This window comes from Pristiophorus japonicus, chromosome 15 (assembly GCF_044704955.1).
Source record: "Pristiophorus japonicus isolate sPriJap1 chromosome 15, sPriJap1.hap1, whole genome shotgun sequence".
NCBI lineage: Eukaryota > Metazoa > Chordata > Chondrichthyes > Pristiophoridae > Pristiophorus > Pristiophorus japonicus.
The window spans coordinates 179,699,244-179,760,191 of NC_091991.1; the positions used below are offsets into that span (position 1 = coordinate 179,699,244).

At 43.9% G+C, this 60,948-nt stretch overlaps 1 protein-coding gene across 1 annotated transcript; it reads left to right on the top strand.

Annotated features, from left to right (window-relative positions):
- Positions 1–31,228: 31,228 nt before the first annotated feature.
- aqp8a.1 (aquaporin 8a, tandem duplicate 1) lies at positions 31,229–60,635 on the top strand. The gene is made up of 6 exons (XM_070856652.1): positions 31,229–31,277; positions 35,715–35,994; positions 42,873–42,999; positions 47,760–47,974; positions 52,027–52,161; positions 60,593–60,635. The coding sequence occupies exons 1-6, from the start codon at positions 31,229–31,231 to the stop codon at positions 60,633–60,635; spliced, it is 849 nt and encodes a 282-aa protein (XP_070712753.1).
- The last annotated feature ends 313 nt before the right edge of the window (positions 60,636–60,948 follow it).

Sequence of the window (60,948 nt, forward strand, 5' to 3'; positions counted from 1 at the left end):
AGATACATACCACAGACATACCGCCCGGCGGAAGTTTCATGAATGACATACACCGCCCGCCCATGTAGACCACCCACATACCACCCAAAAGTGCAAGTTTCATGACATACTGCAAGAACTGCATACCGTCCTGGAGAAGGTGCTTTTAAGTGGATCTTAATTGGACAGTACATACACAGAGCTGACAGGTTTGTTAGATATTACACAGATTTTTATAATTCCCCACAGTTTGATGTATTGTTAAATGGATTGTAGTATTTTCTAGTGTTAGGCAATAATATAAATGGTCTAATAAAGCCTTATTTACTTCTTTATTGATGAACAATAATAAAAATGTTTAGTCTCTCTCAAGTGCCCCCCCCCTGCACAGCGATCTGAGGTTGGCAGTCTCTGGCTTCTCGGGGCAGAGCTTGACAGCCTCGCGAGCATGCACATAACTCAGATGCCAAAGAATCCCGAGTCAAAAGGCCTCCTCCGCCGGCCACCGCCCGCTGCACTCGGCTCCCGCTACTGCCGAGAAAAGTGAGATGAAACTCCTGCCCACTCGGCCTCAGTGGTACTGGGCAGTAAAAAATGACGCACCGCCCGGGGACCGCCGAAAAACAGGCGGAACTTGTGTTTCAACAAATTCGGACTCTCTGTCTCTTCCCCACGGCTCAATGTCACTCGGAAGTTGCACCTCTTTCAGCTCAGTATGCGGCAATTGGTTTACATCATCTTCAACTTTTTGGACTTGGAGCTCCAACTCGGCCAACTCTGCATCCGGTACCACTAGTGGTTTTGTTATTGAAGTTAAGTACACAGTGTCGTCTTGCTCTTCATCTTCATGATCTTGAGTTTTTAGTTGGAAAAAATTAGCTAGTTTAAGCAGTTTAGCTACTTCTCGTCTCTTGCTCCTTGCGTAGCTGGTGCTCTTTCCTTATTTTCACCCCCGATTTGTGTGTAGAATGCATCTCTAGAAAAAGGGCAGTGAGAGTCTGTTTACATCAAGTCGAAAATAACATGCACCTGTGCCCTTGCGGCTTTGTTCCATTCTTGCTTATGTCAATACTGTTTACCCTTAATCCGACCCTGTATGGGCGCCACTCTAGGCCCCTGCCCTATCTGCCCCCCCGGTAGGCTAGCAATTCAGAGGCCATGAGTTCAAATTCCACCATGGCACGTTATGAAATTGAATTCAATAAATCTGGTCATTTATGGGCCAACATCAGAAAAATGATTTTGAAAGTTACCACAGGGATGCTCAAGCTGCCCACCCTGGAGCTGTAGTGGGAGGCCTGCTTCATTTTAAAGGACAGTCCTTTTTAAACCCAACTGATTTACTAATGTTCTGCAGAAAAGGAACTTGCACAGCCCTACTAGGTCTGGCTTACATACAATTCTGGACATGCTTGAAGTGACCTGACAAGCCACGCATTTGTACAAACAATTACTATGAAGCAGAATTGGAGAAATGCTCACCAGCTTGTCAGGGCGGTTAGGAATGGGCAATAAATGCAGCATGCCATGAGGCTCAAAATCAGGATTATGCCTGTAGTACACAGATGAGCATAAGAGCATGAAAAAGAAGGTAGGCACGATAAAGAGGTGGAAATGATGGATCTGTTAATCTGCCTGAGAAGTTATGCACCCAGCCAATGAAGGGTGATGTGATAAGAGGTGAAGAATTACCTCATTGTTGTTGAAAGTGTTTTGCCAGATGGACAGGACCGGAACCAATGTCCTCGGGGGAGTGTTTGCTCGTGCTGTTGGGGAGGGGTTAAACTAATATGGCAGGGGGATGGGAACCTATGCAGGGAGACAGAGGGAAGTAGAATGGGGACAGAAGCAACAGATAGAAAGAAGAAAAGAAAAGTGGAGGGCAGAGAAACCCAAGGCAAAAAAGCAAAAAGGGCCACATTACAGCAAAATTCTAAAGGGGCAAAGGATGTTAATAAGACAAGCCTGAAGGCTCTGTGCCTCAATGCGAGGAGTATTCGGAATAAGGTGGACGAATTAACTGCACAGATAGCAGTTAACAGATATGAAGTAATTGGCATCACGGAGACATGGCTCCAGGGTGACCAAGGCTGGGAACTCAACATCCAGGGGTATTCAACATTTAGGAACGACAGATAGAAAGGAAAAGGAGGTGCGGTGACATTGCTGGTTAAAGAGGAAATTAATGCAATAGTAAGGAGGGACATTAGCTTGGATGATGTGGAATCGGTATGGATGGAGCTACGGAATACCAAAGGGCAGAAAACGCTAGTGGGAGTTGTGTACAGACCACCAAACAGTAGTAATGAGGTTGGGGCCAGCATCAAACAAGAAATTAGGGATGCGTGCAATAAAGGTACAGCAGTTATTATGGCCGACTTTAATCTACATATTGATTGGACTAACCAAACTGGTAGCAATGAGGTGGAGGAGGATTTCATGACATATAGGGATGGTTTCCTAGACCAATATGTCGAGGAACCAACTAGAGGGCTGGCCATCCTAGATTGGGTGATGTGTAATGAGAAAGGACTAATTGACAATCTTGTTGTGCGAAGCCCCTTTGGGAAGAGTGACCATAATATGATAGAATTCTTTATTAAGATGGAGAGTGACACAGTTAATTCAGAGACTAAGGTCCTGAACTTAAGGAAAGGTAACTTCGATGGTATGAGACGTGAATTGGCTAGAATAGACTGGCGAGTGATACTTAAAGGGTTGACAGTGGATAGGCAATGGCAAACATTTAAAGATCACATGGATGAACTTCAACAATTTTACATCCCTGTCTGGAGTAAAAATAAAATGGGGAAGGTGGCTCAACCGTGGCTAACAAGGGAAATTAGGGATAGTGTTAAATCTAAGGAAGAGGCATATAAATTGGCCAGAAAAAGCAGCAAACCTGAGAACTGGGAGAATTGTGTAATACAGCAGAGGGGAAAATAGAGTATGAGAGGAAGCTTGCTGGGAACATAAAAACTGACTGCAAAAGCTTCTATAAATATGTGAAGAGAAAAAGATTAGTGAAAACAAACGTAGATCCCTTGCAGTCAGATTCAGGTGAATTTATAATCGGGAACAAAGAAATGGCGGACCAGTTAAACAAATACTTTGGTTCTGTCTTCACGAAGGAAGACACAAATAACCTTCTGGAAATACTAGGGGACTGAGGGTCTAGTGGGACTGAAGGAACTGAAGGAAATCCTTATTAGGCGGGAAATTGTGTTAGGGAAATTGATGGGATTGAAGGCCAATAAATCCCCGGGACCTGATACTCTGGGATGCAGACTACTTAAGGAAGTAGCCCTAGAAATAGTGGATGCACTGGTGATCATTTTCCAACAGTCTATCGAATCTGGATCGGTTCCTATGGACTGGAGGGTAGCTAATGAACACCACTTTTTAAGAAAGGAGGGAGAGAGAAAATGGGTAATTATAGACCAGTTAGCCTGGCATCAGTAGTGAGGAAAATGTTGGAATCAATTATTAAAGATGAAATAGCAGTGCATTTGGAAAGCAGTGACAGGATCGGTCCAAGTCAGCATGGATTTATGAAAGGGAGATCCTGCTTGACAAATCGGCTAGAATTTTTTGAGAATGTAACTGGTAGAATGGACAAAGGAGAACCAGTGGATGTGGTGTATTTGGACTTTCAAAAGGCTTTTAACAAGGTCCCACACAAGAGATTGGTGTGAAAAATTAAAGCACATGGTATTGGGGGTAATGTACTGACGTGGATAGAGAACTGGTTGGCAGACAGGAAGCAGAGAGTCAGGATAAACAGGTCCTTTTCAGAATGGCAGGCAGTGACTAGTGGGGTGCCGCAGGGCTCAGTACTGGGACCCCAGCTATTTACAATATACATTAATGATTTGGATGAGGGAATTGAGTGTAATATCTCCAAGTTTGCAGATGACACTAAGCTGGGTGGCGGTGTGAGCTGTGAGGAGGACGCTAAAAGGCTGCAGGGTGACTTGGACAGGTTAGGTGAGTGGGCAAACATGTGGCAGATGCAGTATAATGTGGATAAATGTGATGTTATCCACTTTGGTGGCAAAAACACGAAGGCAGATTATCCGAATGGCGGCAGATTAGGAAAAGGGGAGGTGCAACGAGACCTGGGTGTCATGGTACAGCAGTCATTGAAAGTTGGCATGCAGGTACAGCAGGCGGTGAAGGCGGCAAATGGTATGTTGGTCTTCATTGTTAGGGGATTTGAGTCTAGGAGCAGGGAGGTCTTACTGCAGTTGTACAGGGCCTTAGTGAGGCCTCACCTGGAATATTGTGTTCAGTTTTGGTCTCCTAATCTGAGGAAGGACGTTCTTGCCATTGAAGGAGTGCAGCGAAGGTTTACCAGACTGATTCCCGGGATGACAGGACTGACATATGAGGAGAGACTGGATCATAGGGATAAGGTCCTACGAGACGAATTTAAGGAGCTAGGAGTTAAATTAAAAAGTAGGACCTCAAAAGTAGTAATCTCGGGATTACGACCAGTGCCACGTGCTAGTCAGAGTAGGAATCGCAGGATAGCACAGATGAATACGTGGCTTGAGCAGTGGTGCAGCAGGGAGGGATTCAAATTCGTGAGGCATTGGAACAGGTTCTGGGGGAGGTGGGACCAGTACAAACTGGACGGTCTGCACTTGGGCAGGAACGGAACCAATGTCCTAGGGGGAGTGTTTGCTAGTGCTGTTGGTGAGGAGTTAAACTAATATGGCAGGGGGATGGGAACCAATACAGGGAGACAGAGGGAAACAAAAAGGAGACAAAAACAAAAGACAGAAAAGAGATGAGTAAAAGTGGAGGGCAGAGAAACCAAAGGCAAGAAACAAAAAGGGCCACTGAATATAAAAGGGCTGCAGGAGGGGTAAAAACTAAAAATCATGGTTTAAAAACTAGGATGAAAACACTCTACCTAAATGCACGCAGCATTAGAAATAAAGTAAATGAGTTGACGGCACAAATCATTACAAATGGGTATGATTTGGTGGCCATTACAGAGACATGGTTGCAAGGTGGCCAGGACTGGGAATTAAACGTACAGGGGTATCTGACGATTCGGAAAGATAGGCAGGAAGGGAAGGGAGGTGGGGTAGCTCTGTTAATAAGGGATGATATCAGGGCAGTTGTGAGGGATGATATTGGCTCCAATGAACAAAATGTTGAATCATTATGGGTGGAGATTAGAGATAGTAAGGGGAAAAAGTCACTGGTCGGCGTAGTTTATAGGCCCCCAAATAATAACTTCATGGTGGGGCGGGCAATAATCAAGGGAATAATGGAGGCATGTGAAAAAGGAACGGCAGTAGTTATGGGGGATTTTAACCTACATATCGATTGGTCAAATCAAATCGCATGGGGTAGCCTGGAGGAGGAATTCATAGAATGCATACGGGATTGTTTCTTAGAACAGTATGTAACAGAGCCTACAAGGGAGCAAGCCATTTTGGATCTGGTCCTGTGTAATGAGACAGGAAAAATAAACAATCTCCTCGTAAAAGATCCTCTCGGAATGAGTGATCACAATATGGTTGAATTTGTAATACAGATTGAGGGTGAGGAAGTTGTGTCAGAAACGAGCGTACTATGCTTAAACAAAGGGGACTACAGTGGGATGAGGGCAGAGTTGGCTAAAGTAGACTGGAAACAAGGACTAAACGGTGGCACAATTGAGGAACAGTAGAGGACTTTTAAGGAGCTCTTTCATAATGTGCAACAAAAATATATTCCAGTGAAAAAGAAGGGCGGCAAGAGAAGAGATAACCAGCCGTGGATAACCAAGGAAATAAAGGAAAGTATCAAATCAAAGACCAATGCGTATAAGGTGGCCAAGGTTAGTGGGAAACTAGAGGATTGGGAAGATTTTAAGCAACAGCAAAGAATGACTAAAAAAGCAATAAAGAAAGGGAAGATAGATTACGAAGGTAAACTTGCGCAAAACATAAAAACAGATAGTAAAAGCTTTTACAGATATATAAAACGGAAAAGAGTGACTAAAGTAAATGTTGGTCCCTTAGAAGATGAAAAGGGGGATTTAATAATGGGAAATGTGGAAATGGCTGAGACCGTAAATAATTATTTTGCTTCCATCTTCACAGTGGAAGACACAAAAACCATGCCAAAGATTTCTAGTCATAGGAATGTGGGAAGGGAGGACCTTGAGATGATCACTATCACTAGGCTGGACAGACTAATGGGATTGAAGGTAGACAAGTCCCCTGGTCCTGATGAAATGCATCCCAGGGTATTAAAAGAGATGGCAGAAGTTATAGCAGATGCATTTGTTATAATCTACCAAAATTCTCTGGACTCTGGGGATGTACCAGCGGATTGGAGAGCAGTTAATGTAACGCCTCTGTTTAAAAAAGGGGGCAGGCAAAAGGCAGGTAACTATAGGCCGGTTAGTTTAACATCTGTAGTGGGGAAAATGCTTGAAACTATCATTAAGGAAGAAATAGCGGGACATCTGGATAGGAATAGTGCAATCAAGCAGACGCAGCATGGATTCATGAAAGGGAAATCATGTTTAACTAACTTACTGGAATTCTTTGAGGATATAACGAGCATGGTGGATAGAGGTGTACCGATGGATGTGGTGTATTTAGATTTCCAAAAGGCATTCGATAAGGTGCCACACAAAAGGTTACTGCAGAAGATAAAGGTACGCGGAGTCAGAGGAAATGTATTAGCATGGATAGAGAATTGGCTGGCGAACAGAAAGCAGAGAGTCGGGATAAATGGGTCCTTTTCCGGTTGGAAATCAGTGGTTAGTGGTGAGCCACAGGGATCAGTGCTGGGACCACAACTGTTTACAATATACATAGATGACCTAGAGGAGGGGACAGAGTGTAGTGCAACAAAATTTGCAGATGACACTAAGATTAGTGGGAAAGCGGGTTGTGTAGAGGACTCAGAGAGGCTACAAGGAGATTTGGATAGGTTAAGCGAATGGGCTAAGGTTTGGCAGATGGAATACAATGTCAGAAAGTGTGAGGTCATCCACCTTGGGAAAAAAAACAGTAAAAGGGAATATTATTTGAAGGGGGAGAAATTACAACATGCTGTGGTGCAGAGGGACCCATGAATCCCAAAAGGTTAGTTTGCAGGTGCAGCAGGTAATCAGAAAGGCAAATGGAGTGTTGGCCTTCATTGTGAAAGGGATGGAGTACAAAAGCAGGGAGGTGTTGCTGCAACTGTATAAGGTATTGGTAAGGCCGCACCTGGAGTACTGCGTGCAGTTTTGGTCACCTTACTTAAGGAAGGGTATACTAGCTTTGGAAGGGGTACAGAGACGATTCACTAGGCTGATTCGAGAAATGAGGGGGTTACCTTATGATGATAGATTGAGTAGACTGGGTCTTTACTCCTTGGAGTTCAGAAGGATGAGGGGTGATCTTATAGAAACATTTAAAATCATGAAAGGGATAGACAAGATAGAGGCAGAGAGGTTGTTTCCATTGGTGGGGGAGACTAGAACTAGGGGGCACAGCCTCAAAATACGGAGGAGCCAATTTAAAACCGAGTTGAGAAAGAATTTCTTCTCCCAGAGGGTTGTGAATGAAATTCTCTGCCCAAGGAAGCAGTTGAGGCTGGCTCATTGAATGTTTTCAAGTCAAAGATAGATAGATTTTTAAGCAATAAGGGAATTAAGGGTTACGGGGAGAGGGCGGGAAAGTGGAGCTGAGTCCACGACCAGATCAGCCATGATCTTATTGAATGGCGGAGCAGGCTCGAGGGGCTCGATGGCCTACTCCTGTTCCTAATTCTTGTGTTCTTATGACTGGGCCTGTATTCACTGGAGTTTAGAAGGATGAGAGGGGATCTCATAGAAACATGTAAAATTCTGACGGGACTGGACAGGTTAGATGCAGGAAGAATGTTTCCGATGTTGGGGAAGTCCAGAACCAGGGGACATAGTCTAAGGATATGGGGTAAGCCATTTTGGACGGAGATGAGGAGAAACTTCTTCACTCAGAGAGTTGTTAACCTGTGGAATTCCCTACCGCAGAGAGTTGTTGATGCAAGTTCATTGGATATATTCAAGAGGGAGTTAGATATGGCCCTTACGGTTAAAGGGGTATGGAGAGAAAGCAGGAAAGGGGTACTGAGGTGAATAATCAGCCATGATATTACTGAATGGTGGTGTCGGCTCGAAGGGCCGAATGGCCTACTCCTACACCTATTTTCTATGTTTCTATGTTTCTAAACCATTGTTCGGGAGGATTTGATTTACCTTGGGATGTGAAAAAGAGTATATGAGGCTCGTGGACAGGCACTCTAAGGTCCCTTTGTTCCTCTACACTTCTCAGTGTGCTACCATTTAATGTGTATACCCTTGCCTTGTTAGCCCACCCCAAATGCATGACCACACACTTCTGATGTGTAATGCCAAGAGCTGGATCTTGGCAAAAGTACAGCAACAGAAGCTGGATGCTTTTGGAATATGTTATGTAAGGAGAATATTAAATACCAGCTGCACTGATCAACACTGAAGTTATTGGCAAAGAGAGGAGCGCCATGAGGAAGACTTGTTGCATCTATGGCTAGCTTGGTTATGAACGTAAACTGACCAAGCAATCTGAATGGGATCAGTGAGCCCTCTTTTTTCCTATAGCTTAAATTTTCTCTCCTCCCTTAAGGGCTATACACATGCTTAGAGTACAGTTCGACAGATGGTTGCCCAAAAGACTATTCATATTTTTCACATCTGAACGCCGTCACAGTATTCAAACACGAGGAACATCATTGCTGAACTCAAGCAAAATTACTTGTGATGCACTCATTGTCTTAAGCACATTAATGAAGAATGGACACACAATGAGGTTCTGCTGAAGCCCATGGACCACACTTGGGAAAAAAAAATATATTTTTAAATTGTCTCCAGAAATCATAAAGCTAAAGCAAAAATATAAAATAAACTGTATTAAGTAACTGATCAGATATAGTGACTTAAAAAAGTAATAGACTCCACATCTAAAAAAAAACAACCATTACAATACCATAAAGATAATATTAGAGACCGTAAAGGAGGCAGAAAACATGGGTATGGTTCTTAATGAATACTTTGCATCTGTTTTCACATGAGAGGGGTGATGCAGACATTGAAATCGAAGAAAAGGAGTGTGAAATATTAGATGAAATAAAGTGAGAGAGGAAGTATGAAGGGGTTTAGCAACTTTGAAAGTGGATAAATCCCTAGGCACGGATGAAATGTATCCCACCAACTGTTCAGAGAAGCAAAAGAGGAAATAGTAGAGCCTCTGACCATTATTTTCCAATCCTCTCTGGCTACAGGTGTGGTGCCAGAGGACTGCTAACGTGTACCCTTGTTTAAAAAGGGAGAAAGGGATAGACCGAGTAATTACAGGTCAGTCAGCCTAACCTCATTGGTGGGAAAATTATTGGAAAATGTTCTGAAGGACAGGATAAATCTTCATTTAGAAAGACATGGATTAATTAAGGACAGTCAGCATGGATCTATTAAGGGAAGGTCGTGTCTGGCTAACTTGATTGAATTTTTTGCTAGGTAACAAGGAGGGTCGATGAGAGTAGTGTATTTGATATAGCGTATATGGATTTTAGCAAAGCTTTTGATAAGGTCCCACATGGCAGACTTGTCATGAAAGTAAAAGCCTATAGGATCCAGGGCAAAGTGGATCCACAATTGGCTCCGAGGCAGGAAGCAAAGGGTGATGCTTGATGGGTGTTTTTGTGACTGGAAGGATGTTTCCAGTGGGGTTCTGCAGGGCTCAGTACTGGGTCCCTTGCTTTTTGTGGTATATAGATGTGACTGAAGGGGTATGGTTAAGAAGTTTGCAGATGATACTAAAATTGGCTGTGTGCTTACTAATAAACAATAAAGCTGTAAACTGCAGGAAGATATCAATGAACTGGTCAGAACAGTGGCAAATGGAATTCAATCCAGAGAAGTGTGAGGTAATGTACTTGGGGAGGGCTAACAAGGCAAGGAAATACACATTAAATGGTGGCACACTGAGAAGTGTAGAGGAACAAAGGGACCTTGGAGTGCAAGTCCACAGATCCCTGAAGGTAGCAGTCCAGATAGATAAGATGGTTAAGAAGGCATATGGAATACTTACATTTATTAGCCGAGGCATAGAATACAAAAGCAGGGAGGTTATGCTTGAACTGTATAAAACACTAGTTAGGCCACAGCTAGAGTACTGCATGCAGTTCTGGTCACCACATTACAGGAAAGATGTGATTGCACTGGAAAGGGTACAGAGGAGATTTACAAGGATGTTGCCTGAACTGGAGAATTTTAGCTATGAGGATAGATTGGGTTTGTTTTCTTTGGAACAGAGGAGGCTGAGGGGAGATCTTATTGAGGTATATAAAATTATGTGGGGCTGAGATAGAGAGGCTAGGAAGGACCTATTTCCCTTAGCAGAGGGGTCAACAACCAGGGGACACAGATTTAAAGTAATTGATAGGCGGTTTAGAGGGGATTTGAGGGGAAATTTCTTCAACCAGAGGGTGGTGGGGGTCAGGTACTCACTGCCTGAAAGGGTGGTTGAAGTTATTACATAGAATACACAGCACAAAACCAGGCCCAACTAATCTGTGCTAGTGTTTACACTCCACACAAGTTTCCTCCCATTCCATCTACCTCATCTCAGCCTTTTAGTATATCTTACTACTGTATTCCTTTTTCTCTTATGTACTTTGAAAGCATCCATGTTATTTGCCTCAACTTAGCCAAGTTTGCTGATGATACAAAGATGGGAGGAAAAGTAATGTATGAGGAGGACACATAAAATCTGCAAAAGGACATAGACAGGCATAGACAGGAGTGGGCAAAAATTTGGCAGATGTAGTATAATGTTCGAATGTGTGAGGTCATGCACTTTGGCAGAAAAAAAATCAAAGAGCAAGTTATTATTTAAATGGAGAGAGATTGCAAAGTGCTGCAGTACAGCGGGACCTGGGGGTACTTGCACATGAAACACAAAAAGATAGTATGCAAGTATAGCAAGTGATCAGGAAGGCCAATGGAATCTTAGCCTTTATTGCAAGGGGGATGGAGTATAAAAGCAGGAAAGTCTTCCAAGCTATACAGGGTATTGGTGAGGCCACACCTGGAATACTGCATGCAGTTTTGGTTTCCATATTTACGAAAGGATATACTTGCTTTGGAGGCAGTTCAGAGAAGGTTCACCAAGTTGATTTCAGGGATGAAGGGGTTGACTTTTGAGGAAAGATTGAGTAGGTTGGGCCTCTACTCATTGGAATTCAGAAGAATGAGAGGTGATCTTATCGAAATATATAAGATTATGAGGGGGCTTGACAAGGTGGATGCAGAGAGGATATTTCCACTGATGGGGCAGACTAGAACTAGGGGGCATGATCTTAGAATAAGGGGCCGCCCATTTAAAACAGAGATGAGGATAACTTTCTTCCCTTAGAGGGTTGTAAATCTGTGGAATTTGTTGCCTCAAGAGAGCTGTGGAAGGAAGTCAGGACATTGAATAAATTTAAGACACAGATAGACAGTTTCTTAACCATTAAGGGAATAAGGGGTTATGGGGAACAGGCAGGGAAGTGGACCTGAGTCGATGATCAGATCAGCCATGATCGTATTAAATGGCGGAGCAGGCTCGAGGGGCCGTATGGGCTACTCCTGCTCCTATTTCTTATGTTCTTATTCTCATCCCTCTTTTTACCTATGTCGTGGTCCCGATATAAACCACGAGATCTAGCTGTTTACTCTCCCCCCTCCACCCCCCCAGAATTCTCTGCGTCCGCTCTGTGACATCCTTGACCCTGGCACCAGAGAGGCACCAAACCATTCAGAAGTCACGTCTACGGCCGCAGAAGTGCTCTAACTATAGAATCCCCTATCACTAGTGCACTTTTATTCTTCGTCCCTCTCCCCTGTGCAGCTGAGCCACCTGTGGTGCCTTGGAATTGGCTCTGGCTGCACTCCCCAGAGGCACCATCGTTCTTACCGATACTCAAAAATGAACTATCGGTTTGAACGTGAGATGGACTCCCGGGTGGACTCCTGCACTACCTGCCTCGTGTTCTTACTACATCTGGTGGTCACCCACTTCCCCTCTGCGTGCACGCCTTTAAGCTGCGGGGTGACCACCTCCTGAAACGTGCTATCCACGTAGCTCTCAGCCTCGCGGATGCACCGTATTGACTCCATCCGCTGCTCCAGCTCCGAAATGTGGAGCTCAAGTAATTGAAGCTGGAGACACTTCCTGCACACATGGTTGTCTAGGCTGCGCGGAGCGTCCAAGACTTCCCATATGCCACAGTATGTGCACTCCACGGGACTGAGCTGCCCTGCCATCCCTCTAGTTAGACTTATCTAGTTTAAAATCTAAATTAAAAAGAAATAGAGAAAAGTGAGATATTTACCAACTCACCTGACCGACCTCTGTGGCCTCCCAAACTCACCGACCTCTCGGACTCTCCGAACTCCCGGACTTTCCGACTTCACAGGACATCCCGACTCGCCGAACTCTCGACTCCTTTTATGTCGCGAAGGGACAAAGCCTCCTGGGTGTTGACCTTTTTGACAAGCTTGGGTTCAGAGTGGACTTTGATAAGTAGTATCCCTCAATCTTCACGGGGTTTAGAGTGACAACAAAATTCTGCCATCATCCCCGCGTTGACCCTTCCGTCAAACCGGTTGCGCAGTGACTTCGTCGTCTCCCATTAGCGGTTCGCGACCACGTATCCGCAGAATTAACACGACTCGAATCTCAGGGAATCATTGAGAAAATCGACTCCTCACCCTGGATCTCGAACTTAGTCATTGCTTGACATAAAAATGGGGAGATCCACCTATGCATCGACCTGAAAGAGGTCAACAAAACCATCATCCCCGACAAGTACCCTCTTCCTACCATCGACGAACTGTCTTCAGAATTCCATGGCTCAATAGTCTTTACGAAACTCGACATGCGCCGCAGTTACCTGCAAATACCCCTAGCGGAGGACAGCAAACCGCTCACAGCATTCACGACACACGATGGTCTGTATCAGTATCGACGCATGCCCTACGGACTATCTTCTGCACCAAGTGCATTTCAGAAGATTGTCACTACTATGCTAGCAGGCATAGAGAGAGCCCTCAATCTGTTTGACGATATCGTCGTCCATGGATGGACAATGGAAGAACATGACCAGCCACTTCACGCAGTTATGGCTAGACTTGCTACACATAACATTACACTTAATGCCGATAAGTGTACATTCGCTGCTGGAGAAATAAACTTTCTGGACTATAGAGTCACAGCACAAGGTGACAGCATTGATGTGATCCAGCAAATGCAGGAGGCTACCGACGTCAAAGAACTTTCATCATTCCTCAGCACTTACAACTTCTATCTGAAGTTTGTCCCGCACTACGCGCACATTGCCGAACCACTTCGCAAGTTGCTGCACAAGGACGTCCCTTGGGAATGGACAGATTCCCAGGCTCAGGCATTCACCGCGCTTAAGGAGAAAATCACATTCCCCTCCTATCCTCGCGCACTTCGATCCGAATGTCACTACGTGTGTCACCACGGATGCATCAGGCACACCTTGGGTGCTGTGCTCTCGCAATGGATTGACAGCCTGGAACACTCAGTCGCCTTCGCCTCTCGCACGCTCTCGTCTGCAGAACGTAAATACTCTACAGGGGAACGTGAAGCACTTGCTTGCATCTACACGTGAACGCTGGCATATCTATCTCTATGGCAGGAAATTTACCCTCCGTACAGATCGCCAAGCGCTAACTACGCTACAACTGGATCTGGGCACAGACCAATACGAATCAGCCGATGGTCAGATCGCCTTCATCAGTATAACTTTGATGTACAGTACATCGCGGGCAGTTGCAAACACGTAGCCGACATGCTCAGATGCCCGACACCTACTTCGGACTCTGGTGCTGACTTGTTCATAGACGACGACACATATGTCACATCGATCATCACTCAGTCCATCAGAAACCTTGTCTCCTGCAACGAACTCAAAACCGAATCACAGCATGATGCTACGCTCCAGCATGTGTGCCACGTCCTCCAGACTGAGTGGCCTAAGCAAATTCTGGAAGAGCTGAAAACATTCCACAGACTTCGTGATGAATTTTCCGTTTGGACCGATGGCTGCCTAGCTCGTGGTGATAAAGTGACTTGGGAATTATTGCTCTAACAGCGCGTTCTCTCATTGGCACACGATGGATACCCTGGCATTGTCCACATGAAGCAGAGATGTCGCGATCCAATATGGTGGCTTGGGATTGACATTCGCATCGAGGAGTCTGTCTCACATGGCAAAGCATGCAGTCTGAGCGAAAAGGCCACAAACATCTGACCAGCGCCAATGAAGCCATTCTATGGCCACACAGACCATGGCAACAACTTCAGTCGGATATCTTCGGTCCAGTTGAAGCAGCTCCACAGCACTAGCATTTCCTTGTTGTAGTACATGACCTGCATTCCAAATGGCCAGAAATCGCTACAAGTTCGGTGACCTCATCAACAATCTTCACTATTCTGCAGTGTATGCCCATGAAGTGGGGTTTCCCAGAGGTCATAATCACTGACAATGGATCACAGTTTGTGTCCAACCAGTTCATCGATTTGCTCATTCGTCATGCTATCGAGCATCGCCTTACTGCTCGGTACAATCCTCAAAGCAACGGAGGTGTTGAGCGATTTAACCGTGTCATCAAAGAGGTTTGAAAGCCAACCTCGCAGCAGGCCAAAACATTCGACGAAGCAGTTCAAACCATTCTCCGCACATACTGTTCAACAAAGCACTCGCTAACGGAGAAGACACCCGCTGAGCTCATGATTGGGCAGAATCTTCGCTGGCTACTGGACATTCTCAAACCCACAGCCAAACCTAGCGCGAAGATACCAGCAGGATGGAACAGAGGCACCATTCTGTGTCCCAATCAAAACCGAGAGCAAATACCGCAAGCTCCACGCCGGTCTCAGCGTATCAGAACACAGCACAGTAAAAGTGGAGGGCAGAGAAACCCAAGGCAAAAAACAAAAAGGGCCACTGAATATAAAGAGACTGCAGGAGGGGGCAAAACTAAAAATCATGGTTTAAAAACTAGGATTAAAACACTCTACCAAAATGCACGCAGCATTCGAAATAAAGTAAATGAGTTGACGGCACAAATCATTACAAATGGGTATGATTTGGTGGCCATTACAGAAACATGGTTGCAGGGTGACCAAGACTGGGAATTAAACATACAGGGGTATCTGATGATTCGGAAAGATAGACAAGAAGGGAAAGGAGGTTGGGTAGCTCTGTTAATAAAGGATGATATCAGGGCAGTTGTGAGAGACGATATTGGCTCTAATGAACAAAATGTTGAATCATTGTGGGTGGAGATTAGAGATAGTAAGGGGAAAAAGTCACTGGTGGGCGTATTTTATAGGCCCCCAAATAATAACTTCACGGTGGGGCGGGCAATAATCAAGGGAATAATGGAGGCATGTGAAAAAGGAACGGCAGTAGTCATGGGGGATTTTAACCTACATATCGATTGGTCAACTCAAATCGCAGGGGGTAGCCTGGAGGAGGAATTCATAGAATGCATACGGGATTGTTTCGTAGAACAGCATGTTACAGAATCTACAAGGGAGCAAGCTATCTTAGATCTGGTCCTGTGTAATGAGACAGGAAAAATAAACGATCTCCTAGTAAAAGATCCTCTCGGAATGAGTGATCACAGTATGGTTGAATTTGTAATACAGATTGAGGGTGAGGAAGTTGTGTCAGAAACGAGTGTACTATGCTTAAACAAAGGGGACTACAGTGGGATGAGGGCAGAGTTGGCTAAAGTAGACTGGGAACACAGACTAAACGGTGACACAATTGAGGAACAGTGGAGGACTTTTAAGGAGCTCTTTCATAGTGCGCAACAAAAATATATTCCAGTGAAAAGGAAGGGCAGTAAGAGAAGGGATAACCAGCCATGGATAACCAAGGAAATAAAGGAGAGTATCAAACCAAAGACCAATGCGTATAAGGTGGCCAAGGTTAGTGGGAAACTAGAGGATTGGGAAAATTTTAAACAACAGCAAAGAATGACTAAAAAAGCAATAAAGAAAGGAAAGATAGATTACGAAGGTAAACTTGTGCAAAACATAAAAACAGATAGTAAAAGCGTTTACAGATATATAAAACGGAAAAGAGTGACTAAAGTAAATGTTGGTCCCTTAGAAGATAAGAAGGGGGATTTAAGAATGGGAAATGTGGAAATGGCTGAGACCGTAAACAATTATTTTGCTTCGGTCTTCACAGTGGAAGACACAAAAACCATGCCAAAAATTGCTGGTCACAGGAATGTGGGAAGGGAGGACTTGAGACAATCACTATCACTAGGGGGGTAGTGCTGGACAGGCTAATGGGACTCAAGGTAGACAAGTCCCCTGGTCCTGATGAAATGCATCCCAGGGTATTAAAAGAGATGGCGGAAGTTATAGCAGATGCATTCGTTATAATCTACCAAAATTCTCTGGACTCTGGGGAGGTACCAGCGGATTGGAAAGCAGCTCATGTAACGCCTCTGTTTAAAAAAGGGGGCAGACAAAAGGCAGGTAACTATAGGCCGGTTAGTTTAACATCTGTAGTTGGGAAAATGCTTGAAACTATCATTAAGGAAGAAATAGCGGGACATCTAGATAGGAATAGTGCAATCAAGCAGACGCAGCATTGGATTCATGAAGGGGAAATCATGTTTAACTAATTTACTAGAATTCTTTGAGGATATAACGTGCATGGTGGATAGAGGTGTACCGATGGATGTGGTGTATTTAGATTTCCAAAAGGCATTCGATAAGGTGCCACACAAAAGGTTACTGCAGAAGATAGAGGTACGCGGAGTCAGAAGAAATGTATTAGCATGGATAGAGAATTGGTTGGCGAACAGAAAGCAGAGTCGGGATAAATGGGTCCTTTTCGGGTTGGAAATCGGTGGTTAGTGGTGTGCCACAGGGATCGGTGCTGGGACCGCAACTGTTTACAATACACATAGATGACCTGGAAGAGGGGACAGAGTGTAGTGTAACAAAATTTGCAGATGACACTAAGATTAGTGGGAAAGCGGGTTGTGTAGAGGACACAGAGAGGCTGCAAAGAGATTTGGATAGGTTAAGCGAATGGGCTAAGGTTTGGCAGATGGAATACAATGTTGGAAAGTGTGAGATCATCCACCTTGGAAAAAAAAACAGTAAAAGAAAATATTATTTGAATGGGGAGAAATTACAACATGCTGAGGTGCAGAGGGACCTGGGGTTCCTTGTGCATGAATCCCAAAAAGCTAGTTTGCAGGTGCAGCAGGTAATCAGGAAGGCGAATGGAATGTTGGCCTTCATTGCGAGAGGGATGGAATACAAAAGCAGGGAGGTCCTGCTGCAACTGTATAGGGTATTGGTGAGGCCGCACCTAGAGTACTGCGTGCAGTTTTGGTCACCTTACTTAAGGAAGGATATACTGGCTTTGGAGGGGGTATAGAGACGATTCACTAGGCTGATTCCGGAGATGAGGGGGTTACCTTATGTTGATAGATTGAGTAGACTGGGTCTTTACTCATTGGAGTTCAGAAGGATGAGAGGTGATCTTATAGAAACATTTAAAATCATAAAAGGGATAGACAAGATGGAGGCAGAGATGTTGTTTCCACTGGTCGGGGAGACTAGAACTAGGGGGCACAGCCTCAAAATACGGGGGAGCCAATTTAAAACCGAGTTGAGAAGGAATTTCTTCTCCCAGAGGGTTGCGAATCTGCAGAATTCTCTGCCCAAGGAAGCAGTTGAGGCTAGCTCATTGAATGTATTCAAGTCACAGATAGATAGATTTTTAACCAATAAGGGAATTAAGGGTTATGGGGAGAGGGCAGGTAAGTGGAGCTGAGTCCACGGCCAGATCAGCCATGATCTTATTGAATGGCGGAGCAGGCTCGAGGGCCTACTCCTCTTCCTAATTCTTATGTTCTTATGTTCTGGCTATCTCAAGGACTTTGTCTGTACATAGACTGTGGTTTTAAAAAGGGGGGAAATATGTTGTGTTCATATTCTATTTGTTTGTTGCAGCTCACAGGATGGCCATTAGGACCCTGCGGGATTCACAGTTGCTGTACTCATGCTGGTTCATGCTCGTTTGGGGACACCATTTTGGGTTGTATAAAAGCACAGTTAAGTTACATTTCTCCTGGCTCAGTTTGTCAATTATTTATGTGTACACAACAGTGGTCACCCATTCCCTCTCTGCCTGCACTCTTAAGCTGCAGGGTGACCAGCTCCTAAAACATGTTATCCACGAAGTTCTCAGCCTCGCGGATGCACTGCAGTGATGCCAGCTGCTGCTCGTGCTCCGAAACCCAGAGCTTGAGCTGCTATAGCTGGCGACACTTCCCACACACGTGGTCATCCAGACCACGAGAAGCATACATGACTTCCCACATGGCATAGGATGTGTATTCCACGGGACTGAGCTGCCCTACCATGCCTCTGTTTATTAGATTATTAACTAAGGTTTTTAGTATACCTCTCTGCCCTTATTTAGAGGGAAGAAAAGACAACAGTGATACTCACCAACCAGGCACCTACCTGCTGTCCTGTGACACCCCTCCTTGATTTTTGTTTTTTGTTTTTGTTTTTCTCTCTCTCCATGCTCTCGGGCCTCCACTGCTCCTAATACCCAAACCACTCTTGCTGCTCTCCACTGTTGTCACTGGTATAATCTGTCCAACATTATTTCCCACAGCCAATCACACAATAAGACGATAACTACAACATACTAATTACAATTTCACATATTCATGACTTCCAGCCATTACCTGAACCTTAATGAGTCTTACTAATGATCACGCAAGTTGTAATTCTGTTATGGTTCAGTATCACTGAGACATCACTTTGATAGCACTCACCAGATTGAGCTCACTGTCAATGAGCAAATGGCTGTGACACACCTCATGCATTGACCTGGGCAATTTCCTGACAAATCTCAGCTAATAAATGACTTAATTGGACTTAATCAATCACAATTATTCCATAGTTTAACAATCTTATGGGAAATCTTTAGCTTCTAAGTATCTTATTGAGGAATATTCAGGCCTGCCCCCAGCCCCTGGTTTTTTGATTTTCATTACTCCATCATAACTGAATGAGACCTGAGGACAACGTGCCTAACTCTGAATGCTGAAAATAAGAAAGAAAAACACAGAATGGTGGAAATTTACAACATCTGGAAGAGGAAAAAAGATTATAGTTTTAGGCCAAGATCTTTGATCAAAAGGTTCTTTCAGATGCTGAAATGGCATGCTGTGATTCACCAATATTTCTTAATTTTATTTCATGTAATATTTAATACCATGTAATATTTAACATTTTTAAAGGTTGTATGAACTTGCAGTATAGTTTTAAAATGTGAAACTTTCTTAGCGGAGTATCCAGCAGAGGTTTGTTCAGTACCATAAGTATTTAGTGAGTGAGCTTCCACAACCCACTCACCACTTCATTTATTCCTGAGTTACGGGGTCACTTCTCGCATTGAATATTTATTCGACAACACTCTTTATTGTATCAGTCACCGCTCTTTCTACTTTGAATTCTGAAATTCAGTATGCTGTTTATGCTAGCTGTTAGTTTCAAAACAATGATCCCTATCGAGAATAAAAATTGTTTCATGTGCTTCACCTGTGGCCCATACATTGTGGAACTGTGAATAATGGTGTTAAAGCTGTCACATAACCAGACGTGTAGGTTTGTTGTCATTCCACATATCACTCTCTTATGCCGTAAAGTTTTAATTAGAAAAAAACACAGTGGGTATATTACACAACACAGCAGAAGTAGATAAACTGGCTGTGCTGCCTGGTCAAAGGTCCCATTTTGTCCTCAGTTTATGCACGGAGCATAGAATTATTTTGTAGCACATGCCAAAGCTTCTACTAAAACCAGAATCTTGCACTTATTGAAAACACCAAAGTTCCCCATCCTCATCAATCGTAATAATATGTTTATGAGTTTGTTTTTTGTTTCCTCTATATATATATATATATATTATATATATTATATATATATTATACTGCCCTCCTCCATTAGGACAAAGATTGGATAAGCCCAGTTGATTATGTTGATAGACTGGAGAAGCTGGGGTTGTTCTCGTTGGAGCAAAGAAGATTGAGAGGGGATTTGACAGAGGTGTTCAAAATCATGAGGGATCTGGTCAGAGTAGATAGAGAGAAACTGTTGCCATCGAGAACCAGAGCACACAGATTTAAGGTGATTGGCAAAAGAATCAAAGGCAACATAAGAAAAAACTTTTTTACGCAGCGAGTGGTTAAGATCTGGAATTAATTGCCTGAAAGGGTGGTGGAGGCAAACTCAATTTTATCTTTCAAAAGGGAGTTGGATAAGGTTGGATATGGGGAAAGGGCAGGGCAGTGGGACTAGCAAAGAGTCGGCACAGGCTCAACGGACCGAATGGCTTTCTTCCGTGCTGATACCATTCTATAATTTCTATGAGACCTCATCAAAGCTACTCCTTCGTTGACGTAAAATTTAACAGTCTAATCAGTTTCATTGAAGCATCAATAAATAACAGCAACTTGCATTTATATAGCATCTTTCTGCCTATCTTTCTCTAGCATTTTAATGATTTTTGGAGAAAAGCTAATACAGCGGTGGTGTTACGGGGAGCCATGACAGGAAATACAATTAGAACGTCACCTCCTGGCATTACAGGGAAATGTAACAGGTAAATGTAACAGGCTAGTATGGGGATTTTAACATGGGAATTCGCATGGGTAATTTTTACATTGCAGTTTTCAACAAGCTGTGTTACTCTGTCCAGAGTTTGAATATATTATATAGATTTAGATAGATAAATGTAGATATAGACAGATGAATAACTCTATATGGGCACTCTTACCTACCTAAGATATTTACAGCAAAAGCAAACCCAATGCAAAATGGTGCCAACAGAGTTCTGTTTGTCTGATTAATAGCTCCCATGCAGACTGCTAGTACAAGAAAGGTTGTGATTACCTCAGATAATAGCGGTTACAATATGTTAATTTTTTGAATAGCAGTGAATGCTGCTCCAGTTGCATTCAAAAATTGACAAAATTAACAGTCACTTGGACAAGTATGGATTAATTAAAGAAAGTACGGATTTAAGGAAAATCATGTTTAACTAACTTGATTGCATTTTTTGATGAGGTAATGGAGAGGGTTGATGAGGGTAACGCAGCTGATGTGGTGTACATGGACTTCCAAAAAATGTTTGAAAAAGTGCCACATAATAGGCTTACTAGCAATGTTGAAACCCATGGAATAAAAGGGACAGTGGCAACATGGATATGAAATTGGCTAAGTGACAGCAAGGGCAAACGATTATTTTTCAGACTGGAGGAAAGTACACAGTGGTGTTCCCCAGGGGTCGGTACTAGTAACACTTAAACTTGTGTGTACAGGGTACAATTTCAAAATTGGCAGATGACACAAAACTTGGAAGTATAGTGAACAGTGAGGAGAATAGTAATAGTCTTCAAGAAGATAGACAGGCTGGTGGAATGGGTGGACACGTGGCAGATGAAATTTAACACAGATAAGTGCGAAGTGATAAATTTTGGTAGGAAGAACAAGGAGAGGCAATATATACTAAAGGGTACAATCCTAAAGGGGATGCATGAACAGAGAGACTGGGGGTATATGTGCGCAAATTGTTGAAGGTGGCAGGGCAGGTTGAGAAAGCGGTTATAAAAGCATACAAGATCATGGGCTTCATTAAGACAAGCATCGAGTACAAAAGCAAAGAAATTATGATGAACCTATATAAATTATTGGTTTGGTCTCAGCTAGAATATTGTGTCCAATCCTGGGCACCGCACTTTAGGAAGGATGTGAAGGCCTTAGAGAGAGAGCAGAAAAGATTTCGAAGAATGGTGCCAGGGATGAGGGATTTCAGTTACGTGGATAGACTGGAGAAGCTGGGGCTATTCTCTTTAGAGCAGAGAAGGTTGACAGGAGATTTGATAGAGGTGTTCAAAATCACGAGGGGTCAAGACAGAGTAGATAGAGAGAAACTGTTCCTATTGGCAGAAGGGTCGAGAACCAGAGGACACAGATTTAAGGTGATTGGCAGAAGTACCAAAGGCGACCTGAGGAAAAACTTTTTTTTTTAAAACACAGGTTAGGATCTGGAATTCACTGCCTGAAAGGGTGGTGGAGGCAGATTCAATTGTGACTTTCTAAAGGGAATTGGATAAGTACCTGAAGGGAAAAAATTTGCATGGCTACGGGGAAAGGACAGGAAAGTGGGACTAGCAGAAGTGCTCTTGCAGAGAGCCGGCCGGGCTCGACGGACTGAATGGCTTTCTTCTGTGCTGTAACCATTCTATGATTCTATTCTATCTTGTGTAACAACCTTAAAACAAAACAAAAATTATTTTTAACAATCTTCTTCAATGGTTATGAAACAGTTAAGCTTTTTTTGTCTAGTTAGAGAATTTTGTATAGATTTCTGTTCTTAACTTTTTTTTGAGCCTTTTAATAATTGATAGTTATACAATCATAAATGAGTGAAAAACCTGTGACATTTAACTATTCCAAGAACTTCCATTTCTGTTGACTGTTCATTGGATTGGAAATGTTTGACAGGGTAACATTTTAGGCAAAGGGAAGACCATTGGTTCATTTTGTCTATTCTTCCACATTTCCCATCGAGTTCATTACCTGATTCTAATAGCTCTATATCCCCTTAGGGAAGAGTGACCATAATATGATATAATTTTATATCAAGTTTGAAAGTGACTTAGTTAAATCTGAAACTAAGGTCTTAAATCTAAACAAAGCAAACTACGTAGGTACGAGGGGCGAGTTCGCAAAGGTAGATTGGGAAACTACATTAAAAGGTATGACGGTAGACGAGCAATGGCCAGCACTTAAAGAATTAATACATAATTTACAACAAATATACATTCCTTTAAGGCACAAGAACCCCACAGGAAAAGTGGTCCAACCATGGCTGACAAGAAAAGTTAAAAATAGTATTAGATCAATACTATTGCCAAAATGAGCAGCAAGCGTGAGGATGGGGGCAATTTTAGAATTCAGCAAAGGAGGACCACGAAATTGATCAAGAAAGGGAAAATAGAATATGAGAGTAATCTAGCGAGAGACATAACAACAGACTGTAAAAGTTTCTACAGGTATGTTAAAAGGAAAAGATTAGTGAAAGTAAATGTGGTTCCCTTATAGGCTGAGAAAGGAGAAATTATAATGGGGAATAAGGAAATGGCAGAGAAATTAAGCAAATACTTCGTGTTATATATGTGGACTTGTATTTACTTTGTACAGCCACCAGAGGGCTCATCCCCTGGAGTCCCAAGTAATCCCATAATCCCTTGGGAGCACAGGTATTTAAGAAGGCTTCACAGGTTGGAGAGGCACTCTGGAACCTGCAATAAAAGACTGTCACACTTTACTTTGAGCTCACAGTGTTCAGTCTGACTCTTTCTCCATACACAACTGGCGACAAGATACAGATAGCGAACCCAAAGATGCAGAGAACAATGGGTATCCTGAACAAATTTTCGGAGGGAGATGATTGGGAAACTTTTGTGGAGCGACTCGAGCTAGATGGGAAAGCGAGCGCTGCCAAACGAAGGGCGATCCTCCTCACCGTCTGTGGGGCATCAACGTATGGCCACATGAAGAATCTGCTCATTCCAGCAAAACCCACGGAAAAATCATACGACGATTTGTGCATACTGGTCCGAGAACATTTGAACCCGAAGGAAAGCGTTCTGATGGCGAGGTACCGGTTCTACACCTACAAAAGGTCTGAAGGCCAGAAAGTGGCGAGTTATGTCACCGAGCTAAGACGCCGTGCGAATTTGAAGGACATTTGGAGCACATGCTCAGAGATGTTTTCGTACTTGGCATTGGCCACGAAACCAAAGTTCGCAAACTTTTGACTGTAGAGACTCCAACCTTGAATAAGGCCATAGCGATAACCCAGGTGTTCATTTCCACCAGTGACAATACGAAGCAAATCTCTCAGCACACAAATGCTGCTACAAGTACTGTGAACAAAGTGATGTTGTTTTTGAATCGTAACGTATAGGGCAGGTCACACATACCTGGAGCTGCACGTCCGCAGATGACTCAGAGTCCACCATCAAGGGTGATGAATGCAAGGCTATTAACACCTTGTTGGCGCTGCGAGGGTGATCATCGTTTCCATTCATGCCGATTCAAAGAGTACGTTTGCAAGGGCTATGGAACAATGGGACACCTCCAACGTGTGTGCAGGCGAGCTGCAAAGCCTGTTAAACCTGCAAACCATCATGTTGCGGAGGAGGACAGATCCACGGAGGATCACGTCAAACCAGAGCCTCAGATAGAGGTGGCAGAGGTACATGGGGTGCACACATTCACCACGAATTGTCCCCCGATAATGCTGAATGTTGAACTAAATGGACTCCCGGTGTCAATGGAGCTGGACACGGGCGCGAGCCAGTCCATCATGGGCAAAAAGACTTTCGAAAGGTTGTGGTGCAACAAGGCCTCAAGGCTAGTCCAAACTCCAGTTCGCACGAAACTAAAGAACTGATTCCTGTAATCGGCAGTGCTACCGTAAAGGTCTCCTACGATGGAGCGGTGCACAAGCTACCACTCTGGGTGGTACCGGGCAATGGTCCCACGCTGCTCGGCAGGAGCTGGCTGGGAAAGATACGCTGGAACTGAGACGACGTCCGAGCGCTATCGCCCACTGACGACACTTCGTGTGCTCAGGTCTTAAATAAATTTCTTTCGCTGTTCAAACCAGGCATTGGGAAATTCCAAGGAGGAAAAGTGCAGATCCTAATTCCGTGGGCATGACCCATCCATCAAAAGGCAAGAGCAGTACCGTACATGATGAGAGAAAGCGTAGAGATTGAGCTAGACCGGCTGCAAAGAGAGGACATAATTTCACCGATTGAGTTCAACGAGTCAGCCAGTCCTATTGTCCCAGTCCTCAAGGGAGATGGCACCGTCAGAATCTGTGACGATTACAAAGTAACTATCAATTGTTTCTCCCTGCAGGCCAGTACCCACTACCAAAGGCCGACGACCTCTTTGCAGTGCTGACGGGAGGAAAGACGTTCACGAAGCTGGATCTGACTTCAGCCTACATGACGCAGGAACTGGAGGAATCATTGAAGGCCCTCACCTGAATCTAACCTGTCCAATCCCGTCAGAATTTTATATGTTTCTATGAGATCCCCTCTCATTCTTCTAAATTCCAGTGAATATAAGCCTAGTCGATCCAGTCTTTCTTCATATGTCAGTCCTGCCATCTCGGGAATCAGTCTGGTGAACCTTCGCTGCACTCCCTCAATAGCATGAATGTCCTTCCTCAGATTAGGAGACCAAAACTGTACATAATATTCAAGGTGTGGCCTCACCAAGGCCCTGTACAACTGCAATAAGACCTCCCTACTCCTATACTCAAATCCTCTCGTTATGAAGGCCAACATGCCATTTGCTTTCTTCACCGCCTGCTGTACCTGCATGCCAACTTTCAATGACTGATGTACCATGACACCCAGGTCTCGTTGCACCTCCCCTTTTTCTAATCTGTCACCATTCAGATAATATTTTGCCTTCCTGTTTTTGCCACCAAAGTGGATAACCTCACATTTATCTACATTATACTGCATCTGCCATGCGGTTGCCCACTCACCTATCCTGTCCAAGTCACCCTGCAGCCTCTTAGCATCCTCCTCACAGCTCACACTGCCACCCAGCTTAGTGTCATCTGCAAAATTGGAGATGTTACATTCAATTCCTTCGTCCAAATCATTAATATATATTGTAAATAGTTGGGGGCCCAGCACTGAACCTTGCGGTACCCCACTTGTCACTGCCTGCCATTCTGAAAAGGACCCGTTTATTCCTACTCTTTGCTTCCTGTCTGCCAACCAGTTCCCTATTCACGTCAATACATTACCCCCAATACCATGTGCTTTAATTTTGCACACTAATCTCGTGTGGGACCTTGTCAAAAGCCTTTTGAAAGTCCAAATACACCACACTCACTGGTTCTCCCTTGTCCAGTCTACTAGTTACATCCTCAAAAAATTCTAGATTTGTCAAGCATGATTTCCCTTTCATAAATCCATGCTGACTTGGACTTATTTTGTCACTGCTTTCCAAATGCACTGCTATTACGTCTTTAATAATTGATTCCAACATTTTCCCCACTACCGATGTCTGGCTAACTGGTCTATAATTCCCTGTTTTCTCTCTCCTTTTTTAAAAAGTGGGGTTACATTAGCTACCCTCTAATCCATAGGAACTGATCCAGAGTCTATAGAATGTTGGAAAATTACCACATTGGCGGAGACATTGGCGGAAAAGCGCAAGGCTATACCGCTGACCAGTTATGGGCCCGAGGTCTATCGCCTCATCAGGGACTTGCTGGCACCCACGAAGGCCAAGGATAAGACATATGATGAACTGACTGAACTAATTCGCGACCAACTAAAACCAAAACAGAGCATCCTCACGGCCAGGCACAGATTCTACACTCACCGCAGACCTGAAGGCCAGGAGATTGCAAAATATGCTGATGATCTCAGGAGACTTGCGGCACCGTGTGATTTCGGCACGCATGTCAACGAAGCATTGCGAGACATCTTCGTTATGGGAATTGGCCACGAGGACCTCCTTCACAAGCTATTATCTGCCGACACCACAGTCAACCTGCAGAAGGCCATCAGCATTAGTCAAGCATTCATGACCTCAACCTGCAGCAACAAGCAAATTATTCATCCTGTGGACTCAAACCCAGCAAGTACTGTACACAGAATGCCGCCTTTCACAGGCAAGACTGTAGAATGTGGCTCTGCCCAGGGCAGAGAGCACAGACCTCAGGGTTCCAGAACTCAGAGTCTGCCTAGGGATACTAATTGAGTAGCATCATGTTGGCGTTGCGGAGGAAACCATAGGGCTTACCAGTGTCGGTTTGCTGACTACGTATGCAAAGCCTGTAACATGAAGGGCCACCTCCAGCGTATGTGTAAAAGAAATACGACTCACTGTCTAGCAGAGGAGTTGGTAGATGACTTTGAATCCAGCGAAGAGTGTGATGATTTGGCCAGAGAGGCAACTCAGCTCCTAAACAAAGTGTATTATCCTCCAGTGAAGATGGAAGTCGAGATAAACGGTGTTCCAGTCTTCATGGAAGTAGACACGGGAGCGAGCCAGTCAGTGATGCCTTTGAGAGGCTATGGAACGAAAAATGACCGAGCTGGTTCCAGTACAGGAAAAGTTGTGCACCTACACCAAGGAGCTGATCCCAGTCCTTGGTAGTGCGAATATAAGTGTAATCCATAATGGCGTGGTACACAAGTTACCTCTGTGGATTGTTGCAGCTGATGGTCCAATGCTACTCGGAAGAAGATGGATGGAGAAGCTCCAGTGGAAATGGGACGACCACTTCACTCCAGCAATCGATGTCCCCCGTGCTCAGCAGAGCAAAACCTCACCTTCGCTTGGGCCAGGCACCAGAGAACAGACCAGCGCAGCACCTGAGGCAGAGACCGTCTATCACGACTGCGTGGCAATGATCCGACTGGAATGACCTAAAAGTACCTTCCCAGCTCCAGTGGCAGGACTCCTGGGGAGGAAGATCGAATTCACAGGCACTCTTCCAGCTTTTGTAGCAGAATCGCGGGAGAGAAGGAGCAAGGCAGTCGACCTCGAGGACAGAGGCAAGGTGGCGTACCTGCTGCAGCGAGGTGCAATGTGGCTGAAAAGAAAGATGGCCACGGCCATATCATGAGGTGCAATGCTGAGGAACCAACATGTGGTGTCGAACAAAGGATTTGATTGGTGTAAAGCCAGCAGAGTTCTCTTAAAGAAGACCTGCAACCAACTGAACTTAGAGACATTGTATGCATGGCAATCAATGTAACGAACCGATTAAGATTGTGAACAAAATGTCGTTGCAAGATGTTGGTACCAGTGCTAATGTAAAGAACAAAATGTTGTTGCAAGTTGTCGGGAATAGAGTGCCCCAAAAGTAGCAAGCGAGCGAATTCGGGAGGGTAAAGGCACTGATCCTAATGCCCTGCTCCAGGTGTCCCCACAAGTTATAAGCCAGCAACCTCAGGAGGGTGAAGGCACTGATCCTGATACCCAGTCCCAGGTCTATCCCACACTGCAGGCACCCAATGGCACTATTCGCCACGGACCTGGAAACGAAAACGGCGGCAATATGCGCAGTCGGCCGCCGTTGCCCACCCCCCGAGTGGAGACGGGTGCAGCCCCAAGACCCAGTCGCTACCTCGGCCATGTCCGGGAGTGAAAGGTCAGAACCGAGTTCCCCAAACGGGACCTGGAACAGCCAGGTTCCCAACACTGTTAGAGAGCAGGCAGAAGATTTTGCAGCCCTCAAAGGAGGACAGGGAGGCCACACACATCTGAGGCTCTGCCCATCACTAGGCAACGGCAAAGGCCCCAAGTCCTGGCAAGGTGAGGGAACCAAGCCCACCCCGCTAGCATGGGGCGCAGTGCCGCTATCAGAAGACTAAGACCCCGTCCGGTTGCTCTGGAACCTGCATCCTCGCATACCTGTACTGCTACCTCAGTATTTACCATGACTGAACCATGAATGCAATCTACCCAATCCTGGCGCACGACCGCAAAACGTAATGAATGTAAGTCACTGAACCAAGGTGTCACAATACAAACTGTAACTTCCTTTCTTTGTACTTGCAGTGTGTCTGATCCTGTATGTTAATGTAACGGGCCTGCTGCATGATCTCGCTGTGGGGGGGGGCGGGGAGGGGGGAAATGGGTGTATGTAGCCATGGACACACACACGGATCACACCCAGAACCCACTGGAACCTCCACTGCATCATCAAACCATCCAAACTGGTAACCACTACCCAACGTTGTGGCAAAAGGACTTGGGGCTGAACAGGGAGAGAGCCAAGCCAAAGCATAGCCAAGGTGCAAGGGCTATTGGCACTTAAGTCTGGGGAGAGCTAAGCCAGAGCACATAGTGCAAAGGTAATCAGCACAAAGAACTTGGGGAGAGTGATGTTATATATGCAGACTATAGATATACACTTTGTGTCGTTACTGTATAGTTGCATAAGATGGAGACTCATTACCTGATGTACTATCAATAAGGTTTACACTGTGTATATACTATGCTGGCACCACTAGAGAGTGCAACTGGTGGAGACCTGGGTTTCCTGCCCTTGTGGCAGAGGCTGTCTACCAGTAGGCACTGCAGTGGGAGACCCGAGGGTCACCTGCATAGGTGTGCAGCGCCCAGTATAAAAGGTTGCCCACCATGCTTGTGCCTCACTCTGGAGTTACGAATAAAGGACCAAGGTCACTACAGTTTGAGTACAACACATTGCCTCGTGGAGTCATTCATAAATGCATTTATAGACATAACAATATCCAAGTTTGCTGATGATACAAAGCTAGGTGAGAATAGAAGTTGTGAGGAAAATGCAAAGAGGCTTCAAGGAGATATAGACAAGCTAAGTGAGTGGGCAAGAACATGGCAAATGCAATATAATGTGGAGAATGTGAAGTTATCCACTTTGGTAAGAAAAATAGAAAAGCAGAGTTTTTTTTTTAAATTGTAAGAGTGGGAAATGTTGGTGTTCAGAGGGACCTGGGTGTCCTTGTACACGAATCACTGAAAGTTAACATGCAGGTACAGCAAGCAATTAAGAAAGCAAATGGTATGTTGGCCTTTATTACAAGAGGATTTGAGATCAGGAGAAATGTCTTCACTCAGGGAGTAGTGAATTTTTGGAATTCTCTTCCCCAGAGGCCTATAGATGCTCAGTCATTGAGTATATTCAAGACAAAGATCAATAGATTTTTGGATATCAAGGGAATCAAGGGATATGGGGATAATGCAGGAAAGTGGAGTTGAGTTGGAAGATCAGTCATGATCTTATTGAATGGTGGAGCAGGCTCGAGGGGCCGAATGGCCTATGCCTGCTCCTATTTTTTATGTTCTTATGTTCTTTCCTAACAGGAATGCATCCATTATTTTTAAAACTCTGCTTTGGTTTTCTGTTCCACCACCTCTGCTGGTAATCTGTTTCCTCTGAAAAACACCAGAGCTGATGTAACACGACTTTAATAACGTGTGTGAATAAACATTTCAAAAGAAAGGCTAAATTGCATGAATGATATTGCAACAGGCAACATAGTCCCAATGATATTTTCCTATTCGAGAATATCTTGAATTCTTATGAATATTTACTAAAATTTATGTTCAGTATTTATCCCAGTCACATGGATGGTTGAAGAACCCCTTAAATTCCATCTTCGTTTTGTTCCAATGATTTGAAATACTTCTTGGACCCAAACTCTTTACCTATACATTCCAGGAAGTCTGCCCTTTTATTAACCATTTTTATCTTTAGCGTTAAAAAGCTATTGAAAGTTATGAGAGATAAAGTGGGTTATAAAGTGTTTGTGGGGAAAAATTATCGACCTTTTGAGACGTTCACATCGCTTGGTCAGTAAGTTTAGCACCTGCCGATAATTAGCGCCGGCGATCGCGATATTCAGTTTTAGTGCCCCAAGTGGAAAGTGGCGTGCTAAAAGCAGCAGTGCACACTTCTCTAAGGGCGATAGCGGGGCGGTAACTTCAGAGCGATAACCAAGTTCCGGCGCAGATCTATCAATGCATATGAATCCTGCAGATCCCATGGAGTAGCGCCCCGGGAGAAGATTGCGTTCTGAACACCAGCTTTTTGTGGCGTGATTAGCGCCAGGCAGTAAGTCTGGCGAACGAACTGAATTTTGCTTCCGGGCGCTAACGGGGCATTGCACATTCATTGACATCACAGTTTCAGTGGCGCTACAGGGCCAGGCGCTAAGTTTGCGCCATCTCTAAAACCATACTGAAGTTCACGGCTGGCGCTAAAATTGCTGCGCCTGGTCCATAAGGCATTAGCACCCTGTTAGCGTCCTGCTCGGGCACTAAGAGGCGGCTCTAATGAAATTAATATCTAGCCCCCTTTTGAGACCAGTTTGAGGCATGGAAATGTTTCTCTCTGATCCTGTAGAACAGGGAAATATCCTGTTTGGGTTGTCTGCATTTGTGTATGTTTTTTTTACATTTCAAGGGGCTGCTGAAATGAACACCATGGCCCGCTTTTCACTCTGGCCTCCTGTTGCTCCACGCTGCTGTGGGCAGAACTTCTTGTCCCTTAAACGATCATGAAAATTCCCAACCACACCACCCTTCCATCACTTCGAACACCATCAGGTAGGAACGTACATAAGAACATAAGAATTAGGAATTGGAGTAGGCCATCTAGCCCCTCGAGCCTGCTCCACCATTCAAAAAGATCATGGCTGATCTGGCCGTGGACTCAGCTCCACTTACCCGCCCGTTCCCCATAACCCTTAATTCTCTTATTGGTTAAAAATCTATATCTGTGATTTGAATACATTCAATGAGCTAGCCTCAACTGCTTCCTTGGGCAGAGAATTCCACAGATTCACAACCCTCTGGGAGAAGAAATTCCTTCTCAACTCAGTTTTAAATGGTCTCACCCGTATTTTGAGGCTGTGCCCCCTAGTTCTAGTCTCCCCGACCAGTGGAAACAACCTCTCTGCCTCTATCTTGTCTGTCCCTTTCATTATTTTAAATGTTTCTATAAGATCACCCCTCATCCTTCTGAACTCCAACGAGTAAAGACCCAGTCTACTCAATCTATCATCATAAGTTAACCCCCTCATCTCCGGAATCAGCCGAGTGAATCATCTCTGTACCCCCTCCAAGGCTAGTATATCCTTCCTTAAGTAAGGTGACCAAAACTGCACGCAGTACTCCAGGTGCGGCCTCACCAATACCTTATACAGTTGCAGCAGGACCTCCCTGCTTTTGTACTCCATCCCTCTCGCAATGAAGGCCAACATTCCATTCGCCTTCCCGATTACCTGCTGCACCTGCAAACTAACTTTTTGGGATTCATGCACAAGGACCCCCAGGTCCCTCTGCACCACAGCATGTTGTAAATTCTCCCCATTCAAATAATATTCCCTTTTACTTTTTTTTTCCAAGGTGGATGACCTCACATTTTCCAACATTGTATTCCATCTGCCAAACCTTAGCCCATTCGCTTAATCTATCTAAATCTCTTTGCAGCCTCTCTGTGTCCTCTACACAACCCGTTTTCCCACTAATCTTTGTGTCATCTGCAAATTTTGTTACACTACACTGTGTCCCCTCTTCCAGGTCATCTATGTATATTGTAAACAGTTGCGGTCCCAGCACCGATCCCTTGGCACACCACTAACCACCGATTTCCAACCCGAAAAGGACCCATTTATCCCGACTCTCTGCTTTCTGTTAGCCAACCAATTCTCGATCCATGCTAATACATTTCCTCTGACTCCACGAACCTCTATCTTCTGCAGTAACCTTTTGTGTGGCACCTTATCGAATGCCTTTTGGAAATCTAAATACACCACATCCATCAGTTCACCTCTATCCACCATGCTCGTTATATCCTCAAAGAATTCCAGTAAATTAGTTAAACATGATTTCCCCTTCATGAATCCATGTTGCGTCGGCTTGATTGCACTATTCCTATCTAGATGTCCTACTATTTCTTCCTTAATGATAGCTTCAAGCATTTTCCCCACTACAGATGTTAAACTAACCGGCCTATAGTTACCTGCCCCCTTTTTTTAAAAACAGAGGCGTTACATTAGCTGCTTTCCAATCTGATGGTACCTCCCCAAAGTCCAGAGAATTTTGGTAGATTATAACGAATGCATCTGCTATAACTTCCGCCATCTCTTTTAATACCCTGGGATGCATTTCATCAGGACCAGGGGACTTGTCTACCTTGAGTCCCATTAGCCTGTCCAGCACTACCCCCCTAGTGATAGTGATTGTCTCAAGGTCCTCCCTTCCCACATTCCCGTGACCAGCAATTTTTGGCATGGTTTTTGTGTCTTCCACTGTGAAAACCGGAGCAAAATAATTGTTTAAAATCGCAGCCATTTCCACATTTCCCATTATTAAATCCCCCTTCTCATCTTCTAAGGGACCAACATTTACTTTAGTCACTCTCTTCCGTTTTATATATCGGTAAAAGCTTTTACTATCTGTTTTTATGTTTTGCGCAAGTTTACTTTCGTAATCTGTCTTTCCTTTCTTTATTGCTTTCTTAGTCATTCTTTGTTGTCGTTTAAAATTTTCCGAATCTTCTCGTTTGCCACTAACCTTGGCCACCTTATACGCAGGAGTGGATCTGGGAGAGGAGAGTGACTATAGAAACAGAGGGCCCAAGTTTCCACACGATAAATAACGGGCGCCCCTCCGAGCTGGGCGCCCGTTTTTTGCGCCACAAAGTGCGCCTAAAAAAACCCTCCGTATTCTCCACCTCCCTGCAGGTCCTCTGGCCCTCGACGCAGCGCAGCAGGAGCTGTAGGGGGCGGAGTTAGGACCCTGCACCGAAAACAGTGCCGGGAGCTCTGCACATGCGCGCTACAGTGGGCACGCAAGTGCAGTAGCTCCAGGCGCCCGAAACTGTGTGGGAGGGGCCCGAAGCACGCAGCCCCTAGCCCTGGCCGAATGGCCTCACTGGGGCTGCGTGAATAAGGCTCCTCCCACGGCCAGCTCCTGCTTCCTGCCGACTCCAGCTCCTGCTTTCCACCCCCCTGCCCCCGGACCGGACCCGACCCGACCCGACCTAGAACTCTACTGTTTCTTTTTAAGTTGCCACTTCATGGTGGGAGACACTTCAGTCACATAGACCTCGTCAAAATGGGGGCTGATGGTTTTAGTAACCTCTACGTCTCCAGCTCCAAGATCAAGCACCCTGCCCGTCCTCCAGTGCATCCCCACCCTGAGCAGCTGAAGGAACTGCTCCTCAGAGAAGACGAGCTGCCGCTCCTGCTTCCCCACCCCGACCGGACCCGACTCGACCCGCCTGTTGCGGCTCCGCCTACTTCCCCGCCGCTCCTGCTTCCGCCCCCCCCGACCGGACCGGACCCGACTCGACCCGTCTGCGTCTGCCGCTGCCACTCCCGCTCCCACCCAACTCGACCAGACTCTACTCTCGCCCCCGGACTGGATCCAACCTGACCTCCCCCTCCCCGACCTGACCTCCCTCCCCCCTCTCTCTCCCTCCCTCCCCCTCTCTCTCCCTCCCTCTCCCTCTCTCTCTCCCTCCCTCCCTCCCTCCCTCTCCCTCCCTCCCTCCCCCGCCGACCCGAACCGAACCTCTCTCCCCGACCCGACACAACGCCACCTACCTCTAGTGCTGGGGACGGGCCCTGCCCGCCTTCAGCCTTCGGTCCCAACGGCAAACCGCTTCCTAAAGGCCTGCCTGAAGGACTTTCACACAGGTAGGAACATGGTTTATTTAATCTTTTCTTTGCTTATAAATGTTTATTCAGGTTGGATTTATTTGTATAATATTTGTATAAGTATAACTAAGGATTTATTGTAGAATTTAATGACTTCCCTTCCCCCCCCCCTCCCACCCACCTCGTTCTGGACGCCTAATTTGTAACCTGCGCCTGATTTTTTAATGTGTAGAACAGGTTTTTTCAGTTCTACAAAAATCTTCACTTGCTCCATTCTAAGTTAGTTTGGAGTACGTTTTCACTGTGGAAACTTTCAAATCAGGTGTCAGTGGCCGGACACGCCCCCTTTTGAAGAAAAAATTCTGTTCCAAAGTAGAACTGTTCTACCTGACTAGAACTGCAGAAAAAAAAATGTGGAGAATTGCGATTTCTAAGATAGTCCATTCTCCACCAGTTGCTCCTAAAAATCAGGCGCAAATCATGTGGAAACTTGGGCCCAGAGTGTGGGACGGGAGTGAAAGGTAACTACATAAACTGAGGGGGAGGGGTGGATAGTGTCAGAATGAACTGAGGGGTGTAGGTTGAAAGATACCGGCACAAATAGAGAGGGGAGGGGTGAAATGTGCCAAAATACACCAAAGGTTGGGGAGGGGGAGAAGACAGATTCTATCGAAAAAGAATAAAATAAGGTGGGTTCGTAGAATTTTGATTATATGCATCAATAGAAGATTCAGCACTTTTCTCAGCTAAAGTATTAAAGTTCAATATAAGTAATGCTGATAAGGATTAGTTTCCACTGTTTAACCTTCGGGGAAACGTTTAAGCAGCTGCGTAGCAAGTTACAGACAATATATTTTTGATTGTAGATAACAAACACTCTTAAAAATCTCTACTGAAATCCTTTCTTTGATAGTATAGATTTTGGGTCATGTGTGAGAAAAATATTGCATTCTCCATCATGTCATCTTTCCTTCAGTGTGATAGTAACTGGGATATGTGAAATTAAATTAAAGCTTTATTCCGTGCAATGGAGCAAACGGGCAGATAATTTATAATCTATTGGAAAGAAAATATGATAGACACACCATAAATGTGATTATGAAAATAGGGAGGCTGGTGGGTAGAAATAAAAACACTTAAAAAAAAAAATTATGCTGTATTTTGCAATTGATTTTACTTGCGATCGAGTGAAATCAATGAACACACAGGGTTACTGAGGCTTCAATCTCTGTCGTGCTCGGAGTATATTCTGCTTTTATAGCAGCACTGTTACTATGGAGAATGCTTATTGCAAGGAGGGATTAATTTCGTAAGTGCATAGTTAATTACTCACACGAAACTCGAATAGCCGATTACTCTATCTGTGTTTGCTGTACAGTTCTTTTCACAATATCGGAGGACGAACTGGGATTCAGCAGCATGTCAGTGAAGGAAGGTGCGGACAATCCAGGCACCGAACCCTCTGAAATGCTCTCGAAATGCACACTGTACGAGCGGTACATCCAGCCCTGCGTGGTCGAGCTGCTGGGGTCAGCACTCTTTATCTTCTTCGGCTGTTTATCGGTGGTGGAAAACGTGGAGGGAACTGGACGTCTTCAGCCAGCCTTGGCTCAAGGTTTGGCGCTGGGGCTCATCATTGCCATCCTCGGGAATATTAGGTAAGTTTGCAGTTTTGATGATTACTAAATTACCACCAAAAGAAATAATGCCTTTACTGATTCGAATTCAGTAATTAGGTTAAAAATCGGCACATAAACGATTCATTTATATAGAAAGAAGCGGGGGTATTTTCAATGTTAAAACAACTCACATTGATATAGCGCTTTTAATTGAGGAAAGCAGTTTAAAATTTAACAAACAACATTATTCCAAAACTATGTTAAAATTCAATTTGCTTCCTTCGGTAGGACTCTATTTAAATGTCGTACCTGTTGCAAGGAAAGGAAATTAAAGGGCGCGTTCCCCAAATGGCCATTTACTTCTTTGGTTTCATACTTTGCAGAGGTTTCGGGTGTGATTTTATAAATGTTATAAACTCTGGTTAGACAATCATAGTGGCACTGTATGGAGGAAAAGCAATGTGTGAGGAGGACACAAAAATCTGCAAAAGAACATAGACAGGCTAAGTGAGTGGGCAAAAATTTGGCAGATGGAGTATAATGTTGGAAAGTGTGAGGTCATGCATTTTGGCAAAACAAATACAAGAGCAAGTTATTATTTAAATGGAGAAAGATTGCAAAGTGCCGCAGTACATCGGGACCTGGGGGTACTTGTGCATGAAACACAAAAGGATAGTATGCAGGTACAGCAAGTGATCAGGAAGGCCAATAGTATCTTGGTCTTTATTGCAAAGAGGATGGAGTATAAAAGCAGGGAAGTCTTACTACAGCTATATAAGGTATTAGTGAGGCCATACCTGGAATACTGCGTGCAGTTTTGGTTTCCATATTTACGAAAGGATATACTTGCTTTGGAAGCAGTTCAGAGAAGGTTCACTCGGTTGATTCCGGGGATGAGGGGGTTGACTTATGAGGAAAGGTTGAGTAGGTTGGGCCTCTGCTCATTGGAATTCAGAAGAATGAGAGGTGATCTTATTGAAACGACTAAGATTATGAGGGGGCTTGACAAGGTGGATGCAGAGAGGATGTTCCCACTGATGGGGGAGACTAGAACTAGAGGGTGTCATGTATTCAACCAGCATTGTAACCCATGTATAATCTGACCAAAGTTGTACACTGTGAGAACAATGACCACTAGGTGGGAGACACTCCTAACCTGGATCTTCAGGTATAAAAGGCGAAGCTCCACCCACCTTCTTCACTTGAGTGCTATGGAATAAAGGACAGGTCACAGACTGACCTTCTCTCAAGCATGGGCCTCGTGTGCATTTATACTGTATAGTAAGGACGTATCAATGGCGACGAGAAACTGGGATTTAAACCACGCGAGCATGACCACGAGCAGAACAGACGAGAGGTACTGTGTTAAGGAATGGTTGGGACAGAGATTCAACATTGTTAAAGCAACACACAGTTCTCCAGGCAGACAAGGGCAGTCAGGCATGCACCAACATGTAGTCGAACCCAGAGGGGGAGTTCGACAGAGACAATGGCAAGCTGAACGGTGATTCACGCCATTGCAAGGGACAATGCGGCCAGTAATGGGGCCATCAACACCTGTTAATGGCACACTCACGGACAATAACAGGGGCAGTCAGGGACGATCGACTGGCAAGGGACCTTTTGTTTCAAACAGCAGCTCATGTTGAAGGCGTGGAGGCACACACTCAGCCGGAGTTTGCAGAGATGAGCAAAATACCTGCAGAAATTGCAGAAATAAACGCTGGGGGAAATCGCTGGAAGCTGAAGTTCAGCGAGTTCATGTGGAGCATGTATACAGTTCATACACCAGGACGCCACCGATAATGATGAAAGTGCTCCTCAATGGCATCCCAGTATCAATGAGCTAGACACGGGGGCCAGCCAGTCCCTGATGGGTATCAAACAGTTCAAAAGGTTGTGGGCGTCCAAGGCCAGGAGGCCAAAATTATTGCCAATTGACGCACAGCTACGGACATAGACAAAGGAGATCATTCCGGTACTAGGCAGCGCCACGGTAGTCGTGACCCACAAAGATTCGGAGAACAGGTTGCCACTCTGGGTTGTCCCGGGGGACAGTCCCGCACTACTGGGGAGGAGTTGACTTGCTGTCATGAACTGGAAATGGGGCGATGTCAATGCAATTTCCTCTGTGGAGTGAGTATCATGCTCACAGATCCTGGACAAATTTGACTCATTATTTCAACCCGGCATTGGCACTTTCACGGGGGCCAAGGTAGTGATTCACATAAACCCGGACGCCAGGCCAGACACCACAAGGCCAGAGCAGTGCCATATGTGATGCGGGAAAAGATAGAAGGCGAATTGGACCGCCTGCTGAGGGAAGGCATCATCTCGCCAGTCGAATTCAGTGACTGGGCAAGCCCGATTGTGCTGGTGCTCAAGGCGGATGGGTCGGTCAGGATATGTGGCGATTACAAGGCCACCATCAATCGGGTGTCACTCCAAGACCAGTACCCGCTACTGAGAGCGGAGGACCTCTTTGCGACGCTATCCGGTGGCAAACTTTTTTCAAAATTGGACCTGACCTCAGCTTACATGACCCAGGAGCTGGCGAGTGAGTCGAAGAAGCTGACCACTATCACGGCACTCAATGGGTTGTTTGAGTACAACAGATGTCCGTTCGGGATTCGCTCGGCTGCCGCGATCTTCCAACGAAATATGGAACGCCTCCTCAAGTCGATTCCAGGGACGGTGGTTTTTCAGGACGACATCCTCATCACGGGTTACTAAACTGAAGAACACCTCCACAACCTGGAGGAGGTGCTACGCAGACTGGACCGGGTAGGGCTGTGACTGAAAAAGGCGAAGTGCGTCTTCCTAGCTCCAGAGGTAGAATTTCTGGGGATGAGGGTAGCAGCAGACGGGATCAGCCCTACTGTGTCCAAGACGGAAGCGATCCAGAGAGCACCCAGACCCTGTAACACGACGGAGCTGTGTTCATTCCTGGGGCTCCTGAACTATTTTGGTAACTTTCTTCCCAAATTGAGCATGCTGCTAGAGCCGCTACACATGCTCCTACGCAAAGGTCACGAATGGGTCTGGGGGGACAGCCAAGAAAGAGCTTTTAATAGAGCACACAATTTGTTATGTTCCAACAATCTGTTAACGCAATTTGACCCATGTAAGAAACTTGTGTTAACGTGCGATGCGTCGTCCTATGGTGTCGGGTGTGTGTTGCAGCATGTCAATGTCAAGGGTCAGTTACAGCCGGTAGCTTATGCCTCCAGAAGTCTGTCTCAGGCAGAAAGGGGTTACGGGATGGTAGAAAAGGAGGCGCTCGCATGTGTATATGCCGTAAAGAAAATGCACCAGTACGTGTTTGGCAGGAAATTTGAGCTGGAGACAGATCACAAACCCCCTAACATCTCTTTTGGCCGACAACAAGGCCATAAATGCAAACGCATCGACTCGCATACAGAGGTGGGCACTCACGTTAGCCGCCTATGACTACAATTCGGCACAGACCGGGCACCGAAAACTGCGCCGATGCACTCAGCAGGCTCCCACTAGCCACCACTGAAGGGGCTACCGAGCATGCTGCTGAGATGGTCATGGCTGTTGAAGCTTTCGGAAGCGAAGGCTCACCCGTGACAGCCCGTCAGATTAAAGTCTGGACTAATAGAGACCTACTATTGTCTCTAGTCAAGAAATGTGTCCTGAATGGGGACTGGGCAGCCATGTACAGGGCATGCCCTGAGGAATTTAAACCATTTCACAGGTGCAAGGATGAACTCTCGATTCAGGCCGATTGCCTACTGTGGGGAAACCGTGTAGTCATGTCCCAGATGGGCAGAGAGGTGTTCATCAGAGAACTCCACAATGAGCACCCGGGCATTGTCATGATGAAGGCAATTGCCAGGTCACACGTTTGGTGGCCAGGGATAGACGCAGATCTGGAACTTTGTGTTCGCAAGTGCAACACGTGTGCCCAGCTGGGCAATGCGCCCAGGGAAGCCCCCCTTAGCCCCTGGCCATGGCCCGCCAAGCCTTGGTCACACATCCATGTGGACTACGCAGGTCCTTTCATGGGAAAAATGTTTTTGGTTGTAGTAGACGCCTACTCCAAATGGATCGAGTGTGTCATTTTAAATTCAAGCACAGCCTCTGCCACGGTAGGAAGTCTACGGGCAATGTTCGCCACCCACGGTCTACCGGACGTCTTGGTCAGCGACAATGGCCCGTGCTTCACAAGCACTGAATTCCAGGACTTTATGGCAGGCAATGGAATTAACCATGTCAGAACGGCATTGTTCAAGCCGGCCTCAAACGGCCAGGCAGAACGACCAGTGCAGATAATCAAACAGGGAATACTCAGAATCCAAGGGGGTTCCCTACAAACCCACTTATCATGCCTCCTGTTGGCCTATAGATCCTGACCACACTCGCTCATAGGGGTTCCACCCGCAGAGCTGCTAATGAAAAGTACGCTCAAAACCCGGCTATCCCTTATACACCCAACCATGAAATAAATTGTCGAGAGCAGGCGCCAGCCACAATATGACTACCATGACAGGAATGCGAGGGGGCGATCTATTGATGTAAATGATCCTGTTTTTGTCCTCAACTATGCTGCAGGGCCCAAATGGCTCGCAGGCACTAATAGGATTCTGGTAGTTAAACTTACCAATGGATAAATCTGCCGCAAACATGTGGATCAAACAAAAAGGAGGTTCAGCAACCCCATAGAAGAAGCAGAGGAAGGACACGATGTAGAGTTTACTCCACCACAGGTGACTGAACACCGGAACCAAAGGGAGGAGAGCCCAATCAATGTGGGCAGTCTGGATAGGCCTGAGGCACTGCAAACAACAGACACTCAGGCCAGCGCCCAACAACCGGAGCCCCAACTCAGGCGCTCTACAAGAGAGTATAAACCACCAGTGAGACTCAACCTGTGATCCCAATAAGACTTTGGGGGGAAGTGATGTCATGTATTCAACCAGCATTGTAACCCATGTATAATCTGACCTAAGTTGTACACTGAGAACAATGACCACTAGGTGGGAGACACTCCTAACCTGGACCTTCAGGTATAAAAGGGGAAACTCCACCCACATTCTTCACTTGAGTGCTATGGACTAAAGGACAGGTCACAGACTGACCTTCTCTCAAGCATGGGCCTCGTGTGCATTTATACTGTATAGTAAGGACGTATCAGAGGGCATGATCTTAGAATAAGGGGTCGCCCATTTAAAACAGAGATGAGGAGAAATTTCTTCACTCAGAGGGTTGTAAATCTGTAGAATTCGCTGCCTCAGAGAGCTGTGGAAGCTGGGACATTGAATAAATTTAAGACAGAAATAGACAGTTTCTTAAATGATAAGGGGTTATGGGGAGCAGATGGGGAAGTGGAGCTGAGTCCATGATCAGATCAGCCATGATCTTATTGAATGGCTGAGCAGGCTCAAGGGGCCGTATGGCCTACTCCTGCTTCTATTTCTTATGTTCTTATGTATATTCCCCATTATTATTTTTCAGCAGGTTACTGACCTACTCTCCCATTTGCAATCCATTAATTATTGCTGTGCTTTAGTCTTAAATGTCCGAATAAGTTGGAGGATCTTATTGAGGTTTGAGGCTACTACCCAATGTATGTCATTTTGGAGGGAAGTTTCTCTTATTTTACTGCCGGGCCAGGTAAATGGAAGAGTTCCTCTGTTAAAGGATCATTCACTCAGGGGAAACAGTGCCTAGTATTGGTGAAAAGTGAAGTCTTAACTATTACAAGGTGCCACTCATGTTCCCCAGGATCCCTCTCCCAAACTATTGAAAGGCACTTATATTTTAACATGATGGGGATAAGAGTTCATCTGTATATAACGGTATCATAATTGTGTTGAAGATCTTCTGTATTTCTCGTGAAATTATAACCATGTTCTCAAAGTAGGTGCTAAGGATTTTATTAGAAATACGCAACAAAAGAATGCTTCACAAACCATTTTGTTGCTACTCATCTGGACCCCAGCAATTCTTATTCCAATAGCAAAATTATTTGATGACATTTTCAGAAAGATTTTGATAAAAGTTTCATGTGAAAAGCTTCTGATTAAACTTAAAGCAATATAAATATAGGATAGAACATGGACTGTACAAGAATAAAAATGGGAAAGTGTTGTGAGAGGTCTGAGAGTAGGACATAAGAACATAACATAAGAAATAGGAGCAGGTGTAGGCCACTTGGCCCCTCGAGCCAGCTCCAACATGTTGAGCAGACTGTGCAAGGGTCAGTGCTTTAATCATAATCCCACCCATCCTTGTGGTTTATAATATGTAAAAGTCTACTAGAAAAGAATTGTATATTTTTCAAATTTACTGAAGAAACTTAAATGAGAGCAGTAGAGATAAAGGATATAGCTAAAGGTTTGCAGAAGAATTTAGATCAATTATGGAAATGAGCAGACACAAGGCAGATGCACATTAACAGTGATAAAAGGAAAGTATTACACATTGGTTGAAAAAGTATAAGCCATAATCATACAACAAACAGAATGTATGAAAACATCTGGCAATGGTAGATGGAAAAACATTAGGGTTCCTCAAGATATTGTTGGATACCACGATGGGAGAGTTACAGTACTATAGCAATTTGATTCAATAGGACTGTCTTCTCAATGCTGACTTTCTTATGTTCTTGTGCTTTAATTAACCAAGACCATCCATACTCCAGAGCACAATCACATCATGCCACAGGAGAAAGCAGTCTTACAACTAGTGCTACTGTACCAGACACCAGCAAAGCAACAAATGCATCTGCACCTCCCTAACTATGCATTTAATGTTTTAATACCACGAGGTTAGGAAGTTAAATGGAATAGAATTGGAATTATTATTTGGGTATCATGTACAGACATCTTATCAGTTTTGTAATTTTTCAAATGATTACATTGACAATGACATCTTTCCATTTTTTTCAGTGGTGGCCATTTTAATCCAGCAGTGTCCTTCGGAGCATATTTAATTGGTGGACTTAATATTATTCTACTTATTCCCTACTGGACTGCACAGCTATGTGGTGGAATGATTGGAGCAGCACTCACAAAGGTTGGTCAAGTGAAATGTAATTTCTAAAGTAAGACAATTAATAGAAGTACAAGCTAAAGTAACACCTACTTAATTAGAAAATCACCTTTGTAGTTATAATCTAACATAGCCAAATATTTAACTGACTCAAATTCAAACTAATTTTGAAGAATACCTCAACAGAAATTATAATCCTAAGCAAAGAGAGGAGAGGCAAATATTTTTGTTCAATTTAGTAGAAATGGAGTCTGAAAATATTACAATGGGATGAATAATATTTAAAACTTTTCTAATCACGAGGGACTAAAGCATTTGTTACAGTGGACTAGGTCATTAAGAGAGATGGTTCACAAAGGAGTAGAGAGTTTAAAGAAATGGTGTAGTTTAGATACTAGCAGAGCAATGCACAAACATTTCACAAATGTTCACAAAAGGTGACACTTTTCTTCCCCTCTGCTTAGTTCACACTGGCATTCTTTTCCCTCAGTTCATGAAGACATGTTCAATGTCCTCCCTCAATTCATGCTGATACTTTTCCCACCCATTCCACGCCACTGCATCCGACTTGATACAAATATCAAAGGCTCCGGTGGACAAAGAATTTCGACGCCAGGTGAAGCAGCAGCTTTCGACAAACTTGACGGCACCAAGATCATCAACTATGCCTGATCCATTCACCTTGGATGAGCTAAACATAGCCTTGTCGACAACCAAATCTGGAAAACCTGTTGGCCCAGATGGTATTTACCCAGAATTCTTAAAAGCATGGGGACCCAAAGCAAAGAGATGGTTGACCTCCTTCTTCTCTGAGGTACTAAAATAATTGCTCTCTTGAAGCAGGGGAAGAATGCTTGTGAAGCCTCCAGCTACCACCCAATCACCTTACTTTGCACTTGTTATAGCCAACAATTCCGAAGGAGCAAGTGGGATCCGGAGCGGCCATAACTGCTGCGACCAAGTGGTAACTTTAACAACGAATATTGAAGCAGGCTTCCAGCGCCAGCTCAAGACTGCCGTAGCACTCAGCAGCATGACACAGAATGGAAGCATGGACTGCTTTTCCAGCTCTCCACCATTTTACCCTGCAGAACAACGATCCATCTTCTCAATTCCATGCTTAACGACTGACGCTTCCGTGTGTACTTTGGCACTCTGAAGAGCAGATATAGGACATTGAACAAGGGACTCCCCACAGGGTTCTGTCCTGGCATCCATATTATTCAATGTTTACACCAGTGACCGGCCCGAAACCGAGTCCCGCAAGTTCGTATATGCTGATGACATTGCCTTGGCCATGCAAAACATGAATCTGTTCATCACCGAAGAGACCCTGACCAGTGATTTACAGAGGATGGAGACCTACTTCCACCGATGGCAACTTTGGCCAAGCCGCAAAAGACCATCACCTCAACATTCCCCCTCAACACCCATCAAGCAAACCAAGCTATGAAAGTCTCCTTTTGTGGTGCAAAGGTAAACCATGCCAAAAAAACCCTCCTATTTAAGAGTAATGCTTGATCATACCCTGTCATATAGACAACATCTCCAGAACCTTGGGAAGAAACTAAAGGGTAGTGTCAATTTGATCCAGAAACTCGCTGGATCCACATTGAGAGCAGACGTTCAAACCCTCCGTACAGCAGCACTCTACAACAGAGTACTGCTCTCCGGCATGGCTATCAAGTCCGCATGTAAAGTCCGTTGATGTCCAGCTGAATTCTACTATGAGAATTATTACTGGTCATCATCATCATCATAGGCAGCCCTCGGGGTCAAGGATGACTTGCTTCCACACGAAAACGGTGGAAGATGCCTGTGTATGAATTCTTTTAATGTGGGGTGGCCGTTGCACACCAGACACCACACGGGTTTCACGAAGCAAGGTCTTGGTCCAGTGGCAAAGGGATCCAAGACAACTGGAGACCAGGCTCCGCTACATGTGCCAATACATACACACAAACTCAAACATACTCCTACTGTCCTCCTTCCCACAGGACCTCTCTCTCCATGGAATTCATAATACGCAATGTGAGCCTCATGACCTCACGACATCACTATTGGCCCATGCTACACCTTCCCTTGGTCTTGTCCACGCTGATCCACTTCTGATCTTTGACCTCTCTGCTCTTCCGTGCCTCGTCCATCCTCTCCTCTCCTCTCCGCTCCCGACCTCCGAACCTCGCCGGTCCTGACCTCCGGATTATTGATTCTGCTGCTGCGGTGGCTAGCATTTTTTGATTTGCCTACAGCTCCAGTCTCACGCTCCAAACTGCTCCTCTAACTGTCCCATGATTTCAGGCTTTTTTTGATTTGCCCTTTTTTTGATATCATCGGTACGCTTTTATCGACACCAACATCTTGGCTGCCCGTGCTTGCAAACATCGCACCACCACACCTACACCGCGAATATGCAGTCTCCAGAGAATACAATCACTACACCAGCAAAGACATGCCGATCCAGGCCGACTTGAACAACCTACCACCAAGGTCTCAAATCTAGAAGGCTATTTTGGACCATCGCCAAAGCCCTTCAGTGATCTCCCCTCAGCCTTGATGACCTATGGCGAAATGCTTGGAAGAACTGTGACATATGGAATGGATTCCTTATAGAGGACCTCACAGTACAACCTGAAGGATCAAACCTTCCTCGCAAACAGTGGACAACCAACAAGATTAAAGCATCCCCATCATGTGACTGTGGGGCTCCTATCAGACCCTGGAGCACATCATTGAGCACTGCTCTCAGAGGAAATTTGCAGACATCCTACAAGATATCCACGCTGTTACACTAGAAGCTTTGGCTTGGAAATCCAAGTTAGATACTGACATTTCATTTGCTTTGCTATAACCATACGAAAGAAGATCTCAACTTCACCTGCCATCTATTCTATCAGTGTGGGTGCACTTTATATTCTCTTACCTTGGTTCTCAGAATCCTACCACGATCAGCCTCAACACCAGCAGCACCAAAGCACCACCAACCTTCTCTGCAATCAACTAGTACTACACAGGACACAGGCCTTCAGCATCCGAGCACACTGCTCCATGGAAGGCTAGGGATGGCCTCACCATGGACAGATTTACTTCACTTGATAAACTACTGAGATCATTGAAATGTTTGTGGCACTGCACCCAGGTCCTCCTGACCATATCTCTGCTTGTGCCTTCCTCTGAAATGTGCAACCAGGCTGTGTTGATCTCCTGGGGAGGTCTCTTCCGCCCATGGGAAGGGAAGAGGACCTCCCTGCATGCAGTGACTCAGTCCATAAGCATATGGAGGGAGTCATGGAAGAGCCAGGGTGCGGCCAAGCATCTCTGTGCAGCGATTGTCAGTGTTTGCAGCACCTCAATGCTGTAGAACACTGACAGCACAAATGTCAAAATAAATTTGGACTTGGGCCCTTTAAGGAAACCGTCATCAGTCCCGTTTCCTCTAATTAGCTGGGAAATGAGATGGGTGGGATTAACAAGCCCAATCAAGGTAAATTCATTTCAGACAGCTGGATGGAGCAAGCAGCAGGGTCGGGACCTGCCAACGAGGTCAGCAAAATCACAGCCGCTATTTCTACAATCACTCTCCTCCCTTCCCAGATCCGCTCCTGATTCCTAACTGCTGGTGTTTGAAGGAATAGAAGGGTGATAATAGTTTACAATAGTTCACAATAGTTCACAATAGTTTAATTTACAAGAAGTCCTGCCCACAGCAGTGTGGAGCAATAGGAGGTCAGAGAGGAAAGCGGGGAGCTGGGCCCCGTGAAATGAAAAAAACATACGAATGCAGACAACCCCAAAACCTGGATATTTCCCTCATGTAAGGTCATCGACCTGAAACAATGATTCTGTTTCTCTCTCTACAGATGCTGCCTGACTTGCTGAGTATTTCCAGCATTTTCTGTATTTATTTCAGATTTCTACCATCTGTAGTATTTTGCTTTTGTATTATTCTATATTTCCCTGTTTTACAGGACCAGAGCGAAACATTTCCACCATCAAACTGTCTCGAAAGTCACAGACTTTATAACCCACTTTATTTCTCATAACTTTCAATAGCCTTTTAATGCTGAAGATAAAAACAGCTAATGAAAGGGCAGATCTCATGGAGAGTTTGGATACAAGAGGTATTTCAAATCATTAGAATAAAATGAAGATGGAATGCAAGGGGTTCTTCAGCCATCCATGTGACTGGGATAAATACTGAACATAAATTTTAGATTTCGTTTTATATAGAAATACGTTAAATATTAAATAAGAATTCAAAATATTATGGAATAGGAAGGTGCCATTGGGATTATGTTGCCTGTTGCAATATCATTCATGCATTTTAGCCTTTCTTTTGATATGTTTATTCACATATGTTGTGATGTTTTTCCAGAGATAACAGATTACCAGCAGAGATGGTGGAACAGAAAACCAAAGCAGAGTTTTAAAAATAATGGATGCATTCCTGTTAGGAAAGGGGATACAGAGCTATTAAAATGAAGTAAGGTACTAGATGGGAGGTGTGGAAGGATAGGCAAAATGAAGCAATGGTCTTCTCCTCTTTGCCTAAAAGATTACTCCGTCAAACATTTCCAATCCAATGAACAGTTAATACAATTGGAAGTTCTGGGAATAGTCAAATGTTACAGCTTTTTCACTCATTTATGATTGCACAACTATCAATTATTAAAAAAGCCCCAAAAAAGTTTAGAACAGTACAAAGTACTCTAACTAGACAAAAAAAGCTTAACTGTTTCATAACCACCAAAGATGATTGTTAAAAAGTTTTGTTTTGTTTTAAGGTTGTTACACAAGATGGAAACTTTTTCAATGCAACTGGAGCAGCATTCACAGCTATTCAAAAAGTCGAACATGTTGCAAGAGCTATTATCTGTGAGATAATCATAACAACCTTTCTTGTATTAGCAGTCTGCATGGGAGCTATTAATCAGAAAAGCACAACTCCTTTGGCACCATTCTGCGTTGGCTTTACTGTTACAGTGGATATCTTGGCTGGGTAAGAGTGGCCATATAGACTTATTAATCTATCTATATGTATCTACATTTATCTATCTAAATCTATATATTAAAATTCTGGACAGAGTAACAGAGTTTGTTGAAAACTGCAATATAAAATTACCCATTTGAATTCCCATATTAAAATGTCCATACTTGCCTGTTACATTTACCTGTTACATTTCCCTGTACTGCCAGGAGATGACGTTCTAATTGGATTTCATGTCATGGCTCCCCGTAACACCACTATGTGATGCTGTATTAACTTCACTCCACAAATCAGTCTAAATGCTGGGGAAAGATAAGCAAAAAGGTGATATATAAATGCAAGTTCCTGTTTTTTATTGAAACTTCAAGAAAATAAATTGTATGTGATCAACTAAGGATTAGGTATGGATTAGAAACTGGACTGAAATAACAACATTCGAGCTGCTGTACATAGTATTAAGATGTTCTTTGCACTTTATAATTTGCACAATGGGTAGGTAGAGATTTTAAATGATCATTCTCACTGATAATGTGTTTTTTTTGTATCTGTAATGCCAGGAAGTGACTATCTTACTGGATTTCCAATGTTAATTTTATGACTCATCATGGCTTCCTGTAACACCACTATGTGATGCTATATTATCTTTTCTCCACAAATCAGTCGAAATGCTAGGAAAGATAACTAGAAGGGGAAGAGACAGAAGGAAACGAGAGAGGAGAGACTGAGAGAAAAATGTCAACACAAGGACAAGTCAGATAGGCCATATTTTCCAATTTACTATGTGCAAAACAACAGGTGTTCCACTGGTGATACTTTAACATTTTGTGCATACTTCATCATAGGCAGTCCCTTGAAACGAGGATGACTTGCTTCCACGTCGAAAAGGGATGAGTTCACAGGTGTTTCAATGAAGGACCTAATATTCCAGATCCTTCCTTCACACTTCCTGGAAATGTGACACTTATTTCCTGTAACACTTTCCTTGTCACACATTTCCATCACACTTTGTTGATTGTTGTAAAGTAAAATTGCAGCAAATCAGAACTGAAGAAGTAGAGGATATATAAATCCAGAGCAATGAAAGCAGCTAAACATTTCTCAACATGCCCAAAGCCTCTTTCCAATCACCAGGTCCCCCACTCCTCCCATTACCATGTTGCAAGTCAGTGTTCTCCCCACACCAGTACGTGTCCTTCCCCAATCAATACATGGTCTCCTCTCCCTCAAAAATTCCAGACCATGTCCCTCCCAATGCCCTCATGCCCCTGTCACCAGTTCTCCCAGAATCTCCCTCCCACCAGTTCCTCGCATTCCCAGATCATTCTCCCAGTGTTCTCGGATCACAGATCTGCCGCCATTGTTTCTAGACCACACGGTCTCCTTCCAGCCACCCCAGATCCCAGAACCTTCCCAGTGCTCGCAGCATTGCTCTATCTCGGAAATAGAAACCCCATAGCTCACCTCCCCAAGACTTTCATCTTGCTCCCAGAGCCTTTTCTCAGTATTCTCTTATCATGGAACTAACTCCATTATTCCTAGACCCCAGGAAAATATCCATGTTACCACAAGCAATGCCACATGAGATCCACCAAAATAGATTAAAGCATCTGCTTACAGTGCACATTTATTTCCTGTAACATTTTCACAGTTTTCACAAGGCATTGTCAACAACATATCTATTGTTATAATACAATGTATCCTTCGACTCACCGTGAGGAATGCCTTGAGAGATCTGCGAGTAATATGTTAAAGTTTTACATTCGCTGGAGAGGACAGGAAGGCCACCGCCATTACCCGCACCATGAGTTCCAAGCGGGCCGAAGGGATGCCGAGTTGCCGATTTCAGGTGGGCCGAAGGGAAGCTGAGTGGGCCAATGGGACGCTGAATTGCCAGTTCTTTGATATCCATGTATGCACTTACCAACAGTTCTCAATGTACAGCAAGCAGAAGTTAGAACGTGTGCTAATTTCCCTTTCCCTAGCTCAGGACATTGAAGCCTCGGATGGTCTCGGATGGCCATGGGTGTGGATGGTCAGTGGAGCGCCCTAGAGAGCCTTACAATCGTGAAGCTGATGGATGTGGGGTATGGACCAGTGAACTCCGTTGGGCGGGCCACATCATCCGCATGCCTGACACAAGACCCCCTAAGCAAGTGCTCTACTTGGAACTCCTACACAGCAAGCAAGCCCCAGGTGGGCAGAGGAAACGCTTTAAGGACACCCTCAAAGCTTCCTTGATAAAGTGTAACATCCCCACCGGCACCTGGGAATCCCTGGCCAAAGACCACCCAAAGTGGAGGAAGAGCATCCGGGAGGGCGCTGAGCACCTCGAGTCTCGGCGTCAAAAGCAAGCAGAAATCAAGCGCAAACAGCGGAAGGAGCGTGTGGCAAACCAGGCTCCCCATCCACCCTTTCCTTCAACCATTGTCTGCTCCACCTGTTAGAGACTGTAATTTCCGTATTGGACTGTACAGTCACCTGAGAACTCACTTTTAGAGTGGAAGCAAGTCTTCCTTGATTTCGAGGGACTGCCTATGATGATGAAAGTTTTACATATGCATACACTTCCTCTCAAGTAACACTTGATTGCTTCCACCTGTCATGCTATTTGCATAGCACCTGTCTGTCATAATTAAATTTACTTATTCATTTTACTTACTTCTGATTGAGTTCTCCAAGCTTGGCCTTCAAGGTAAGTGGTGTTATGATTTAATTACTTGAGCCACTCCAGCTGCATCTCCAAGATGGGTGGCACTGTAAAATTGCAAATTATTCAAAAATGTTAAAGTGTTACTAATCAAAAGTCACATCTTTCCCTCCTTAAATTCATCTAAATGACAAACGTTTTTGGAGATCAGAAGACCAGCAGCATTTACTAAGGAACTGTTAATGATTTCTTGTACACTATTCATTTTGGAATGACTTAACCAACCAGCACGCTCACTATCTCTACTAATTTTAAGCCTGCATTTGAAATGTTTAATTGCCAACTGAAGGTCAAAGTCATATCACAATTTAGAAATTCTGTTCAGATCAGTTTGATACAGGTTATTACATAAAATCAGATGTGTGTGCAATTGTACAAAAAAGTTTGATTTAACAGTTAATGGATCATTATTTAAAGTGCTAGGACCCATAATTAACAATTTTTCTGGGAACAGGATGAGTTGTTTGGCTGCAAGATAGAAGTTTTGGCCACCTCTCCCACTCCGAACCCCTTTGTTCCTGAGGACATTCACAGCAAATTAAAAATTTTGAGCAGGCACATATAGGGTGCTTCTGCCATCTTTAAAATTGGCCCTGCCCATTTCAGCACCACAACAGTTCCCTCCCCTGTAGTGGCAGACTCTCACTGAAAAGTGGAGATACTGCTAAGAATCTATTCTGGATACTTAATTGATCCTGATGGAGGAAAATAATGGTCAAGCTACTTCTGGTGGTGATTCTCCCCAGATTTCAGCCGATTGCAGCCCAGAACAAAAATAAATTAAAGGATAGATTGCCAGTGTGAAAACATTAATATGTTAATATTGACTCTAGGAATTTTGAAACAGCAATAATATAATTCCTTACCTCCGATCCATCTATCAGAGGAAAATATATATTGCAACTTTACTGCAGATTTATAAAGGTAATGCCATTTTCAAACATATACTGCTTTCTTTTTATTCATTAAGCTGCTTCACTGGACAGCATCAGAATGGACAAATTATAAGGTTGAATTCATGTGTTTGCCAGGGAACCACCCAGTAAGAGTGATGGAAAAAACTTGAAACTATCAATTTTAAAGACTTTAGTCATTTTAATTACTGGTCAGAAGTTAAACATTTTGCAATTAGTAATTTCAGATGGGGATTTACTCTGAATATGAATCTTTCATTAATAATATTTTATAAATATGTTAGTTGCAGTAATTAATAAAAATACATGGTGTATTCTATCAAGCTAGTCTTTGGATGTAAAGCATTTGTGCTAATATAAAATTGAGACCAGGATTAATAATGATTGAAAATAAGATTTGTATCACAGCAAATAATATGACCCTTATTGTTTGTTATTTTCAGTGGTGGTTTGTCTGGGCCATGTATGAATCCTGCCCGAGCTTTTGGACCAGCAGTGGTGGCCAACTACTGGGACTATCATTGGGTCTACTGGGTGGGACCAATGATTGGAGTAATGGTAGTAGGAATTTTAATCAGGTAACACAATTTATTAAGTCCATCTTACTTAACACAAAAAGAGTATGAGGCAGTATCACCAATAAGTACTACGTGCAAACATATACACAAAGGAAAAAAAGGAATGCTTCCTGTTGGCTAATATTTAAACAAGAATGGGATGGTTGGGGAGGACTGATATATCCCACGTTGGTAAACTACCTATTCGCACAATCTCTGCCTATCCTTCGAAGCACAGTATTGCAGCCTATTCAAGTTACTTTGCACACAAAGTGCGAAGTCCACAATTCAAAGTGAGTTCAATTATATTGGCCTTCAGGAATATTAGAGCAAATATGATGAAACACAAAGCTTGACTATCTTTTAAACTTATTTTCACTCTTTATAGTTCTCCTCATATGGTGCTCTACTCCCCAGTTAAGAGGGTGGCCTCTGCCACTCTTATGCAAACTTGAGGAGCTGCAATAGTGTAGCACCATGACTTGACTATCAAAGTTCCTCCCTGCTCTTTGAAAGAAGTGGCAGTCCCACTTGGTCTCTCTCATTAACAGGCTACATGGTTAGGTGACTTTTGTAAGGGAAATTAATAGCATTCCATGGATCTAAACAGATTGTCTGAAGAATAGCAGGTGGATTTTATGGTGGCTATATAACGGGTAGAGCACAACTGAATTGAAAACGTAAACAATTGAAAAGAGAAAGGATTTTGGTGGTGATTATTTACTATTTACTGAAAGGCTCCAATCAATATGAAAATATTGTCAATATGGCTAAATATTCATGTATAATTCATTGGTATGGTGACATTTAGAAGCTTGTATGCATTTTTGTGCACCCTACATTCAAAAAGATATGGATTAGAGGATTAGAAAAAAATTCATTAATGAGCTCCAAATAAAGTTCTGGCTCTGACTTGGCATTATGCACGCACGATGTGACCCCTGGGCTGAATCCATCCTATGATCTCCTTCAACACAGTCCACAATTCCCTTCTTCTGTTTGCACTCTTGTGTACAACAAAAACTTCCTTGAGTTGTTTAAACTTAGAAAAGCTGCTTTCTGGTTTGTGCATTTAGACCAATAAGGAGCAGCATTTTTGCATCAATCTGGATGCAGCCTCTGGGCCTAGGAAGTTTGAAAGAGGCTGAAAGAGCTTAAAATTTACAAACTTCAGGACAAATTCACCAGGAAATACACTGGAGAACATAGGAACAGGGGTAAGCCAGTCAGCCCTTTGAGCCTGATCCGCCATTCAATGAGATCATGGCTGATCTGCGATCTAACTGTATACTTGCCTTTGGCCCATATCCCTTAATACCGTTGGTGAACTAAAAACTATCAATCTTTGATTGAAAATTAACAATTGATCTAACATCAATTGCCATTTGCAAAATAGAGTTCCAAACTTCTACTACCCTTTGTGTGTAGAAGTGTTTCTTAATTTCACTCCTGAAAATTATGGCTTGATTTTTAGACTATGCCTACTAGTCCTAGAATCCCAACCAGTGGAAAAAGATTCTCTTTATCTACCCTATCAGTTCCCCTTAATATCCTGAAAACTTTGATCAGATCCCCTCTTAACCTTCTAAATTGCAGGAAAACAACCCTAATTTGTGTAATCCCTCCTCGCCTTAAAGTCAGGGTATCATTCTGGTAAATCTAAACTGCACTCCCTCCAATATATCCTTCCTAAGGTGTGATGCCCAGAACTGCTCACAGTACTCCAGGTGTGGTCTAACCAGGGCTTTGTACAGCTGCAGCTTACCCCCTTGTACTTTAGTCCTCTAGATAAAAAGGCCAGCATTCCATTAGCCTTTTTGATTATTTTCTGTACCTGTTCATGACATTTTAATAATCTATGTAACTGAACCCCCAAGTATCTTTGGACATCCACTGTTTTTAGCTTTTTACCATTTAGAAAGAATCATGGCTTGTATGTAATCGTGAAGCAGGTGGAGGATTGTGACAAATTTTTGAGGACAGCCGAATTTGAGAAGGACACTCCATAATCCCTCGTGGTTGACAAAGTCGAAGGCCTGCGTAAGGTCAAAGAAAGCCATGTACAGAGGTTGATGCTGCTCCCTGCATTTTTCTTGGATGCAAGCCGTGATTCTTACCAACGGATCCATCACAGACCCAATACAAGTGCAGATCGTGGTCAAGCAAGGCTATGTCATTGCATCAATGCTCTTCTCAATCTTCCTCACTGCAATGCTTCATCTCACCCTTAACAAGCTCCCTGCTGGAGTAGAGTTAAATGACAGGACAAGCAGGAAATTGTTCAACCTCCGATACCTCCAGTCCAGATCCAGGGTTGCTCCAACCTCTGTCATTGAATTACAATATGCAGATGATGCTTGCGTTTGTGCACACTTGGAGTCCGAACTCCAAACCATCATTGATACCTGCACTGAAGCATACAAGGGTCTGGGCCTCATATTAAACATCAGTCAGACAAAGGTCCTCAACCAACCTGCCCCCGCCACACAGTATTGCTCCCCGGTTATCAAGATCCGCGATGAGACCTTGGACAATGTACCTTGGGAACCTACTATCAGTAAGGGCAGACACTGCCTTCAGTGTGCCAGTGCAGCCTTCGGCCGCCCAAGGAAAAGAGTGTTTGAAGACCAGGATCTCAAACCCGGCACCAAGCTCATGGTGTACATAGCAGTAGTGATACCCACCCTCCTATATGCTTCAGAGACATGGACTATGTACAGCAGGCACCTCAATGCACTGGAGAAGTACCTCCGCAAAATCCTGCAAATTAATTGGCCAGCTCCGGTGGGCGGCCCACATTGTCCACATGCCCGATGTTAGACTCCCGAAACAAGCACTCTACTCCGAGCTACATCATGGCAGGCAAGCCCCAGGGGGCAGAAAAAATGCAACATCTCCACCAAGACCGCTCAAAGTGGAGGAGAAGCATCCTAGAAGGCACCGAACACTTCGAATCTCTTCGCTGGGAGCACGCAGAAGCCAAGTACAAAAAGCGGAAGGAGCAAACGACAAATCAAACATCTCATCCACCCATCCCTCCAACCACCGTCTGCCTCACCTGTGACAGACTATAGGTCCCTCATTGGTCTCACCTTAGAACTCATTTTAACGTGTAAACAAGACATCCTCAACTCCAGGGGACTGCCTAAGAAGGAGAAGACCATTTAGAAAGTAACCTGTTCTATTCTTTTTAGATTCAAAGTGGATGACCTCACGTTTGCTTACATTGAAATCCATTTGCCAGAGTTTTGCTCAGTCACTTAATCTATCAATATTCCTTTGTAATTTTATGCTTTCATCTACACTGCCTATAATGCCGTCTAGCTTTGTGTTATTGGCAAATTTCAATACATGACTTTCTATTCCATCATCTAAGTCATTAATAAATATTGTGAATCGTTGAGACCCCAACACAATCCTTGCAGGACACCACTAGTCACATCCTGCCAATTTGAGTACCTATCCATTATCTCTACTCTCTGTCTCCTGCCGCTCAGTCAATTTCCTAACCAGGTCAATAATTTGAACTCAATTCCGTGGGCTTCTAACTTAGACAACAATCTCTTATGTGGAACTGTATCAAATGCCTTCTGAAAGTCCATATAAATAACATCCATAGACATTCCTCTGTCCACTACTTTAGTCACCTCTTCAAAAAACAATCAGGTTTGTCAGAGATGACCTACCTTTCACAAATACCATGCTGGCTCTCTCTGTTCATCTGTTCAGTTACCATATCCTTAATTTTAGACTCTAGCAGTTTCCCGACAACAGATGTGAGGCTAACTGGTCTATAATTCCCTGGTTTCTCTCTCTCGCTATTCTTAAAAAGCGGAGTGGCATGCACAATTTTTCAATCTAAAGGAACAGTTCCTGAATCTGGAGAACTTTGGAAGATTATAGTTAGGGCCTCTGCAATTGCAAATATTGACGCAAGGTCATTTTCAGGTTGGAAAACTGTAACTAGTGGGGTGCCACAGGGATCAGTGCTGGGGCCTCAACTATTTACAATCTATATTAATGACTTGGATGAAGGGACCGAGTGTAATTTAGCCAAATTTGCTGATGATACAAAAATAGATGGGCAAGCAAGTTGTGAGAAGGTCGCAAAGAATCTGCAAAGGGATGTCGATAGGTTAAGTGAGTGAGCAATGTGGTAAAATGTGAGGTGATCCACTTTGGTAGGAAAAATAAAAAAGCAAATTATTATTTAAATGGGGAGAGATTACAAAATGCTGAGATACAGAGGGATCTGGGGATCCTTGTACATGAAGCACAAAAAGCTAGCATGAAGGTACAGCAAGTAATTAGGAAGGCAAATGGAATGTTAGCCTTTATTGCAAGGGGGATAGAGCATAAAAGTAGGGAAATCCTGCTACAACTGTACAGGGCATTGGTGAGACCACACCTGGAGTACTGCGTACAGTTTTGGTCTCCTCATTTAAGGAGGGATATACTTGCATTGGAGGCTGTTCAGAGAAGGTTCACTGGGTTGATTTCTGAGATAAAGGGGTTGTCTTATGAAGAAAGGTTGAGCAGGTTGGTCCTATACTCATTGGCGTTTAGAAGAATGAGAGGTGGTCTTATTGAAATGTATAAGATTCTGAGGAGGCTTGACAGGGTAGAGAGGATGTTTCCCCTCGTGGGGAAGTCTAGAACTAGGGGGCATAGTTTCAGAATAAGGAATCGCCTGTTTAAAACGGAAATGAGGAGGAATTTCTTCTCCCAGAGGGTCGTGAATTTTTGGAATTCTCTACTCCAGAGAGCTGTGGAGGCTGGGTCATTGAATATATTTAAGGTGGAGATAGACAGATTTTTGAGTGATAAAAGAGTCAAGGGTTATGGGGAATGGGCAGGATAGAGAAGCTGAGCCCATGATCAGATCAGCCATGATCTTATTGAATCACGGAGCAGGCTCGAGAGGCCAAATGTCCTACTCCTGCTCCTATTTGTTATGTTCTTATGTTCAATGTGCTCGGCTCCTTCCTTTAAAACCTTGGAATGGGGACCATCAGGCCCTGGAGGTTTGTCACCCTTTAGTGCCATTCTTTTCTTCATTAAGGTCAATTTAATTACATTAATTTTATTGAGTCTCTGTTCCCGATTCAATATTAGTTTCTTTGGGATTTCCAGCATGCTATCCTCTTCTTCTACTGTAAATACTGATGCAAAGTAATTATTCAACATGTCCACCATTTCCCCATTGTCATTGATAATATCACTTTCAGTTTTTAAGGGGCCAACATTTCTCCTGACCACTCTCTTTTTCCTAATGTAACTGTAAAAATTCTTCATATTGATTTTGATATTCCTTGCAAGTTTCTTTTCATACTCCTTTTTTGTAGCTCTTATTATCATTTTTGTGACCCAGTGCTATTCTCTGTATCTTTCCCATTCGCCATGATATGTGCTATTTTTTGCATTTTTGTATGTCTTTTCCTTTAGTTTTATGTTGTCCCTTCCCTCTTTAGTTTGTGGCTGTTTTTTTTGGCAAGTGTAGCTCTTGCCCCTCAGGGGTATAAACTGCTTCTGTATCACATTAAATTCTTTTTTAAACATCTCCCAGTGATCTTCTGACATTTTACCCATTAACAGATTTGCCCAGTTTACCCAGTCTCTGCCTCATCCTATTGAAGTCGGCCTTATCTAAATCTAGAATCTTAGTAGCTGTTTCGTGTTGCTCCCTTTCAAACGCTATGTTGAACTCATAACTCATGTTATGATCACTATTGGATAAATATTTACGCACATTTAGGTTGTTAACTAAGTCTGGCTCATTACTCAATCTAATATGGCTTGCCCCTTGATGTCACGAGGACATATTGTTGTAGAAATCCTGGACACACACAAGAAATTCACTACCTTTCTGACAGGTAGTACCCTGCTTTTCCCAATCGATATAAAAGTTAAAATCTTCCATTAAAACCACTCTGCCTTTGCTACATGTTTGTCTCATCTCTGCATTTATACAATCTAGCACTTCAGAGCTGCTACCCACTACAGTCTTAGATCCTTTCTTATTTCTTAATTCAATCCATAAAGCCTCCACTAGCTGCTTACCTCTCTTTAAATCCTCTCATCATTAAAGTGGTTTAATCCTTAATCACTTAGGCTACTCCTCCCCCTCTGCCATTTCCCCTACTGTACACCTTATAACTCAGTATATTTAGTTCCCAGTCCTGATTGTCTTGCAGCCATGTCTCAGTAATGGCTACCATGTCAATTTATTCCTTATAGAAACATAGAAAATAGGTGCAGGAGTAGGCCATTCGGCCCTTCACCGCCATTCAATAAGATCATGGCTGATCATTCCCTCAGTACCCCTTTCCTGCTTTCTCTCCATACCCTTGATCCCCTTAGCCGTAAGGCCCATATCTAAATCCCTCTTGAATATATCCAATGAACTGGCATCAACAACTCTCTGCGGCAAGGAATTCCACAGGTTAACAACTCTCTGAATGAAGAAGTTTCTCCTCATCTCAGTCCTAAATGGCCTACCACTTACCCTAAGACTATGTCCCCTGGTTCTGGACTTCCCCAATATCGGAACATTCTTCCCGCATCTAACCTGTCCAGTCCCGTCAGAATCTTATACGTTTCTATGAGATCCCCTCTCATCCTTCTAAACTCCAGTGAATAAAGGCCCAGTTGATCCAGTCTCTCCTCATGACAGTCCAGCCATCCCTGGAATTAGTCTGGTGAACCTTCGCTGCACTCCCTCAATAGCAAGAATGTCCTTCCTCAGATTAGGAGACCAAAACTGAACTCCGTGTGTTTGTATAAAGAATGCTTATGTGGGCCACAGATCCTAGCCTGTCCTTCAGCTCTGATGTTTTACTCACATGTTACTTAGTTTTCTCTCCTGGTTTAATTGCTGTATATCTTTTAGTTTTCCCTTTACCTGTAGTGCCTAAAGCACAATTTCTGACTCATCATCATCATAGGCAGTCCCTCGAAATGAGGATGACTTGCTTCCACGCCAAAAAGGAATGAGTTCACAGGCGTTTCAATGAAGGACCTAATATTCCAGATCCCGAATTTTGACTGCTACTCTACTCTCGTCCCTTTCATTTGTTTTTGAACTACTCTTTGTACTGCAATTTCCCCCCCCCCCCCCCCCCGAGTCCTCCCCCCATTTACAGTTACTTGTGACTGCCCTATTTATCCTTTCCACGAGGACCTTGATCATACGAATGCCATTATGATCCTGCACCTTTCCACAAGGTGTGACTGAAGTCTAGAGCAAACTGCCCAGATACTCCTCCCCCTCCCTTATGTGTCGGAGTGTCTCCAACTCATACTCCAGCTCACTGACTCTGAGCTGGAGAGATTCGAGACAGAGACGTCTCCTGCAGACGAGTTCGCCTGGGACAGTCTCCCACATACTGCAGTCCAGACACACAACCTGCTCTGCCATGTCTTGGTCTAACCTTATTTTATTTATTTATTTATTTATTTATTTATTTAAAGTCTTTATTCAATGACTCTTTATAGTTATATTAAGTAGTTTAACTAGTTAAGTTATAAATTTAATAAATACGTTATAGTTTACTGCTCGCAGTTTAAACCACTGTCCTAGGTTAGAGAGAAAAAAAACATTAATACTCACCAACTAATCACCAACCTGCTGTCCTGTGAAGTCACTAATTTTTTGTTGCTGTTGAAATTGTTGGAGGTGCTGCCGCCGCTTAGATCCGCACTGCCTTAGTCTCCCGTTGTTTTTATCTGCTGCCTTCTCGGTGCTGCCGCCGCTTAATTCCAAGCTGCTTTGGTCTTCCGCTGTTCTTAACTGCTGCCTTCTCGGTGCTGCTGCTGATTAGGTCCAAAAGACTAATGGCGACAGGTGCAGTGAAAGAAGGAATGTTGATGCTGCACTTCTGAATCATAGAACAGAGGTTGATTGCTTCTGAGATGCAGAATATGCTGGGCAACAGAATGCTTGAAATGGACTCCAACATGCACGGATTGTCATCAACACATTGAGGATGTAGTCAGTGACTCTCAGATGCAGCAACATAGGGACTTAGTTCAATTAAATTTAATTTATGATGACAAATGTAATATTGTATGCCTTCTTCAAGACTTCCAAGATCTAAAGATACCCGAAGGAATGTGTTTTTTACAATGTCATATTCACCCTAGCCTATTGTGGTAAGCATCCATAAGACTGATTATAAAAAGAATGGAAAGGCAATGGAATAAAAGGTTTTGCATCACAACAATGTCAGAATCCAACCTCTTAACTATTCTTCTAAAGATCAGAGGCTGTAAACATTGCATAAAGAAATATTTAACAGAATACTCAATTTGTGTTTTTTAAACACTACTGTATGAAATGGTTTGGACAACATAGCAGCATAAATGATTGTTTTAATGTGATAATATTAAAATGTCACAATAAAAGAACGAAAAAGCTAAAACCAATAAATTATATTTTTTCTTCTATTTCTAGATTTTTGCTTGGAGACATGAAAATCCGTCTAATTCTGAAATGATCAACAAAGAAGGAACTTTAGAATCTAAATGAAAAGTGCTTGATAAGTTTGATTCAGTATCTGTGTTGTCACATCCAGAGGATATATTTGTATGAATCTATATTGCTGCCATTTGTGAATCTGGCACAGGTGAAATTATCATCATTGCTAACTTTAGAATTAGTAAAGACAGAAATGTCACCTTTCTATCTAAGTGAAAATGTTGGTAAATTATGATGTAACCGATGCATCGATCTCAGTAAAGTGAACAAATTATTACAATATACCATTTTCTCCCTAGCCATTACTGTATATGATATAGAGCTGTATCCCA

Excerpts from the sequence above, each read along its gene's own strand:
- aqp8a.1 (XM_070856652.1), top strand. The coding sequence starts at position 31,229 with ATGAAAATTCCCAACCACACCACCCTTCCATCACTTCGAACACCATCA. Across the intron at positions 47,975-52,026 it reads ACAGTGGATATCTTGGCTGG|TGGTGGTTTGTCTGGGCCAT; the intron begins GTAAGAGTGGCC and ends TGTTATTTTCAG. Across the intron at positions 52,162-60,592 it reads GTAGTAGGAATTTTAATCAG|ATTTTTGCTTGGAGACATGA; the intron begins GTAACACAATTT and ends TTCTATTTCTAG.